At 41.1% G+C, this 62,918-nt stretch overlaps 19 non-coding genes and 1 pseudogene across 19 annotated transcripts; 12 read left to right on the forward strand and 8 right to left on the reverse strand.

The window, feature by feature from the left end:
* The first annotated feature begins 16,814 nt into the window (after positions 1–16,814).
* LOC135049288 (U1 spliceosomal RNA) lies at positions 16,815–16,978 on the forward strand. The gene has a single exon (XR_010241050.1). It is a non-coding gene; the product is annotated as a U1 spliceosomal RNA (small nuclear RNA).
* A 152-nt stretch (positions 16,979–17,130) lies between these two features.
* On the forward strand, positions 17,131–17,293 carry LOC135049390 (U1 spliceosomal RNA). The gene has a single exon (XR_010241147.1). It is a non-coding gene; the product is annotated as a U1 spliceosomal RNA (small nuclear RNA).
* A 655-nt stretch (positions 17,294–17,948) lies between these two features.
* LOC135049217 (U1 spliceosomal RNA) lies at positions 17,949–18,112 on the forward strand. The gene has a single exon (XR_010240984.1). It is a non-coding gene; the product is annotated as a U1 spliceosomal RNA (small nuclear RNA).
* A 6,730-nt stretch (positions 18,113–24,842) lies between these two features.
* LOC135049256 (U1 spliceosomal RNA) lies at positions 24,843–25,006 on the forward strand. The gene has a single exon (XR_010241021.1). It is a non-coding gene; the product is annotated as a U1 spliceosomal RNA (small nuclear RNA).
* Positions 25,007–25,158: 152 nt separating this feature from the next.
* Positions 25,159–25,293, forward strand: LOC135049627 (U1 spliceosomal RNA; annotated as a pseudogene).
* A 702-nt stretch (positions 25,294–25,995) lies between these two features.
* On the forward strand, positions 25,996–26,159 carry LOC135049226 (U1 spliceosomal RNA). Its single transcript, XR_010240992.1, has one exon. It is a non-coding gene; the product is annotated as a U1 spliceosomal RNA (small nuclear RNA).
* Positions 26,160–26,311: 152 nt separating this feature from the next.
* LOC135049512 (U1 spliceosomal RNA) lies at positions 26,312–26,474 on the forward strand. The gene has a single exon (XR_010241259.1). It is a non-coding gene; the product is annotated as a U1 spliceosomal RNA (small nuclear RNA).
* A 671-nt stretch (positions 26,475–27,145) lies between these two features.
* On the forward strand, positions 27,146–27,309 carry LOC135049201 (U1 spliceosomal RNA). The gene has a single exon (XR_010240968.1). It is a non-coding gene; the product is annotated as a U1 spliceosomal RNA (small nuclear RNA).
* A 152-nt stretch (positions 27,310–27,461) lies between these two features.
* LOC135049639 (U1 spliceosomal RNA) lies at positions 27,462–27,624 on the forward strand. Its single transcript, XR_010241359.1, has one exon. It is a non-coding gene; the product is annotated as a U1 spliceosomal RNA (small nuclear RNA).
* Positions 27,625–28,295: 671 nt separating this feature from the next.
* LOC135049174 (U1 spliceosomal RNA) lies at positions 28,296–28,459 on the forward strand. Its single transcript, XR_010240941.1, has one exon. It is a non-coding gene; the product is annotated as a U1 spliceosomal RNA (small nuclear RNA).
* Positions 28,460–35,088: 6,629 nt separating this feature from the next.
* On the reverse strand, positions 35,089–35,204 carry LOC135049053 (U5 spliceosomal RNA). The gene has a single exon (XR_010240822.1). It is a non-coding gene; the product is annotated as a U5 spliceosomal RNA (small nuclear RNA).
* A 285-nt stretch (positions 35,205–35,489) lies between these two features.
* LOC135049164 (U5 spliceosomal RNA) lies at positions 35,490–35,606 on the reverse strand. The gene has a single exon (XR_010240931.1). It is a non-coding gene; the product is annotated as a U5 spliceosomal RNA (small nuclear RNA).
* Positions 35,607–35,876: 270 nt separating this feature from the next.
* Positions 35,877–35,992, reverse strand: LOC135049043 (U5 spliceosomal RNA). The gene has a single exon (XR_010240812.1). It is a non-coding gene; the product is annotated as a U5 spliceosomal RNA (small nuclear RNA).
* Positions 35,993–36,136: 144 nt separating this feature from the next.
* On the forward strand, positions 36,137–36,300 carry LOC135049372 (U1 spliceosomal RNA). Its single transcript, XR_010241131.1, has one exon. It is a non-coding gene; the product is annotated as a U1 spliceosomal RNA (small nuclear RNA).
* Positions 36,301–40,145: 3,845 nt separating this feature from the next.
* LOC135049168 (U5 spliceosomal RNA) lies at positions 40,146–40,258 on the reverse strand. The gene has a single exon (XR_010240935.1). It is a non-coding gene; the product is annotated as a U5 spliceosomal RNA (small nuclear RNA).
* A 275-nt stretch (positions 40,259–40,533) lies between these two features.
* On the reverse strand, positions 40,534–40,649 carry LOC135049111 (U5 spliceosomal RNA). Its single transcript, XR_010240879.1, has one exon. It is a non-coding gene; the product is annotated as a U5 spliceosomal RNA (small nuclear RNA).
* Positions 40,650–40,924: 275 nt separating this feature from the next.
* LOC135049074 (U5 spliceosomal RNA) lies at positions 40,925–41,040 on the reverse strand. The gene has a single exon (XR_010240843.1). It is a non-coding gene; the product is annotated as a U5 spliceosomal RNA (small nuclear RNA).
* A 2,453-nt stretch (positions 41,041–43,493) lies between these two features.
* Positions 43,494–43,609, reverse strand: LOC135049145 (U5 spliceosomal RNA). The gene has a single exon (XR_010240912.1). It is a non-coding gene; the product is annotated as a U5 spliceosomal RNA (small nuclear RNA).
* A 270-nt stretch (positions 43,610–43,879) lies between these two features.
* LOC135049044 (U5 spliceosomal RNA) lies at positions 43,880–43,995 on the reverse strand. The gene has a single exon (XR_010240813.1). It is a non-coding gene; the product is annotated as a U5 spliceosomal RNA (small nuclear RNA).
* A 144-nt stretch (positions 43,996–44,139) lies between these two features.
* On the forward strand, positions 44,140–44,303 carry LOC135049383 (U1 spliceosomal RNA). Its single transcript, XR_010241139.1, has one exon. It is a non-coding gene; the product is annotated as a U1 spliceosomal RNA (small nuclear RNA).
* Positions 44,304–62,918: the final 18,615 nt, after the last annotated feature.

A 62,918-nucleotide genomic window follows, 5' to 3' on the forward strand; every position in this document is an offset into this window, starting at 1 on the left:
AAAGTGTCCACAAAGCCAAGTCTCTGATTAACACCTTTGTAGGGATGGTTTTTCACCTATTACTAAATTAAACTTGCTTCATTGGAAAGGCAGCAAGATGCATCCTCATTTCAATGTCTACTGAAATAATACAGGTTGACACCAGGAAACATTAACGCCACTGCATCCTTGCTGCTTTCGCATGTGGAAGTCTGTTTAATGTGAAAACAAGGTGATATCTAATTAGCACACAGGTAAGGAATTAAGAAAATCTTTATTTAAGGGTGAAGATGTTTCTCACAAAATCGTTGCCCCAATGCATCATTGAAATTCAAGCTGGAAAGATGATTTTAATATATCACTTGTACATTTTGTATTGCTCTTCTGGTGACAATGTAGTTTGTTTTTGTCAATTACCATTATAAAAATAGGGTAAAGAAAATTAAGTGGATTTTTGAAAGAAAACAATACTGTCAATATACTATTAAAACAAATTAAAATGGTAAAAGTTATTGTACTTTAAAGTAAAAATAAAAGAGCAAAAATATCAATCCCAGTTTTGGATTACTTTAATTAACAATAAAAAATGCATATAGCAGAGGATAGTTTCAATCTGCCTACCTCTGGGTTATGGGCCCAGCATGTTTCCAATGCAGTACTCTGCTGCACATGTAAGTGCAAGAGATCCTGAAGCACTCACTCATCATGGGAAAGTACCAATGTGTTTCTTCGTTGGTTGATGGAAGAAACATCTTACAAAAACTCTCCAGATTATTGACTTTTTAAAGTTTTTCTAGGAAACGTTCTAGATGAATGCTTATTAGCCTTTGTCAGTATGTAAGTTTGCAAAGTGTCTCTGTGGCGCAATCGGTTAGTGTGTTTGGTTATTAATCAAAGGGTTGGTGGTTCAATCCCACCCAGGGATGTAATTGACCTTGTTATCAGATTTTGGTGATCTTTAAGTAGACTAGTCAAAATTTCAAACCCCCTGTTATGGTGTAGGGTACCTGGCCTTCTCTGATGTAATCAGAGTTAGATTTGATTAAGTGATTTTATAAAAAAACAGCTAGGAAGCACAATTTAGCAGTGGGTTGCAGAGAAAAAGAAATATGCTGGCAGAAAAATCCAATTGAGTGATTAAACTGCTCTTCATTTTCTGGCTTTATTTTTATGCTAACTAATTTGTTCTCTGAAAAGTGTCCACAAAGCCAAGTGTCTGATTAACATCTTTGTAGGGATGGTTTTTCACCTATTACTAAATTAAACTTGCTTCATTGGAAAGGCAGCAAGATGCATCCTCATTTCAATATCTACGGAAATAATACAGGTTGACACCAGGAAACATTAACGCCACTGCATCTTTGCTGTTTTCTCATGTGGAAGTCTGTTTAATGTGAAAACAAGGTGATATCTAATTAGCACACAGGTAAGGAATTAAGAAAATCTTTATTTAAGGGTGAAGATGTTTCTCACAAAATCGTTGCCCCAATGCATCATTGAAATTCAAGCTGGAAAGATGATTTTAATATATCACTTGTACATTTTGTATTGCTCTTCTGGTGACAATGTAGTTTGTTTTTGTCAATTGCCATTTTAATAATCGGGTAAAGAAAATTAATTGGATTTTTGAAAGAAAACAATACTGTCAATATACTATTAAAACAAATTAAAATGGTAAAAGTTATTGTACTTTAAGTAAAAATAAAAGAGCACAAATATCAATCCCAGTTTTGGATTACTTTAATTAACAAAAAAAATGCATATAGCAGAGGATAGTTTCAATCTGCCTACCTCTGGGTTATGGACCCAGCATGCTTCCATTACAGTACTCTGCTGCACATGTAAGTGCAAGAGATCCTGAAGCACTCACTCATCATGGGAAAGTACCAATGTGTTTCTTCATTGGTTGATGGAAGAAACATCTTACAAAAACTCTCCAGATTATTGACTATTTAAAGTTTTTATAGGAAACGTTCTAGATGAATGCTTATTAGCCTTTGTCAGTAAATACTTTTGCAAAGTGTCGCTGTGGCGCAATCAGTTAGTGTGTATGGCTATTAACCAAAAGGTTGGTGGTTCAACCCCACCCAGGGACGTAATTGACCTTGTTATCAGATTTTGTTGATCTTTAAGTAGACAAGTCAAAATTTCGAAAACCCCTGTTATGGTGTAGGGTACCTGGCCTTCTCTGATGTAATCAGAGTTAGATTTGATTCGGTGATTTTATAAAAACAGCTAGGAAGCACAATTTAGCAGTGGGTTGCAGAGAAAAAGAAATATGCTGGCAAAAAAATCCAATTGAGTGATTAAACAGCTCTTCATTTTCTGGCTTTATTTTTATGCTAACAAATTTGTTCTCTGAAAAGTGTCCACAAAGCCAAGTATCTGATTAACATCTTTGTAGGGATGGTTTTTCACCTATTACTAAATTAAACTTGCTTCATTGGAAAGGCAGCAAGATGCATCCTCATTTCAATATCTACTGAAATAATACAGGTTGACACCAGGAAACATTAACGCCACTGCATCCTTGCTGCTTTCTCATGTGGAAGTCTGTTTAATGTGAAAACAAGGTGATATCTAATTAGCACACAGGTAAGGAATTAAGAAAATCTTTATTTAAGGGTGAAGATTTTTCTCACAAAATCGTTGCCCCAATGCATCATTGAAATTCAAGCTGGAAAGATGATTTTAATATATCACTTGTACATTTTGTATTGCTCTTCTGGTGACAATGTAGTTTGCTTTTGTCAATTACCATTTTAATAATCGGGTAAAGAAAATTAATTGGATTTTTGAAAGAAAACAATACTGTCAATATACTATTAAAACAAATTAACATGGTAAAAGTTATTGTACTTTAAGTAAAAATAAAAGAGCAAAAATATCAATCCCAGTTTTGGATTACTTTAATTAACAAAAAAAATGCATATAGCAGAGGATAGTTTCAATCTGCCTACCTCTGGGTTATGGACCCAGCATGCTTCCATTACAGTACTCTGCTGCACATGTAAGTGCAAGAGATCCTGAAGCACTCACTCATCATGGGAAAGTACCAATGTGTTTCTTCATTGGTTGATGGAAGAAACATCTTACAAAAACTCTCCACATTATTGACTTTTTAAAATGTTTCTAGGAATCGTTCTAGATGAATGCTTATTAGTCTTTGTCAGTAAGTACTTATGCAAAGTGTCGCTGTGGCGCAATCAGTTAGTGTGTGAGGCTATTAACCAAAAGGTTGGTGGTTCAATCCCACCCAGGGACTTAATTGACCTTGTTATCAGATTTTGGTGATCTTTAAGTAGACAAGTCAAAATTTCAAACCCCCTCTTATGGTGTAGGGTACCTGGCCTTCTCTGATGTAATCAGAGTTAGATTTGATTCAGTGATTTTATAAAAACAGCTAGGAAGCACAATTTAGCAGTGAGTTGCAGAGAAAAAGAAATATGCTGGCAAAAAAATCCAATTGAGTGATTAAACAGCTCTTCATTTTCTGGCTTTATTTTTATGCTAACAAATTTGTTCTCTGAAAAGTGTCCACAAAGCCAAGTCTCTGATTAACATCTTTGTAGGGATGGTTTTTCACCTATTACTAAATTAAACTTGCTTCATTGGAAAGGCAGCAAGATGCATCCTCATTTCAATGTCTACTGAAATAATACAGGTTGACACCAGGAAACATTAACGCCACTGCATCCTTGCTGCTTTCGCATGTGGAAGTCTGTTTAATGTGAAAACAAGGTGATATCTAATTAGCACACAGGTAAGGAATTAAGAAAATCTTTATTTAAGGGTGAAGGTGTTTCTCACAAAATCGTTGCCCCAATGCATCATTGAAATTCAAGCTGGAAAGATGATTTTAATATATCACTTGTACATTTTGTATTGCTCTTCTGGTGACAATGTAGTTTGTTTTTGTCAATTACCATTATAATAATAGGGTAAAGAAAATTAAGTGGATTTTTGAAAGAAAACAATACTGTCAATATACTATTAAAACAAATTAAAATGGTAAAAGTTATTGTACTTTAAGTAAAAATAAAAGAGCAAAAATATCAATCCCAGTTTTGGATTACTTTAATTAACAATAAAAAATGCATATAGCAGAGGATAGTTTCAATCTGCCTACCTCTGGGTTATGGGCCCAGCATGCTTTCATTGCAGTACTCTGCTGCACATGTAAGTGCAAGAGATCCTGAAGCACTCACTCATCATGCGAAAGTACCAATGTGTTTCTTCATTGGTTGCTGGAAGAAACATCTTACAAAAACTCTCCAGATTATTGATTTTTTAAAGTTTTTCTAGGAAACGTTCTAGATGAATGCTTATTAGTCTTTGTCAGTATGTACTTTTTGAAAAGTGTCTCTGTGGCGCAATCGGTTAGTGTGTTCAGCTATTAATCAAAAGGTTGGTGGTTCAATCCCTCCCAGGGACATAATTGACCTTGTGATCAGATTTTGGTGATATTTAAGTAGACAAGTCAAAATTGCAAACCCCCTGTTATGGTGTAGGGTACCTGGCCTTCTCTGATGTAATCAGAGTTAGATTTGATTAAGTGATTTTATAAAAAAACAGCTAGGAAGCACAATTTAGCAGTGGGTTGCAGAGAAAAAGAATAATGCTGGCAGAAAAATCCAATTGAGTGATTAAACAGCTCTTCATTTTCTGGCTTTATTTTTATGATAACAAATTTGTTCTCTGAAAAGTGTCCACAAAGCCAAATATCTGATTAACATCTTTGTAGGGATGGTTTTTCACCTATTACTAAATTAAACTTGCTTCATTTGAAAGGCAGCAAGATGCATCCTCATTTCAATATCTACGGAAATAATACAGGTTGACACCAGGAAACATTAACGCCACTGCATCTTTACTGTTTTCTCATGTGGAAGTCTGTTTAATGTGAAAACAAGGTGATATCTAATTAGCACACAGGTAAGGAATTAAGAAAATCTTTATTTAAGGGTGAAGATGTTTCTCACAAAATCGTTGCCCCAATGCATCATTGAAATTCAAGCTGGAAAGATGATTTTAATATATCACTTGTACATTTTGTATTGCTCTTCTGGTGACAATGTAGTTTGTTTTTGTCAATTACCATTTTAATAATCGGGTAAAGAAAATTAAGTGGATTTTTGAAAGAAAACAATACTGTCAATATACTATTAAAACAAATTAAAATGGTAAAAGTTATTGTACTTTAAGTAAAAATAAAAGAGCAAAAATATCAATCCCAGTTTTGGATTACGTTAATTAACAAAAAAAAATGCATATAGCAGAGGATAGTTTCAATCTGCCTACCTCTGGGTTATGGACCCAGCATGCTTCCATTACAGTACTCTGCTGCACATGTAAGTGCAAAAGATCCTGAAGCACTCACTCATCATGGGAAAGTACCAATGTGTTTCTTCATTGGTTGATGGAAGAAACATCTTACAAAAACTCTCCACATTATTGACTTTTTAAAATGTTTCTAGGAATCGTTCTAGATGAATGCTTATTAGCCTTTGTCAGTATGTACTTTTGCAAAGTGTCGCTGTGGCGCAATCAGTTAGTGTGTAAGGCTATTAACCAAAAGGTTGGTGGTTCAATCCCACCCAGGGACTTAATTGACCTTGTTATCAGATTTTGGTGATCTTTAAGTAGACAAGTCAAAATTTCAAACCCCCTGTTATGGTGTAGGGTACCTGGCCTTCTCTGATGTAGTTAGATTTGATTCAGTAATTTTATAAAAACAGCTAGGAAGCACAATTTAGCAGTGGGTTGCAGAGAAAAAGAAATATGCTGGCAGAAAAATCCAATTGAGTGATTAAACAGCTCTTCATTTTCTGGCTTTATTTTTATGCTAACTAATTTGTTCTCTGAAAAGTATCCACAAAGCCAAGTATCTGATTAACATATTTGTAGGGATGGTTTTTCATCTATTACTAAATTAAACTTGCTTCATTGGAAAGGCAGCAAGATGCATCCTCATTTCAATATCTACTGAAATAATACAGGTTGACACCAGGAAACATTAACGCCACTGCATCCTTGCTGCTTTCTCATGTGGAAGTCTGTTTAATGTGAAAACAAGGTGATATCTAATTAGCACACAGGTAAGGAATTAAGAAAATCTTTATTTAAGGGTGAAGATGTTTCTCACATAATCGTTGCCCCAATGCATCATTGAAATTCAAGCTGGAAAGATGATTTTAATGTATCACTTGTACATTTTGTATTGCTCTTCTGGTGACAATGTAGTTTGTTTTTGTCAATTACCATTTTAATAATAGGGTAAAGAAAATTAAGTGGATTTTTGAAAGAAAACAATACTGTCAATATACTATTAAAACAAATTAAAATGGTAAAAGTTATTGTACTTTAAGTAAAAATAAAAGCTAAAATATCAATCCCAGTTTTGGATTACTTTAATGAACAAAAAAAAATGCATATAGCAAAGGATAGTTTCAATCTGCCTACCTCTGGGTTATGGGCCCAGCATGCTTCCATTGCAGTACTCTGCTGCACATTTAAGTGCAAGAGATCCTGAAGCACTCACTCATCATGCGAAAGTACCAATGTGTTTCTTCATTGGTTGCTGGAAGAAACATCTTACAAAAACTCTCCAGATTATTGACTTTTTAAAGTTTTTCTAGGAAACGTTCTAGATGAATGCTTATTAGTCTTTGTCAGTATGGACTTTTTGCAAAGTGTCTCTGTGGCGCAATCTGTTAGTGTGTTCAGCTATTAACCAAAAGGTTGGTGGTTCAATCCCACCCAGGGACGTAATTGACCTTGTGATCAGATTTTGGTGATATTTAAGTAGACAAGTCAAAATTGCAAACCCTCTCTTATGGTGTAGGGTACCTGGCCTTCTCTGATGTAATCAGAGTTAGATTTGATTAAGTGATTTTATAAAAAAAACAGCTAGGAAGCACAATTTAGCAGTGGGTTGCAGAGAAAAAGAAAAATGCTGGCAGAAAAATCCAATTGAGTGATTAAACAGCTCTTCATTTTCTGGCTTTATTTTTATGATAACAAATTTGTTCTCTGAAAAGTGTCCACAAAGCCAAGTATCTGATTAACATCTTTGTAGGGATGGTTTTTCACCTATTACTAAATTAAACTTGCTTCATTAAAAAGGCAGCAAGATGCATCCTCATTTCAATATCTACAGAAATAATACAGGTTGACACCAGGAAACATTAACACCACTGCATCTTTGCTGTTTTCTCATGTGGAAGTCTGTTTAATGTGAAAACAAGGTGATATCTAATTAGCACACAGGTAAAGAATTAAGAAAATCTTTATTTAAGGGTGAAGATGTTTCTCACAAAATCGTTGCCCCAATGCATCATTGAAATTCAAGCTGGAAAGATGATTTTAATATATCACTTGTACATTTTGTATTGCTCTTCTGGTGACAATGTAGTTTGTTTTTGTCAATTACCATTTTAATAATCGGGTAAAGAAAATTAATTGGATTTTTGAAAGAAAACAATACTGTCAATATACTATTAAAACAAATTAAAATGGTAAAAGTTATTGTACTTTAAGTAAAAATAAAAGCTAAAATATCAATCCCAGTTTTGGATTACTTTAATGAACAAAAAAAAATGCATATAGCAAAGGATAGTTTCAATCTGCCTACCTCTGGGTTATGGGCCCAGCATGCTTCCATTGCAGTACTCTGCTGCACATGTAAGTGCAAGAGATCCTGAAGCACTCACTCATCATGCGAAAGTACCAATGTGTTTCTTCGTTGGTTGCTGGAAGAAACATCTTACAAAAACTCTCCAGATTATTGACTTTTTAAAGTTTTTTTAGGAAACGTTCTAGATGAATGCTTATTAGTCTTTGTCAGTATGTACTTTTTGCAAAGTGTCTCTGTGGCGCAATTGGTTAGTGTGTTCAGCTATTAATCAAAAAGTTGGTGGTTCAATCCCACCCAGGGACATAATTGACCTTGTGATCAGATTTTGGTGATATTTAAGTAGACAAGTCAAAATTGCAAACCCCCTCTTATGGTGTAGGGTACCTGGCCTTCTCTGATGTAATCAGAGTTAGATTTGATTAAGTGATTTTATAAAAAAACAGCTAGGAAGCACAATTTAGCAGTGGGTTGCAGAGAAAAAGAAAAATGCTGGCAGAAAAATCCAATTGAGTGATTAAACAGCTCTTCATTTTCTGGCTTTATTTTTATGATAACAAATTTGTTCTCTGAAAAGTGTCCACAAAGCCAAGTATCTGATTAACATTTTTGTAGGGATGGTTTTTCACCTATTACTAAATTAAACTTGCTTCATTGGAAAGGCAGCAAGATGCATCCTCATTTCAATATCTACGGAAATAATACAGGTTGACACCAGGAAACATTAACGCCACTGCATCCTTGCTGCTTTCTCATGTGGAAGTCTGTTTAATGTGAAAACAAGGTGATATCTAATTAGCACACAGGTAAGGAATTAAGAAAATCTTTATTTAAGGGTAAAGATGTTTCTCACAAAATCATTGCCCCAATGCATCATTGAAATTCAAGCTGGAAAGATGATTTTAATATATCACTTGTACATTTTGTATTGCTCTTCTGGTGACAATGTAGTTTGTTTTTGTCAATTACCATTTTAATAATAGGGTAAAGAAAATTAAGTGGATTTTTGAAAGAAAACAATACTGTCAATATACTATTAAAACAAATTAAAATGGTAAAAGTTATTGTACTTTAAGTAAAAATAAAAGCTAAAATATCAATCCCAGTTTTGGATTACTTTAATGAACAAAAAAAAAATGCATATAGCAAAGGATAGTTTCAATCTGCCTACCTCTGGGTTATGGGCCCAGCATGCTTCCATTGCAGTACTCTGCTGCACATGTAAGTGCAAGAGATCCTGAAGCACTCACTCATCATGCGAAAGTACCAATGTGTTTCTTCATTGGTTGCTGGAAGAAACATCTTACAAAAACTCTCCAGATTATTGACTTTTTAAAGTTTTTCTAGGAAACGTTCTAGATGAATGCTTATTAGTCTTTGTCAGTATATTCTTTTTGCAAAGTGTCTCTGTGGCGCAATCGGTTAGTGTGTTCAGCTATTAATCAAAAGGTTGGTGGTTCAATCCCACCCAGGGACGTAATTGACCTTGTGATCAGATTTTGGTGATATTTAAGTAGACAAGTCAAAATTGCAAACCCCCTCTTATGGTGTAGGGTACCTGGCCTTCTCTGATGTAATCAGAGTTAGATTTGATTAAGTGATTTTATAAAAAAACAGCTAGGAAGCACAATTTAGCAGTGGGTTGCAGAGAAAAAGAAAAATGCTGGCAGAAAAATCCAATTGAGTGATTAAACAGCTCTTCATTTTCTGGCTTTATTTTTATGATAACAAATTTGTTCTCTGAAAAGTGTCCACAAAGCCAAGTATCTGATTAACATCTTTGTAGGGATGGTTTTTCACCTATTACTAAATTAAACTTGCTTCATTGGAAAGGCAGCAAGATGCATCCTCATTTCAATATCTACGGAAATAATACAGGTTGACACCAGGAAACATTAACGCCACTGCATCTTTGCTGTTTTCTCATGTGGAAGTCTGTTTAATGTGAAAACAAAGTGATATCTAATTAGCACACAGGTAAGGAATTAAGAAAATCTTTATTTAAGGGTGAAGATGTTTCTCACAAAATCGTTGCCCCAATGCATCATTGAAATTCAAGCTGGAAAGATGATTTTAATATATCACTTGTACATTTTGTATTGCTCTTCTGGTGACAATGTAGTTTGTTTTTGTCAATTACCATTTTAATAATCGGGTAAAGAAAATTAATTGGATTTTTGAAAGAAAACAATACTGTCAATATACTATTAAAACAAATTAAAATGGTAAAAGTTATTGTACTTTAAGTAAAAATAAAAGAGCAAAAATATCAATCCCAGTTTTGGATTACTTTAATTGACAAAAAAAAAATGCATATAGCAGAGGATAGTTTCAATCTGCCTACCTCTGGGTTATGGACCCAGCATGCTTTCATAACAGTACTATGCTGCACATGTAAGTGCAAGAGATCCTGAAGCACTCACTCATCATGGGAAAGTACCAATGTGTTTCTTCATTGGTTGATGGAAGAAACATCTTACAAAAACTCTCCAGATTATTGACTATTTAAAGTTTTTATAGGAAACGTTCTAGATGAATGCTTATTAGCCTTTGTCAGTATGTACTTTTGCGCTGTGGCGCAATCAGTTAGTGTGTACAGCTATTAACCAAAAGGTTGGTGGTTCAATCCCACCCAGGGACATAATTGACCTTGTTATCAGATTTTGTTGATCTTTAAGTAGACAAGTCAAAATTTCGAAAACCCCTGTTATGGTGTAGGGTACCTGGCCTTCTCTGATGTAATCAGAGTTAGATTTGATTCAGTGATTTTATAAAAACAGCTAGGAAGCACAATTTAGCAGTGGGTTGCAGAGAAAAAGAAATATGCTATCAAAAAAATCCAATTGAGTGATTAAACAGCTCTTCATTTTCTGGCTTTATTTTTATGCTAACTAATTTGTTCTCTGAAAAGTGTCCACAAAGCCAAGTATCTGATTAACATATTTGTAGGTATGGTTTTTCACCTATTACTAAATTAAACTTGCTTCATTGGAAAGGCAGCAAGATGCATCCTCATTTCAATATCTACTGAAATAATACAGGTTGACACCAGGAAACATTAACGCCACTGCATCCTTGCTGCTTTCTCATGTGGAAGTCTGTTTAATGTGAAAACAAGGTGATATCTAATTAGCACACAGGTAAGGAATTAAGAAAATCTTTATTTAAGGGTAAAGATGTTTCTCACAAAATCATTGCCCCAATGCATCATTGAAATTCAAGCTGTAAAGATGATTTTAATATATCACTTGTACATTTTGTATTGCTCTTCTGGTGACAATGTAGTTTGTTTTTGTCAATTACCATTTTAATAATAGGGTAAAGAAAATTAAGTGGATTTTTGAAAGAAAACAATACTGTCAATATACTATTAAAACAAATTAAAATGGTAAAAGTTATTGTACTTTAAGTAAAAATAAAAGCTAAAATATCAATCCCAGTTTTGGATTACTTTAATGAACAAAAAAAAAATGCATATAGCAAAGGATAGTTTCAATCTGCCTACCTCTGGGTTATGGGCCCAGCATGCTTCCATTGCAGTACTCTGCTGCACATGTAAGTGCAAGAGATCCTGAAGCACTCACTCATCATGCGAAAGTACCAATGTGTTTCTTCATTGGTTGCTGGAAGAAACATCTTACAAAAACTCTCCAGATTATTGACTTTTTAAAGTTTTTCTAGGAAACGTTCTAGATGAATGCTTATTAGTCTTTGTCAGTATATTCTTTTTGCAAAGTGTCTCTGTGGCGCAATCGGTTAGTGTGTTCAGCTATTAATCAAAAGGTTGGTGGTTCAATCCCACCCAGGGACGTAATTGACCTTGTGATCAGATTTTGGTGATATTTAAGTAGACGAGTCAAAATTGCAAACCCCTTCTTATGGTGTAGGGTACCTGGCCTTCTCTGATGTAATCAGAGTTAGATTTGATTAAGTGATTTTATAAAAAAACAGCTAGGAAGCACAATTTAGCAGTGGGTTGCAGAGAAAAAGAAAAATGCTGGCAGAAAAATACAATTGAGTGATTAAACAGCTCTTCATTTTCTGGCTTTATTTTTATGATAACAAATTTGTTCTCTGAAAAGTGTCCACAAAGCCAAGTATCTGATTAACATATTTGTAGGGATGGTTTTTCACCTATTACTAAATTAAACTTGCTTCATTGGAAAGGCAGCAAGATGCATCCTCATTTCAATATCTACTGAAATAATACAGGTTGACACCAGGAAACATTAACGCCACTGCATCCTTGCTGCTTTCTCATGTGGAAGTCTGTTTAATGTGAAAACAAGGTGATATCTAATTAGCACACAGGTAAGGAATTAAGAAAATCTTTATTTAAGGGTAAAGATGTTTCTCACAAAATCATTGCCCCAATGCATCATTGAAATTCAAGCTGGAAAGATGATTTTAATATATCACTTGTACATTTTGTATTGCTCTTCTGGTGACAATGTAGTTTGTTTTTGTCAATTACCATTTTAATAATAGGGTAAAGAAAATTAAGTGGATTTTTGAAAGAAAACAATACTGTCAATATACTATTAAAACAAATTAAAATGGTAAAAGTTATTGTACTTTAAGTAAAAATAAAAGCTAAAATATCAATCCCAGTTTTGGATTACTTTAATGAACAAAAAAAAAATGCATATAGCAAAGGATAGTTTCAATCTGCCTACCTCTGGGTTATGGGCCCAGCATGCTTCCATTGCAGTACTCTGCTGCACATGTAAGTGCAAGAGATCCTGAAGCACTCACTCATCATGCGAAAGTACCAATGTGTTTCTTCATTGGTTGCTGGAAGAAACATCTTACAAAAACTCTCCAGATTATTGACTTTTTAAAGTTTTTCTAGGAAACGTTCTAGATGAATGCTTATTAGTCTTTGTCAGTATATTCTTTTTGCAAAGTGTCTCTGTGGCGCAATCGGTTAGTGTGTTCAGCTATTAATCAAAAGGTTGGTGGTTCAATCCCACCCAGGGACGTAATTGACCTTGTGATCAGATTTTGGTGATATTTAAGTAGACAAGTCAAAATTGCAAACCCCCTCTTATGGTGTAGGGTACCTGGCCTTCTCTGATGTAATCAGAGTTAGATTTGATTAAGTGATTTTATAAAAAAACAGCTAGGAAGCACAATTTAGCAGTGGGTTGCAGAGAAAAAGAAAAATGCTGGCAGAAAAATACAATTGAGTGATTAAACAGCTCTTCATTTTCTGGCTTTATTTTTATGATAACAAATTTGTTCTCTGAAAAGTGTCCACAAAGCCAAGTATCTGATTAACATCTTTGTAGGGATGGTTTTTCACCTATTACTAAATTAAACTTGCTTCATTGGAAAGGCAGCAAGATGCATCCTCATTTCAATATCTACGGAAATAATACAGGTTGACACCATGAAACATTAACGCCACTGCATCTTTGCTGTTTTCTCATGTGGAAGTCTGTTTAATGTGAAAACAAGGTGATATCTAATTAGCACACAGGTAAGGAATTAAGAAAATCTTTATTTAAGGGTGAAGATGTTTCTCACAAAATCGTTGCCCCAATGCATCATTGAAATCCAAGCTGGAAAGATGATTTTAATATATCACTTGTACATTTTGTATTGCTCTTCTGGTGACAATGTAGTTTGTTTTTGTCAATTACCATTTTAATAATCGGGTAAAGAAAATTAAGTGGATTTTTGAAAGAAAACAATACTGTCAATATACTATTAAAACAAATTAAAATGGTAAAAGTTATTGTACTTTAAGTAAAAATAAAAGAGCAAAAATATCAATCCCAGTTTTGGTTTACTTTAATTAACAAAAAAAAATGCATATAGCAGAGGATAGTTTCAATCTGCCTACCTCTGGGTTATGGACCCAGCGAGCTTCCATTACAGTACTCTGCTGCACATGTAATTGCAAGAGATCCTGAAGCACTCACTCATCATGGGAAAGTACCAATGTGTTTCTTCATTGGTTGATGGAAGAAACATCTTACAAAAACTCTCCAGATTATTGACTATTTAAAGTTTTTCTAGGAAACGTTCTAGATGAATGCTTATTAGCCTTTGTCAGTATGTACTTTTGCAAAGTGTCGCTGTGGCGCAATCAGTTAGTGTGTACGGCTATTAACCAAAAGGTTGGTGGTTCAATCCCACCCAGGGACGTAATTGACCTTGTTATCAGATTTTGGTGATCTTTAAGTAGACAAGTCAAAATTTCAAAAACCCCTGTTATGGTGTAGGGTACCTGGCCTTCTCTGATGTAATCAGAGTTAGATTTGATTCAGTGATTTTATAAAAACAGCTAGGAAGCACAATTTAGCAGTGGTTTGCAGAGAAAAAGAAATATGCTGGCAAAAAAATCCAATTGAGTGATTAAACAGCTCTTCATTTTCTGGCTTTATTTTTATGCTAACAAATTTGTTCTCTGAAAAGTGTCCACAAAGCCAAGTATCTGATTAACATCTTTGTAGGGATGGTTTTTCACCTATTACTAAATTAAACTTGCTTCATTGGAAAGGCAGCAAGATGCATCCTCATTTCAATATCTACTGAAATAATACAGGTTGACACCAGGAAACATTAACGCCACTGCATCCTTGCTGCTTTCTCATGTGGAAGTCTGTTTAATGTGAAAACAAGGTGATATCTAATTAGCACACAGGTAAGGAATTAAGAAAATCTTTATTTAAGGGTGAAGATGTTTCTCACAAAATCGTTGCCCCAATGCATCATTGAAATTCAAGCTGGAAAGATGATTTTAATATATCACTTGTACATTTTGTATTGCTCTTCTGGTGACAATGTAGTTTGTTTTTGTCAATTACCATTTTAATAATAGGGTAAAGAAAATTAAGTGGATTTTTGAAAGAAAACAATACTGTCAATATACTATTAAAACAAATTAAAATGGTAAAAGTTATTGTACTTTAAGTAAAAATAAAAGAGCAAAAATATCAATCCCAGTTTTGGATTACTTTAATTAACAAAAAAAAATGCATATAGCAGAGGATAGTTTCAATCTGCCTACCTCTGGGTTATGGGCCCAGCATGCTTCCATTGCAGTACTCTGCTGCACATGTAAGTGCAAGAGATCCTGAAGCACTCACTCATCATGGGAAAGTACCAATGCGTTTCTTCATTGGTTGATGGAAGAAACATCTTACAAAATCTCTCCAGATTATTGACTTTTTAAAGTTTTCTAGGAAACGTTCTAGATGAATGCTTATTAGCCTTTGTCAGTATGTACTTTTGCAAAGTGTCTCTGTGGTGCAATCGGTTAGTGTGTTTGGTTATTAACCAAAGGTTGGTGGTTCAATCCCACCCAGGGATGTTATTGACCTTGTCATCAGATTTTGGTGATCTTTAAGTAGACAAGTCAAAATTTCAAACCCCCTCTTATGGTGTAGGGTACCTGGCGTACTCTGATGTAATCAGAGTTAGATTTGATTAAGTGATTTTATCAAAAAACAGCTAGGAAGCACAATTTAGCAGTGGGTTGCAGAGAAAATGAAATATGCTGGCAGAAAAATCCAATTGAGTGATTAAACAGCTCTTCATTTTCTGGCTTTATTTTTATGCTAACAAATTTGTTCTCTGAAAAGTGTCCACAAAGCCAAGTATCGGATTAACATCTTTGTAGGGATGGTTTTTCACCTATTACTAAATTAAACTTGCTTCATTGGAAAGGCAGCAAGATGCATCCTCATTTCAATATCTACTGAAATAATACAGGTTGACACCAGGAAACATTAACGCCACTGCATCCTTGCTGCTTTCTCATGTGGAAGTCTGTTTAATGTGAAAACAAGGTGATATCTAATTAGCACACAGGTAAGGAATTAAGAAAATCTTTATTTAAGGGTGAAGATGTTTCTCACAAAATCGTTGCCCCAATGCATCATTGAAATTCAAGCTGGAAAGATGATTTTAATATATCACTTGTACATTTTGTATTGCTCTTCTGGTGACAATGTAGTTTGTTTTTGTCAATTACCATTTTAATAATCGGGTAAAGAAAATTAAGTGGATTTTTGAAAGAAAACAATACTGTCAATATACTATTAAAACATATTAAAATGGTAAAAGTTATTGTACTTTAAGTAAAAATAAAAGAGAAAAAATATCAATCCCAGTTTTGGATTACTTTAATTAACAAAAAAAAAATGCATATAGCAGAGGATAGTTTCAATCTGCCTACCTCTGGGTTATGAACCCAGCATGCTTTCATTACAGTACTCTGCTGCACATGTAAGTGCAAGAGATCTTGAAGCACTCACTCATCATGGGAAAGTAACAATGTGTTTCTTCGTTGGTTGATGGAAGAAACATCTTACAAAAACTCTCCAGATTATTGACTTTTTAAAGTTTTTCTAGGAAACGTTCTAGATGAATGCTTATTAGCCTTTGTCAGTATGGACTTTTGCAAAGTGTCTCTGTGGCGCAATTGGTTAGTGTGATTGGTTATTAACCAAAGGGTTGGTGGTTCAATCCCACCCAGGGATGTAATTGACCTTGTTATCAGATTTTGGTGATCTTTAAGTAGACAAGTCAAAATTTCAAAAACCCCTGTTATGGTGTAGGGTACCTGGCCTTCTCTGATGTAATCAGAGTTAGATTTGATTCAGTGATTTTATAAAAACAGCTAGGAAGCACAATTTAGCAGTGGTTTGCAGAGAAAAAGAAATATGCTGGCAAAAAAATCCATTTGAGTGATTAAACAGCTCTTCATTTTCTGGCTTTATTTTTATGCTAACAAATTTGTTCTCTGAAAAGTGTCCACAAAGCCAAGTATCTGATTAACATCTTTGTAGGGATGGTTTTTCACCTATTACTAAATTAAACTTGCTTCATTGGAAAGGCAGCAAGATGCATCCTCATTTCAATATCTACTGAAATAATACAGGTTGACACCAGGAAACATTAACGCCACTGCATCCTTGCCGATGATAACCTCAAGTTGGGTCATTCGGTGCTGCAGAGTCGTACGCACTCTTCCACCCGTTCAAGAGCTTTGGTATAACCCCATGGTTCTTAATGTGACCCCAGCATCCTCTAGGTCGTATGAGAAAATAGGATTTTAATACCTACCGGTAAATCCTTTTCTCTTAGTCTGTAGAGGATGCTGGAGTTCCCTTGTGCTGCCTCAGTTGAATCTCCTTTACTTGACAGAGATGTGCCTGAGCAGCGGCCCTCCCCAGCCCTATCCCAAATCATACTTATTTTGCATAGGAGATACCATGGTCATGAAGATTATTCTCCCAGGGTGAGGTTCATTCATTGCATTCTGGGTATGCTGACCCCTGTGATTTCCCCAAATGTGGGTAACTCGACTGCATTATTTGTGGTAGTGGGGGACTGTGTTTGTGTTTTCCTCTGGTCAGCTCTGGTAAAAGTCAGATTTCTTTGTTTCAGATCTTCCTCTAGCCTTGTTCTTCTTTCGAGAGTTCCCTTGTGCTGCCTCAGTTGGATCTCCTTCACTTGACAGGGGGGTGCCCGAGCAGCGACCCTCCCCAGCTCAAGCCCAACTCCTACTTACCTGCCAGGTGAGATACTATGATCATGAAGGTGTTTCTCCCAGGGCAAGGCTCACCCATTGCACTCTGGGTGTGCTGCCCCTGCGATTTCCCCAAATGTGGGAAACTTGACTGCATAATTTGTGTTTCCCCTGGTCGGCTCTCGTATAATTCAGATCTCTTTGTCTCAGGTCTCTCTCCAGCCTAGTTTGCTGTCTGTTTCCACTTCTTTTTTCTTGAGCCCCTCCCTTTTATACCCTTGTGCACTATCCTGACTTCTCCTCCTGTCTGCTTACTTTGTGCCTTCCAATGCACAATGCAAACTACACACCCTTTTACTTGCCTTACAGAGCAGCTCTGGAGCTGTTACAGTGCCAAGCTGCTGTAAGAAATCAGCTTGAATGCTTCAGGGGCAGGGGCATTGTCAACATGAGCCCCACACCGAAGGAGGGTGGGGGTGTTTAATGCGAACTAAGGGTCATCCAAGCGCCGCAAAAGGCCGCCATGCCCTGCATACCCCTTTTCTCTTTTCATATGCAGATGAGGGTTCCAGCCAACTTTGGCCCACTGCTTGGATGACATCACCGTATGCAAATCCATCTTCTGCAGAACTTCCCCCAGGAATGCTTGTACTAGTTGTTGCATTTGGTTTGTTGTTTGGGGGTGCTTCAGTATTAGGCAGCCTTCTGCCCTCCCATGTTCATCTGAAAATATGTGTTCTCCCTGCAGTTGTTGTCTCCAGATGAGAGTTCCCTTGTGCTGCCTCAGTTGAATCTCCTTTACTTGACAGAGATGTGCCTGAGCAGCGGCCCTCCCCAGCCCTATCCCAAATCATACTTATTTTGCATAGGCGATACCATGGTCATGAAGATTGTTCTCCCAGGGTGAGGTTCATTCATTGCATTCTGGGTATGCTGACCCCTGTGATTTCCCCAAATGTGGGAAACTCGACTGCATTATTTGTGGTAGTGGGGGACTGTGTTTGTGCTTTCCTCTGGTCAGCTCTGGTAAAAGTCAGATTTCTTTGTCTCAGATCTTCCTCTAGCCTTGTTCTTCTTTCGAGAGTTCCCTTGTGCTGCCTCAGTTGGATCTCCTTCACTTGACAGGGGGTGCCCGAGCAGCAATCCTCCACAGCTCTGGCCCAACTCCTACTTACCTGCCAGGAGAGATACTATGATCTTCACTGTTAGGGCAATCAGGATGTGGAATTCCCTGCCAGGGAAGGTGGTAATGGCGGACTCTGTAATTGGATTTAAAAAAGGAATGGATACATTTCTGAATGAAAAAGCTATCCAAGGTTATAATACTTAAAATATCAACATGGTTAATCCGGGGGTAACATGAGTTGTAGTAGCTAACTAGTCATAAAACATTATTCAGCAAGTATGTAGAATCATCACAACTTAAAACAGGTTGAACACGATGGGCAATTTGCCTCTATTCAACCTCAAAAACTATGTTACTATATGTTACTATATTACTATGTTACTGTAGTATACAGAACACCACAATGCAATGAGCAGTGATAGTGAGCACTGATGAGGATACTAGAACTGACACTGAGCAGCAAGATGCAGCACTGGACTATTAGTAATGTACTGTAGTATGCTGAGCACAACAATGCAGCACAAGACAATGAGCAGTGATACTGAGCACTGATGAGGATACTACTGAGAACTGACACTGAGCAGGAGAGACACACTACTAGTATTACTGAGCAGCAATAAGTATCCACTGATACTGAGCACTGATATTGAGATTTCCACTGAGAGAACATAGCCACGTCCTCTCCGCTCTCTCTTCAATGCACGAGTAAAAATGGCGGCAACGCGCAGCTCTTTATATGGAATCCGAATCTCGCGAGAATCCGACAGCGGGATGATGACATTTTCCCTTGTTCAGGTTTTCCGAGTCAGGCGGGAACAACCGAGCCTGCCTCGTACCAGTGTAAACCACGTGGAGTTCGTGGGGAATTCGGTTCTCGGAGAACCGAACCCGCTCCTCTCTACCTTATACCCATCAATTTTTTTTATTTTCAATCTAAGCCCCTGCAGTTTTCTGTAAGCATCTGCTTTGCTATGATGATCAACAAGTCACAAGGGCAAACACTCAGGGCTTGAGGCGTAGATCTTAGGACCAGCTGCTACAAGCATGGCAGAGGTGTCACTATCACTGGTGACACCCAGAGAGGTGGCGAGGGAGATTGTAATGCAGTGCGCGCAGATAAGCAGCGCAATGGTAAAAAGGAGGCATGGTTTCATAGGTAGGGGCGTGGCCTGGTGGCCTGAATCTACATTTTGTTGCTCCGGGTGTCCCGGGGGTTGGGGGCTGCACCGGGGACTAGTGTGTGAGCGGTGCTGGCTCCTGCACAGTGACATGGCATGGCCACTAGAGATGTGCACCGGAAATTTTTCGGGTTTTGTGTTTTGGTTTTGGGTTCGGTTCCGCGGCCGTGTTTTGGGTTCGAACGCGTTTTGGCTAAACCTCACCGAATTTTTTTTGTCGGATTCGGGTGTGTTTTGGATTCGGGTGTTTTTTTCAAAAAACCCTAAAAAACAGCTTAAATCATAGAATTTGGGAGTCATTTTGATCCCAAAGTATTATTAACCTCAATAACCATAATTTCCACTCATTTTCAGTCTATTCTTAACACCTCACACCTCACAATATTATTTTTAGTCCTAAAATTTGCACCGAGGTCGCTGGATGACTAAGCTCAGTGACCCAAGTGGCCGACACAAACACCTGGCCCATCTAGGAGTGGCACTGCAGTGTCACGCATGATGGCCCTTCCAAAAAACACTCCCCAAACAGCACATGACGCAAAGAAAAAAAGAGGCGCAATGAGGTAGCTGTGTGACTAAGCTCAGCGACCCAAGTGGCCGACACAAACACCTGGCCCATCTAGGAGTGGCACTGCAGTGTCACGCAGGATGGCCCTTCCAAAAAACACTCCCCAAACAGCACATGACGCAAAGAAAAAAAGAGGCGCAATGAGGTAGCTGTGTGACTAAGCTCAGCGACCCAAGTGGACGACACAAACACCTGGCCCATCTAGGAGTGTCACTGCAGTGTCACGCAGGATGGCCCTTCCAAAAAACACTCCCCAAACAGCACATGACGCAAAGAAAAAAAGAGGCGCAATGAGGTAGCTGTGTGACTAAGCTCAGCGCCCAAGTGGCCGACACAAACACCTGGCCCATCTAGGAGTGGCACTGCAGTGTCACGCAGGATGGCCCTTCCAAAAAACACTCCCCAAACAGCACATGACGCAAAGAAAAATAAAAGAAAAAAGAGGTGCAAGGTGGAATTGCCTTGGGCCCTCCCACCCACCCTTATGTTGTATAAACAGGACATGCACACTTTAACCAACCCATCATTTCAGTGACAGGGTCTGCCACACGACTGTGACTGAAATGACGGGTTGGTTTGGACCCCCACCAAAAAAGAAGCAATTAATCTCTCCTTGCACAAACTGGCTCTATAGAGGCAAGATGTCCACCTCATCATCCTCCGATTCATCACCGTGTACATCCCCCTCCTCACAGATTATCAATTCGTCCCCACTGGAATCCACCATCTCAGCTCCCTGTATACTTTGTGGAGGCAATTGCTGCTGGTCAATGTCTCCACGGAGAAATTGATTATAATTCATTTTAATGAACATCATCTTCTCCACATTTTCTGGAAGTAACCTTGTACGCCGATTGCTGACAAGGTGAGCGGCGGCACTAAACACTCTTTCGGAGTACACACTTGTGGGAGGGCAACTTAGGTAGAATAAAGCCAGTTTGTGCAAGGGCCTCCAAATTGCCTCTTTTTCCTGCCAGTATACGTACGGACTGTCTGACGTGCCTACTTGGATGCGGTCACTCATATAATCCTCCACCATTCTTTCAATGGTGAGAGAATCATATGCAGTGACAGTAGACGACATGTCCGTAATCGTTGGCAGGTCCTTCAGTCCGGACCAGATGTCAGCATCAGCAGTCGCTCCAGACTGCCCTGCATCACCGCCAGCGGGTGGGCTCGGAATTCTGAGCCTTTCCTCGCACCCCCAATTGCGGGAGAATGTGAAGGAGGAGCTGTTGACCGATCAAGTTCCGCTTGACTTGATAATTTTCTCACCAGCAGGTCTTTGAACCCCTGCAGACTTGTGTCTGCCGGAAAGAGAGATACAACGTAGGTTTTAAATCTAGGATCGAGCACGATGGCCAAAATGTAGTGCTCTGATTTCAACAGATTGACCACCCGTGAATCCTGGTTAAGCGAATGAAGGGCTCCATCCACAAGTCCCACATGCCTAGCGGAATCGCTCTGTCTTAGCTCCTCCTTCAATGTCTCCAGCTTCTTCTGCAAAAGCCTGATGACGGGAATGACCTGACTCAGGCTGGCAGTGTCTGAACTGACTTCACGTGTGGCAAGTTCAAAAGGTTGCAGAACCTTGCACAACGTTGAAATCATTATCCACTGCGCTTGAGACAGGTGCATTCCACCTCCTATATCGTGGTCAGATGTATAGGCTTGAATGGCCTTTTGCTGCTCCTCCATCCTCTGAAGCATATAGAGGGTTGAATTCCACCTCGTTACCACTTCTTGCTTCAGATGATGGCAGGGCAGGTTCAGGCGTTTTTGGTGTTGCTCCAGTCTTCTGTACGTGGTGCCTGTACGCCGAAAGTGTCCCGCAATTCTTGTTGCCACCGACAGCATCTCTTGCACGCCCCTGTCGTTTTTTAAATAATTCTGCACCACCAAATTCAAGGTATGTGCAAAACATGGGACGTGCTGGAATTTGCCCAGATATAATGCACGCACAATATTGCTGGCGTTGTCCGATGCCACAAATCCACAGGAGAGTCCAATTGGGGTAAGCCATTCTGTGATGATCTTCCTTAGTTGCCGTAAGAGGTTTTCAGCTGTGTGCGTATTCTGGAAAGCGGTGATACAAAGCGTAGCCTGCCTAGGAAAGAGTTGGCGTTTGCGAGATGCTGCTACTGGTGCCGCCGCTGCTGTTCTTGCGGCGGGAGTCAATACATCTACCCAGTGGGCTGTCACAGTCATATAGTCCTGAGTCTGCCCTGCTCCACTTGTCCACATGTCCGTGGTTAAGTGGACATTGGGTACAACTGCATTTTTTAGGACACTGGTGAGTCTTTTTCTGAGGTCTGTGTACATTTTCTGTATCGCCTGCCTAGAGAAATGGAACCTAGATGGTATTTGGTACCGGGGACACAGTACCTCAATCAAGTCTATAGTTGGCTCTGAAGTAATGATGGATACCGGAACCACGTTTCTCACTGCCCAGGATGCCAAGGCCTCAGTTATCCGCTTTGCAGCAGGATGACTGCTGTGATATTTCATCTTCCTTGCAAAAGACTGTTGGACAGTCAATTGCTTGGTGGAAGTAGTAAAAGTGGTCTTACGACTTCCCCTCTGGGATGACCATCGACTCCCAGCAGCAACAACAGCAGCGCCAGCAGCAGTAGGCGTTACACTCAAGGATGCATCGGAGGAATCCCAGGCAGGAGAGAACTCGTCAGAATTGTCAGTGACATGGCCTGCAGGACTATTGGCATTCCTGGGGAAGGAGGAAATTGACACTGAGGGAGTTGGTGGGGTGGTTTGCGTGAGCTTGGTTACAAGAGGAAGGGATTTACTGGTCAGTGGACTGCTTCCGCTGTCGCCCAAAGTTTTTGAACTTGTCACTGACTTATGATGAATGCGCTGCAGGTGACGTATAAGGGAGGATGTTCCGAGGTGGTTAACGTCCGTACCCCTACTTATTACAGCTTGACAAAGGCAACACACGGCTTGACACCTGTTGTCCGCATTTCTGTTGAAATACTTCCACACCGAAGAGCTGATTTTTTTGGTATTTTCACCAGGCATGTCAATGGCCATATTCCTCCCACGGACAACAGGTGTCTCGCCGGGTGCCTGACTTAAACAAACCACCTCACCATCAGAATCCTCCTTGTCAATTTCCTCCCCAGCGCCAGCAACACCCATATCCTCCTCATCCTGGTGTACTTCAACACTGACATCTTCAATCTGACTATCAGGAACTGGACTGCGGGTGCTCCTTCCAGCACTTGCAGGGGGCGTGCAAATGGTGGAAGGTGCATGCTCTTCACGTCCAGTGTTGGGAAGGTCAGGCATCGCAACCGACACAATTGGACTCTCCTTGTGGATTTGTGATTTTGAAGAACGCACAGTTCTTTGCTGTGCTTTTGCCAGCTTAAGTCTTTTCATTTTTCTAGCGAGAGGCTGAGTGCTTCCATCCTCATGTGAAGCTGAACCACTAGCCATGAACATAGGCCAGGGCCTCAGCCGTTCCTTGCCACTCCGTGTGGTAAATGGCATATTGGCAAGTTTACGCTTCTCCTCCGACGATTTTTATTTAGATTTTTGAGTCCTTTTTTTACTGATCTTTTGTGTTTTGGATTTTACATGCTCTGTACTATGACATTGGGCATCGGCCTTGGCAGACGACGTTGATGGAATTTCATCGTCTCGGCCATGACTAGTGGCAGCAGCTTCAGCACGAGGTGGAAGTGGATCTTGATCTTTCCCTATTTTTGGAACCTCAACATTTTTGTTCTCCATATTTTAATAGGCACAACTAAAAGGCACCTCAGGTAAACAATGGAGATGGATGGATACTAGTATACTTATGGATGACGAGTGACTGACGACACAGAGGTAGCTACAGCCGTGGACTACCGTACTGCGTCTGCTAGTATAGAGATGATAATTAATGATATAAAAAAAATATATATATAACTACTGTAGGTATATATAATATAATGACGGACCTGGTGGACACTGTCAGCAGACTGCTAAACTACTAGTATGAAGAAGATAGAAAAAAACTTCCACCACAGGTAGGTAGGTATACAATTATGGACGAGCACTGACGACACAGAGATAGCCACAGCCGTGGACTACCGTACTGCGTCTGCTAGTATAGAGATGATAATTAATGATATAAAAAAATATATATATAACTACTGTAGGTATATATAATATAATGACGGACCTGGTGTAATTCAGATCTCTTTGTCTCAGGTCTCTCTCCAGCCTAGTTTGCTGTCTGTTTCCACTTCTCTTTTCTTGAGCCGCTGCCTTCTATGCCCTTGTGCACTCTCCTGACTTCTCCTGTCTGCTTACTTTGTGCCTTCCAACGCACAATGCAAACTACAGGTAGTGCTGCAGGGCCCACACCCTTTCACCTTGCCTTACAGAGCAGCTCTGGAGCTGTTACAGTGCCCAGCTGCAGCAAGAAATCAGCTTGAATGCTTCAGGTGCTGGGGCATAGCCAACAAGAGCCCCACACCGACGGAGGGTGGAGGTGTTTAATGCAAACTAGGGGTCAGCCAAGCGCCGCAAAAGGCCGCCATGCCCTGCATGCCCCTTTTCTCTTTTCATATGCAGACGAGGGTTGAAGCCAACTTTGACCCACTGCTTGGATGACATCACCATATGCAAATCCATCTGCGGCAGGCCTTCCCCCAGGAATGCTTGCACTAGTTGTTGCATTTGGTTTGTTGTTTGGGGGTGCTTCAGTATTAGGCAGCCTTCTGCCCTCCCATGTTCATCTGAAAATATGTGTTCTCCCTGCAGTTGTTGTCCCCAGATGAGAGTTCCCTTGTGCTGCCTCAGTTGAATCTCCTTTACTTGACAGAGATGTGCCTGAGCAGCGGCCCTCCCCAGCCCTATCCCAAATCATACTTATTTTGCATAGGAGATAACATGGTCATGAAGATTGTTCTCCCAGGGTTAGGTTCATTCATTGCATTCTGGGTATGCTGACCTCTGTGATTTCCCCAAATGTGGGAAACTCAACTGCATTATTTGTGGTAGTGGGGGACTGTGTTTGTGCTTTCCTCTGGTCAGCTCTGGTAAAAGTCAGATTTCTTTGTCTCAGATCTTCCTCTAGCCTTGTTCTTCTTTCAAGAGTTCCCTTGTGCTGCCTCAGTTGGATCTCCTTCACTTGACAGGGGGGTGCCCGAGCAGCGACCCTCCCCAGCTCTAGCCCAACTCCTACTTACCTGCCAGGTTAGATACTATGATCATGAAGTTGCTTCTCCCAGGGCAAGGCTCACCCATTGCACTCTGGGTGTGCTGCCCCTGCGATTTCCCCAAATGTGGGAAACTTGACTGCATAATTTGTGTTTCCCCTAGTCGGCTCTCATATAATTCAGATCTCTTTGTCTCAGGTCTCTCTCCAGCCTAGTTTGCTGTCTGTTTCCACTTCTTTTTTCTTGAGCCCTTCCCTTCTACACCCTTGTGCACTATCCTGACTTCTCCTCCTGTCTGCTTACTTTGTGCCTTCCGATGCACAATGCAAACTACAGGTAGTGCTGCAGGGCCCACACCCTTTTACTTGCCTTACAGAGCAGCTCTGGAGCTGTTACAGTGCCAAGCTGCTGAAAGAAATCAGCTTGAATGCTTCAGGGGCTGGGGCATGGCCAACATGAGCCCCACACCGAAGGAGGGTGGGGGTGTTTAATGCGAACTAAGGGTCATCCAAGCGCCGCAAAAGGCCGCCATGCCCTGCATACCCCTTTTCTCTTTTCATATGCAGATGAGGGTTCCAGCCAACTTTGGATCACTGCTTGGATGACATCACTGTATGCAAATCCGTCTTCTGCAGACCTTCCCCCTGGAATGCTTGAACTAGTTGTTGCATTTGGTTTGTTGTTTGGGGGTGCTTCAGTATTAGGCAGCCTTCTGCCCTCCCATGTTCATCTGAAAATATGTGTTCTCCCGGCAGTTGTTGTCCCCAGATGAGAGTTCCTTTGTGCTGCCTCAGTTGAATCTCCTTTACTTGACAGAGATGTGCCTGAGCAGCGGCCCTCCCCAGCCCTTTCCCAAATCATACTTATTTTGCATAGGAGATACCATGGTCATAAAGATTGTTCTCCCAGGGTGAGGTTCATTCATTGCATTCTGGGTATGCTGACCCCTGTGATTTCCCCAAATGTGGGAAACTCAACTGCATTATTTGTGGTAGTGGGGGTCTGTGTTTGTGTTTTCCTCTGGTCAGCTCTGGTAAAAGTCAGATTTCTTTGTCTCAGATCTTCCTCTAGCCTTGTTCTTCTTTCGAGAGTTCCATTGTGCTGCCTCAGTTTGATCTCCTTCACTTGACAGGGGGGTACCCAAGCAGCGACCCTCCCCAGCTCTAGCCCAACTCCTACATACCTGCCAGGTGAGATACTATGATCATGAAGGTGCTTCTCCCAGGGCAAGGCTCACCCATTGCACTCTGGGTGTGCTGCTCCTGCGATTTCCCCAAATGTGGGAAACTTGACTGCATAATTTGTGTTTCCCCTGGTCGGCTCTCGTATAATTCAGATCTCTTTGTCTCAGGTCTCTCTCCAGCCTAGTTTGCTGTCTGTTTCCACTTCTCTTTTCTTGAGCCGCTGCCTTCTATGCCCTTGTGCACTCTCCTGACTTCTCCTGTCTGCTTACTTTGTGCCTTCCAACGCACAATGCAAACTACAGGTAGTGCTGCAGGGCCCACACCCTTTTACTTGCCTTTCAGAGCAGCTCTGGAGCTGTTACAGTGCCCAGCTGCTGCAAGAAATCAGCTTGAATGCTTCAGGGGCTGGGGCATAGCCAACATGAGCCCCACACCGACGGAGGGTGGAGGTGTTTAATGCGAACTAAGGGTCATCCAAGCACCGCAAAAGGCCGCCATGCCCTGCATACCCCTTTTCTCTTTTCATATGCAGATGAGGGTTCCAGCCAACTTTGGCCCACTGCTTGGATGACATCACCGTATGCAAATCCGTCTTCTGCAGACCTTTTCCCAGGAATGCTTGTACTAGTTGTTGCATTTGGTTTGTTGTTTGGGGGTGCTTCAGTATTAGGCAGCCTTCTGCTCTCCCATGTTCATCTGAAAATATGTGTTCTCCCTGCAGTTGTTGTCCCCAGATGAGAGTTCCCTTGTGCTGCCTCAGTTGAATCTCCTTTACTTGACAGAAATGTGCCTGAGCAGCGGCCCTCCCCAGCCCTATCCCAATTCATACTTATTTTGCATAGGAGATACCATTGTCATGAAGATTGTTCTCCCAGGGTGAGGTTCATTCATTGCATTCTGGGTATGCTGACCCCTGTGATTTCCCCAAATGTGGGAAACTCGACTGCATTATTTGTGGTAGTGGGGGACTGTGTTTGTGCTTTCCTCTGGTCAGCTCTGGTAAAAGTCAGATTTCTTTGTCTCAGATCTTCCTCTAGCCTTGTTCTTTTTTCGAGAGTTTCCTTGTGCTGCCTCAGTTGGAGCTCCTTCACTTGACAGGGGGGTGCCCGAACAGCGACCCTCCCCAGCTCTAGCCCAACTCCTACTTACCTGCCAGGTGAGATACTATGATCAGGAAGGTGCTTCTCCCAGGGCAAGGCTCACCCAATGCACTCTGGGTGTGCTGCTCCTACGATTTCCCCAAATGTGGGACACTTGATTACATAATTTGTGTTTCCTCTGGTCGGCTCTCGTATAATTCAGATCTCTTTGTCTCAGGTCTCTCTCCAGCCTAGTTTGCTGTCTGTTTCCACTTCTCTTTTCTTGAGCCGCTCCCTTCTATGCCCTTGTGCACTATCCTGACTTCTCCCGTCTGCTTACTTTGTGCCTTCCAAAGCACAATGCAAACTACAGGTAGTGCTGCAGGGCCCACACCCTTTTACTTGCTTTACAGAGCAGCTCTGGAGCTGTTACAGTGCCCAGCTGCTGCAAGAAATCAGCTTGAATGCTTCAGGGGCTGGGGCATAGCCAACATGAGCCCCACACCGAAGGAAGGTGGAGGTGTTTAATGCGAACTAGGGGTCATCCAAGCGCCGCAAAAGGCCGCCATGCCCTGCACACCCCATTTTTATTTTCATATGCAGACGAGGGTTGAAGCCAACTTTGACCCACTGCTTGGATGACATCACCATATGCAAATCCATCTGCTGCAGGCCTTCCCCCAGGAATGCTTGCACTAGTAGTTGCATTTGGTTTGTTGTTTGGGGGTGCTTCAGTATTAGGCAGCCTTCTGCCCTCCCATGTTCATCTGAAAATATGTGTTCTCCCTGCAGTTGTTGTCCCCAGATGAGAGTTCCCTTGTGTTGCCTCAGTTGAATCTCCTTTACTTGACAGAGATGTGCCTGAGCAGCGGCCCTCCCCAGCCCTATCCCAAATCATACTTATTTTGCATAGGAGATACCATGGTCATGAAGATTGTTCTCCCAGGGTGAGGTTCATTCATTGCACTCTGGGTATGCTGACCCCTGTGATTTCCCCAAATGTGGGAAACTCGACTGCATTATTTGTGGTAGTGGGGGACTGTGTTTGTGCTTTCCTCTGGTCAGCTCTGGTAAAAGTCAGATTTCTTTGTCTCAGATCTTCCTCTAGCCTTGTTCTTCTTTCGAGAGTTCCCTTGTGCTGCCTCAGTTGGATCTCCTTCACTTGACAGGGGGTGCCCGAGCAGCAATCCTCCACAGCTCTAGCCCAACTCCTACTTACCTGCCAGGTGAGATACTATGATCTTCACTGTTAGGGCAATCAGGATGTGGAATTCCCTGCCAGGGAAGGTGGTAATGGCGGACTCTGTAATTGGATTTAAAAAAGGAATGGATACATTTCTGAATGAAAAAGCTATCCAAGGTTATAATACTTAAAATATCAACATGGTTAATCCGGGGGTAACATGAGTTATAGTAGTTAACTAGTCATAAAACATTATTCAGCAAGTATGTAGAATCATCACAACTTAAAACAGGTTGAACACGATGGGCAATTTGCCTCTATTCAACCTCAAAAACTATGTTACTATATGTTACTATATTACTATGTTACTGTAGTATACAGAACACCACAATGTAATGAGCAGTGATAGTGAGCACTGATGAGGATACTAGAACTGACACTGAGCAGCAAGATGCAGCACTGGACTATTAGTAATGTACTGTAGTATGCTGAGCACCACAATGCAGCACAAGACAATGAGCAGTGATACTGAGCACTGATGAGGATACTACTGAGAACTGACACTGAGCAGGAGAGACACACTACTAGTATTACTGAGCAGCAATAAGTAACCACTGATACTGAGCACTGATATTGAGATTTCCACTGAGAGAACATAGCCACGTCCTCTCCGCTCTCTCTTCAATGCACGAGTAAAAATGGCGGCAACGCGCAGCTCTTTATATGGAATCCGAATCTCGCGAGAATCCGACAGCGGGATGATGACATTTTCCCTTGTTCAGGTTTTCCGAGTCAGGCGGGAACAACCGAGCCTGCCTCGGACCAGTGTAAACCACGTGGAGTTCGTCGGGAATTCGGTTCTCGGAGAACCGAACCCGCTCCTCTCTACCTTATACCCATCAATTTTTTTATTTTCAATCTAAGCCCCTGCAGTTTTCTGTAAGCATCTGCTTCGCTATGATGATCAACAAGTCACAAGGGCAAACACTCAGGGCTTGAGGCGTAGATCTTAGGACCAGCTGCTACAAGCATGGCAGAGGTGTCACTATCACTGGTGACACCCAGAGAGGTGGCGAGGGAGATTGTAATGCAGTGCGCGCAGATAAGCAGTGCAATGGTAAAAAGGAGGCATGGTTTCATAGGTAGGGGCGTGGCCTGGTGGCCTGAATCTACATTTTGTTGCTCCGGGTGTCCCGGGGGTTGGGGGCTGCACCCGGGGACTAGTGTGTGTGCGGTGCTGGCTCCTGCACAGTGACAGTGCATGGCCACCGAGCATGACGCCTCCATTCTTGACCATGCTGTAATTGCAGTCGCACTGCAGTTCAGCGTGATCATATAAAATGGTGTAGCCTCCTGCTGGTGCAGACTGTATGTGCGCGCAGGAAGCCGCCACCATTTTTGTGATCACAGCGGCTGAATGTGATGTCATACAGCCGCTGTGACCACGCCCCCTGTGTCTCCTCCGTTGCAGACCCCATTTTGAAGCCTTGCCCCCGCACCGCTCCATCCCTGACTTGGAAATGGAGTGTTGCTGACCCCCCTCTCCCCCCCCCCCCGCCCCGATTGACAGGCAGAGGCGATCGCATTCTCTGCGGGGTGCCGCAGAAAATGCAGGCACATGCGTATGCTCTTAGCAATTTTTGCAGTTGGATCGCTTATTGTGATTGCAATCCAACCTGAATCAGGCCCTATTACCTATCACAATGCGCTGCGGGCAGTACAAAATTGGGTTAATATAGGAGTAAAACTCCCAGACCTGTGCTCCTTAACTGTACCTGGTGGCTAGTGGAGCGGCTGCCCAGTAATCAGTGTCCACGCCAGTGCGCACACGGTCCACCCCCTACGGCCACGCTCCCCTTCATCAGCGGCCTCGTGATCCGGAAGGGCGGTGTGTGTGTGACTGACCTTAGGAAGAAACTGGAGCCTCCGCTGCAGTGACCCAGCAACCAGGGCACGGGAGTATACAGCGCCGCTGGGAGTGATGAAGCTGCAGTAAAGATGTCTATTAGACCTAGCCTGCTGCAGCCCTTGTAGATTCTCATAAAACAAGTTCTTCTTTTCTTGTCAAAATTAATAGCTAAGAATAGGCTGCTTGAGGCAGGCCCCTGTTAAGAGGCCTGCAACTGAAGGCACCAACTACAAACTGAGCTCCCTGTTCATGGAAGCGGGGTTATAGAGGAGAATGCACTGAGCATCTTGGGAACAGTCAAAAGCTTTGAGCCGGTTGGTGCCTCAGATCAAGATCCTACTCTACACCCCAATGTGAATCCTTGTGGAGTCCAGTGTACCCCACAGAAGAAATTAATGTGTCACACCCATTGGCAGCAACCTTAGAATAGCTGCTGACGGGCACAATTGAGAAAGGAAGGGGGGGGGGGACATTTGAATCCAGCACATAGATGCAATTCAAATATGTAATTTGTACCTTCCTATTTTAAAATATAATGGATGAACCTCACCCTGTGAGAACAATCTTCATGATCAAGAGATCTCATATGCAAAATAAGTATGAGTTGGGATAGGGCTGGGGAGGGTGGCTGCTCGGGCAGCCCCTCCCCCGTCAAGTTAAGGAGATTCAACTGAGGACGCACAAGGGAACTCTCGTCTGGGGACAACAACTGCAGGGAGACCACATCTGTTCAGATGAACATGGGAGGGTGGAAGGCTGCCTAATATTGAAGCACCATCAAATATCAAACCATATGCAACAACTAGTACAAGCATTCCAGGGGGAAGGTCTGCAGAAGACGGATTTGCATACGGTGATGTCATCCAAGCAGTGGACCAAAGTTGGCTGGAACCCTCATCTGCATATGAAAAGAGAAAAGGGGCATGCAGGGCATGGCGGCCTTTTGCGGTGCTTGGATGACCCCTAGTTCGCATTAAACACCCCCACCCTCCTTTGGTGTGGGGCTCATGTTGGCCATGCCCCATCCCCTGAAGCATTCAAGCTGATTTCTTGCAGCAGCTGGGCACTGTAACAGCTCCAGAGCTGTTCTGTAAGGCAAGTAAAAGGGTGTGGGCCCTGCAGCACCACCTGTAGTTCGCATTGTGCGTTGGAAGGCACAAAGTAAGCAGACGGGAGGAGAAGTCAGGATAGTGCGCAAGGGCATCCTTTTCTCTTAGTCCGTAGAGGATGCTGGGGTCACATTAAGAACCATGGGGTATAGACGGGATCCGCAAGAGACATGGGCACTTTAAGACTTTCAAAGGGTGTGAACTGGCTCCTCCCTCTATGCCCCTCCTCCAGACTCCAGTTATAGGAACTGAGCCCAGGGAGACGGACATTTCGAGGAAAGGATTTATTGTTAAACTAAGGTGAGCATCTTACCAGCTCACACCTTAAGCATGCCGCAGAACGTGGCATTCAACAGAACACAAGCCAACGGCATGAACAATTGCAGCAAAAAGCTGACCAGAACCATAACACAACATGTGTATAACCACAAGTAATAACTGCAGACACAGTATGGACTGGGACGGGTGCCCAGCATCCTCTACGGACTAAGAGAAAAGGATTTACCGGTAGGTATTAAAATCCTATTTTCTCATACGACCTAGAGGATGCTGGGGTCACATTAAGAACCATGGGGTTATACCAAAGCTCTTGAACGGGTGGGAGAGTGCGTACGACTCTGCAGCACCGAATGACCCAACTTGAGGTTATCATCAGCCAAGGTATCAAACTTGTAAAACTTAGCAAAAGTGTTTACTAAATAGCTGCTCGGCAAAATTGCAATGCCGAGACTCCCCGACCAGCTGCCCAGGATGAACCCACCTTTCTAGTAGAATGGGTCTTCACCTATTTCAGTAACGGCAATCCTGCCGTGGAATGAGCATGCTGAATCTTACCACAGATCCAGCGCATAATGGTCTACATGGAAGCAGGACACCCAATCCTGTTGGGAGCATACAGGACAAACAGAGCCTCTGTTTTCCTAATCTGAACCGTTCTGGTGACATAAATTTTCAAAGTTCTGACCACAGCCAGAGACTTTGACTCAACGAAGGTGTCAGTGGCCAAAGGCACCATGTGGAAAGATGAACCACCTTCGGCAGAAATTGTTGACGTGTCCTCAATTCTGCTCTATCTTCATGAAAGATCAAATAAAGGCTCTTGTGATACTGCATGGTTTGTACTGTTTTCCATGTGCTCCCAGATCTTTCAAGCAAGTAGCATGGTCAAGAAAGTTCTGTTTGAAAAGTAACAACATTTACTGTCATTGTTATAGAATTTGGGAGAAAAAACAAGAAGAAATCTGCACTGTTGACGCACTGGACAGAATGAATGAATCATAAAATATAACCTTTATTAAGTATGTATTAAAATTGGATAAATATTAATATTATTATCCCAAACTGCAGTGAAACATAAAGGTTAAAATCACAGAACTAACATACATGTGCATAAGAAGAATAAAGAGATGTGAAAAAAAGGTTTAAAAAGCGTGTCCGTGTGTGATTATTTTTGAAGGCACAACCCTGGCGGGGTTGTTTATATAGATATATATGTTGCTAATAATCACTTTCTAGCGTAATGTTATTAAATAGCTGTTAGTATCTATGTCGTCAGGTACCACTGGGTCGTATCCTATATACTCCCTTCACTCAATAGGGGTTACCTCCCGGGAAGCCATCCCCATTGGCGAATTTGTGGGGGTGATTGAGTATAACCGGTAAGCTAACCTCCAATTTGTGGGGTGCTTAGGTAGATGGGGATCACTTATTTCTCTGTGTCCCCTAAGACTATATTCCTAAATTCAATACCATAGGGGGATAGCTTTCTATATCGGATAAGGAATCACTTGATAGGGAAATCTCTATGCATCATGGAAAGATCATATTTATTAATATCCAAACTAAAAAAATGATGAATAGCTTTAATTTAGCTGTTTAGATATAGTTAATTGGCGAGATATACCAACAGGTGCGGTTGCCTTAAGGAATATGGCAATTCCAATATAAATAGCAGCCCTCCTTCATATAATCAGCCAGATCTTATTAAATCTGGTCCAGATATAGCCGTTCAGATATACTTAATTGACAACATATATCAATCGGTGGGGTTGCCTTAAGGAATATAGCAATTCCAATTCTCATATAAATAGCAACCTTCCTTCATATATTCAGCCAGATCTTATTTAATCTGATCTAGGCGTAGGCAATAATGCTTTCCTTAGAGGTATAGCCACCTCAATTCTTATTAGGAAGCAAAGTGTCTGTCATAATGGTTTATCCAATTCATCTAAGAAATAATATATTCCATGTGTCAGAGATTCATTACTCTCTATTTACACTGTTAAAGAGTTAATTCTTATTATGTTACAGTGTAATGAAATTATCATATAGGGAGATGTGGCAATTCCATGTGCTATATATATAATAACCCTTAGTGGTCCAGATTCCACAATGAGGAATTTTCTTATAAACCGCTGAAACACACAGCTGTTTGACTGACTTCCAAATATATCTATCTCACTTTGTAACAGTCTTATGATAGAGAAACTGTTACATATTCGGTCACTTAGTTATCTAAAGGTAAACAGACTCAGTGTGAGGGTAATATAATATATCAAATGCGCTGTCAATAATCGTGGTAACTGGTGTAATAATGTGGTATATTGAGTATGCTAGTAAGGCATATAACTGCTCTCCAGCCTTTAAGTGTTACCAATCAATTTGTTACACTGTAAAGGATTTATGGTGTCCTGTTAGGACATGCAGCTGCTAGGCTGACTCAAAGATTTATCCATTTGTAACAATTATGTAACAGTTATATACATGTTACTGGTATTACATAGAAATAGTATGACACAGGCCAGCAGTCCCATGTGTCTAGATTCCACAATAGGAGATTTTCTTTGTCTTATAAACTGCTGGAACACACAGCTGCTAGACTGACTTCAAATATATATATTACTTTGTAACAGTCTTATAGTAAAGAGACTGTTACACACTGTCATTTAGTTATCTCAAGGTTAGCAGATTCTGTGTGAGGATAGTGTTCTGTTAGAACATGCAGCTGCTAGGCTGACTCATAGAAAATGTATCCATTTGTAACAAATGACACATACAGCATTAAATTAATATCTATAGCAGCCCATGTGACATCTCTACTCTTATCATAATTGTCTGGTTATTGCCAATCTGGACAGCAGGAGTGATATATATTCACTAGTCCCAATATCCCATCATATAAATATACCCACACTGATATACTTTCTTATCAAGAGTTATTAGTAGCTATCTGTATGCACTTTAGACATTGTAATTGCTAAGTGACATCATATCTAGTGTATTCCTTTCTTATAGCTCAGCTTCTATTCCCTATTAGTGGAGACTAACAGCTAACATCATAATCATATATTTTTGTTTTATAACATTTCACATGAGTCAAATACACGAGGACACGCCGTGCCCTACACGCGTGTTTCACTGCATCTATGGCAACTTACATTAAAGCTAACAAGAAAGCACACTCGTTCTGTCTTTAAACAGATAAAAGAAACCCCAATAATATGGGGCATGCAAAAATTTAGATAAAACTCAGTTTTGCTCCTCTCCACGGAAATCTTTAGTAAAAGGCGAAAGATTTGTTCGTTCTGAAGAGAAACCAGAGCATGACCAAGATTCCACCTGTCGCCTGAGTGCCATGCCAGCAGTCCTCATTCAGCTCAAAGTGAGCACCCAATATGAAAGAAAGAAGCAGATTTCTCACCAGGCTTCCCCTTGCTATAAGCATGGTTTGTACTCTTTTCCATGTGCTCCCAGATCTTTCAAGCAATTAGTATGGTCAAGAAAGTTCTGCTTGAAAAGAAACAGACATTTACTGTCATTGTTATACAAATAAACTTACATTAAAGCCAACAAGAAAGCTCACTCGTTCTGTCTTTAAACTGATAAAAGAAACCCCAATAATATGGGGCATGCAAAAATTGAGATAAAACTCAGTTTTGCTCCTCTCCACGGATAATCTTTAATAAAAGGCGAAAGATTTGTTCATTCTGAAGAGAAACCAGAGCATGACCAAGATTCCACCTGTCGCCTGAGTGCCATGCCAGCAGTCCTCATTCAGATCAAAGTGAGCGCCCAATTTGAAAGAAAGCAGATTTCTCACCTGGCTTCTCCTTGCTATAAGCATGGTTTGTACTGTATTCCATGTGCTCCCAGATCTTTCAAGCAAGTAGCATGGTCAAGAAAGTTCTGTTTGAAAAGAAACAAACATTTACTGTAATTTCTATGCAAATGAGCTTTCATTAAAGCACACTCATTCTATCTTTAAACCGATAAAAGAAACCCCAAAAAGATGGGGCATGCAAAAATTGAGGTAAAACTCAGTTTTGCTCCTCTCCACGGAAATCTTTAGTAAAAGGCGAAAGATTTGTTCGTTCTGAAGAGAAACCAGAGCATGACCAAGATTTTCATCTGAAAATATGTGTTCTCCCTGCAGTTGTTGTCCCCAGATGAGAGTTCCCTTGTGCTGCCTCAGTTGAATCTCCTTTACTTGACAGAGATGTGCCTGAGCAGCGGCCCTCCCCAGCCCTATCCCAAATCATACTTATTTTGCATAGGAGATACCATGGTCATGAAGATTGTTCTCCCAGGGTGAGGTTCATTCATTGCATTCTGGGTATGCTGACCCCTGTGATTTCCCCAAATGTGGGAAACTCGACTGCATTATTTGTGGTAGTGGGGGACTGTGTTTGTGCTTTCCTCTGGTCAGCTCTGGTAAAAGTCAGATTTCTTTGTCTCAGATCTTCCTCTAGCCTTGTTCTTCTTTCGAGAGTTCCCTTGTGCTGCCTCAGTTGGATCTCCTTCACTTGACAGGGGGTGCCCGAGCAGCAATCCTCCACAGCTCTAGCCCAACTCCTACTTACCTGCCAGGTGAGATACTATGATCTTCACTGTTAGGGCAATCAGGATGTGGAATTCCCTGCCAGGGAAGGTGGTAATGGCGGACTCTGTAATTGGATTTAAAAAAGGAATGGATACATTTCTGAATGAAAAAGCTATCCAAGGTTATAATACTTAAAATATCAACATGGTTAATCCGGGGGTAACATGAGTTATAGTAGCTAACTAGTCATAAAACATTATTCAGCAAGTATGTAGAATCATCACAACTTAAAACAGGTTGAACACGATGGGCAATTTGCCTCTATTCAACCTCAAAAACTATGTTACTATATGTTACTATATTACTATGTTACTGTAGTATACAGAAAACCAAAATGCAATGAACAGTGATAGTGAGCACTGATGAGGATACTAGAACTGACACTGAGCAGCAAGATGCAGCACTGGACTATTAGTAATGTACTGTAGTATGCTGAGCACCACAATGCAGCACAAGACAATGAGCAGTGATCTGAGCACTGATGAGGATACTACTGAGAACTGACACTGAGCAGGAGAGACACACTACTAGTATTACTGAGCAGCAATAAGTAACCACTGATACTGAGCACTGCTATTGAGATTTCCACTGAGAGAACATAGCCACGTCCATTCCGCTCTCTCTTCAATGCACGAGTAAAAATGGCGGCAACGCGCAGCTCTTTATATGGAATCCGAATCTCGCGAGAATCCGACAGCGGGATGATGACATTTTCCCTTGTTCAGGTTTTCCGAGTCAGGCGGGAACAACCGAGCCTGCCTCGGACCAGTGTAAACCACGTGGAGTTCGTGGGGAATTCGGTTCTCGGAGAACCGAACCCGCTCCTCTCTACCTTATACCCATCAATTTTTTTATTTTCAATCTAAGCCCCTGCAGTTTTCTGTAAGCATCTGCTTCGCTATGATGATCAACAAGTCACAAGGGCAAACACTCAGGGCTTGAGGCGTAGATCTTAGGACCAGCTGCTACAAGCATGGCAGAGGTGTCACTATTACTGGTGACACCCAGAGAGGTGGCGAGGGAGATTGTAATGCAGTGCGCGCAGATAAGCAGCGCAATGGTAAAAAGGAGGCATGGTTTCATAGGTAGGGACGTGGCCTGGTGGCCTGAATCTACATTTTGTTGCTCCGGGTGTCCCGGGGGTTGGGGACTGCACCCGGGGACTAGTGTGTGAGCGGTGCTGGCTCCTGCACAGTGAAAAGGCATGGCCACCCAGCATGACGCCTCCCTTCTTGACCATGCTGTAATTGCAGTCGCACTGCAGTTCAGCGTGATCATAAAAAATGGTGTAGCCTCCTGCTGGTGCAGACTGTATGTGCGCGCAGGAAGCCGCCACCATTTTTGTGATCACAGCGGCTGAATGTGATGTCATACAGCCGCTGTGACCACGCCCCCTGTGTCTCCTCCATTGCAGACCCCATTTTGAAGCCTTGCACCCGCACCGCTCCATCCCTCACTTGGAAATGGAGTGTTGCTGACCCACCTATCCACCCCCCCCCCCCGCCCCGATTGACAGGCAGAGGCGATCGCATTCTCTGCGGGGTGCCGCAGAAAATGCAGGCACATGCGTATGCTCTTAGCAATTTTTGCAGTTGGATCGCTTATTGTGATTGCAATCCAACCTGAATCAGGCCCTATTACCTATCACAATGCGCTGCGGGCAGTACAAAATTGGGTTAATATAGGAGAAAAACCCCCAGACCTGTGCTCCTTAACTGTACCTGGTGGCTAGTGGAGCGGCTGCCCAGTAATCAGTGTCCACGCCAGTGCGCACACGGTCCACCCCCTACGGCCACGCTCCCCTTCAACAGCGGCCTCGTGATCCGGAAGGGTGGTGTGTGTGTGACTGACCTTAGGATGAAACCGGAGCCTCCGCTGCAGTGACCCAGCAACCAGGGCACGGGAGTATACAGCGTCGCTGGGAGTGATGAAGCTGCAGTAAAGATGTCTATTAGACCTAGCCTGCTGCAGCCCTTGTAGATTCTCATAAAACAAGTTCTTCTTTTCTTGTCAAAATTTATAGCTAAGAATAGGCTGCCTGAGGCAGGCCCCTGTTAAGTGGCCTGCTACTGAAGGCACCAACTACAAACTGAGCTCCCTGTTCATGGAAGCGGGGTTATAGAGGAGAATGCACTGAGCATCTTGGGAACAGTCAAAAGCTTTGAGCCGGTTGGTGCCTCAGATCAAGATCCTACTCTACACCCCAATGTGAATCCTTGTGGAGTCCAGTGTACCCCACAGAAGAAATTAATGTGTCACACCCATTGGCAGCAACCTTAGAATAGCTGCTGACGGGCACAATTGAGAAAGGAAGGGGGGGGGGGGACATTTGAATCCAGCACATAAATGCAATTCAAATATGTAATTTGTACCTTCCTATTTTAAAATATAATGGATGAACCTCACCCTGTGAGAACAATCTTCATGATCAAGAAATCTCATATGCAAAATAAGTATGAGTTGGGATAGGGCTGGGGAGGGTGTCTGCTCTGGCAGCCCCTCCCCCGTCAAGTTAAGGAGATTCAACTGAGGAAGCACAAGGGAACTCTCGTCTGGGGACAACAACTGCAGGGAGACCACATCTTTTCAGATGAACATGGGAGGGCGGAAGGCTGCCTAAAATACTGAAGCACCATCAAATATCAAACCATATGCAACATCTAGTACAAGCATTCCTGGGGGAAGGTCTGCAGCAGACGGATTTGCATACAGTGATGTTATCCAAGCAGTGGGCCAAAGTTGGCTGGAACCCTCATCTGCATATGAAAAGAGAAAAGGGGCGTGCAGGGCATGGCGGCCTTTTGCAGTGCTTGGATGACCCCTAGTTCTCATTAAACACCCCCACCCTCCTTTGGTGTGGGGCTCATGTTGGCCATGCCCCATCCCCTGAAGCATTCAAGCTGATTTCTTGCAGCAGCTGGGCACTGTAACAGCTCCAGAGCTGTTCTGTAAGGCAAGTAAAAGGGTGTGGGCCCTGCAGCACCACCTGTAGTTCGCATTGTGCGTTGGAAGGCACAAAGTAAGCAGACGGGAGGAGAAGTCAGGATAGTGCGCAAGGGCATCCTTTTCTCTTAGTCCGTAGAGGATGCTGGGGTCACATTAAGAACCATGGGGTATAGACGGGATCCGCAAGAGACATGGGCACTTTAAGACTATCAAAGGGTGTGAACTGGCTCCTCCCTCTATGCCCCTCCTCCAGACTCCAGTTATAGGAACTGTGCCCAGGGAGACGGACATTTCGAGGAAAGGATTTATTGTTAAACTAAGGTGAGCATCTTACCAGCTCACACCTTAAGCATGCCGCAGAACGTGGCATTCAACAGAACACAAGCCAACGGCATGAACAATTGCAGCGTGGCCTAAGTAAAAGGGGGTGTGACTTCGCGGGAGGACCCGCGATCGCGAGTCACGCCCCCGTTTTCGGCACTGAGGGGGCATGCCCAGCGCTCTGTGAGCCGCTGGCATGCCACCTCTCCCTCTGACTTCAGTGAATAGACGCTGTGCGCATGCGCACAGCGTCTATTCACCGCTGCTCTGCTAAGCAGGGCAGCGACAGACAGAGCCTCCCAACTGTCCTCCCCACCGCGGGACACTGCGGCCCGCAGGTGGGACAGCGGGACAGTCCCCAAAAAACGGGACTGTCCCGCGAAAATCGGGACAGTTGGGAGGTATGATATGGGGCATGCAAAAATTGAGATAAAACTCAGTTTTGCTCCTCTCCACGGAAATCTTTAATAAAAGGCGAAATATTTGTTAGTTCTGAAGAGAAACCAGAGCATGACCAAGATTCCACCTGTCGCCTGAGTGCCATGCCAGCAGTTCTCATTCAGCTGAAAGTGAGCACCCAATTTGAATGAAAGAAAGCAGATTTCTCACCAGGCTTACCCTTGCTATAAACATGGTTTGTACTCTTTTCCATGTGCTCCCAGATCTTTCAAGCAATTAGTGTGGTCAAGAAAGTTCTGTTTGAAAAGAAACAAACATTTACTGTAATTTCTATGCAAATGAGCTTACATTAAAGCACACTCGTTCTATCTTTAAACAGATAAAATAAAACCCCAATAAGATGGGGCAAGGAAAAAATGAGATAAAACTCAGTTTTGCTCCTCTCCACGGAAATCTTTAGTAAAAGGCGAAAGATTTGTTCGTTCTGAAGAGAAACCAGAGCATGACCAAGATTCCACCTGTCGCCTGAGTGCCATGCCAGCAGTTCTTATTCAGCTCAAAGTGAGCACCCAATTTGAAAGAAAGAAAGCAGATTTCTCACCAGGCTTCCCCTAGCTATAAACATGGTTTGTATTTTTTTCCATGTGTTCCCAGATCTTTCAAGCAATTAGTATAGTCAAGAAAGTTCTGTTTGAAAAGAAACAAACATTTACTGTCATTTCTATGCAAATGAGCTTACATTAAAGCACACTCGTTCTATCTTTAAACCGATAAAATAAAACCCCAATAAGATGGGGCATGCAAAATTTGAGATAAAACTCAGTTTTGCTCCTCTCCACGGAAATCTTTAGTAAAAGGCGAAAGATTTGTTCGTTCTGAAGAGAAACCAGAGCATGACCAAGATTCCACCTGTCGCCTGAGTGCCATGCCAGCCAGGGCCGGCTCCAGGCCTACTAGCACCCTGAGCGAGAAAATGTAAAAGTGCCCCCCCCCCCATGCGCGCGCCGAAGGCGCGCGCGCCCTTGGAAAAGTGGGCGTGGCCTCTTGAAAAAGTGGGCGTGGTCTCGTCCCCCAGCAGTGCCAGCTACACATGACATGCCCTCCAGCAGTGCCAGCTACACGTGCTAGTGTTCACTTTTTAGGGCAGGTTGCTGATCACAGGGAGGGCACATTTTTAAGTTAGGTGGGCAAAATGATGTACATACTGTAATGCTTGTTGTTCCCATTTCCACACGCTAAACCATGGACAGTGCGCGCCGAAGGCGCGCAGCAAAAATTTAGGGGAGTTACTTCGTGGGGAAGGTGCGTAGCCACATTATAGTGGCAATTCACATTACACCACACAGTAGTGCAGCTAATACACATTGCACCAGGTAGAACCTCCTATAAGAGCACGTTAGACACATTGCGCCAGGTAGAGCACTGAGACACACTGCCCAGCCACAGACGCCTAGCGGGAACACTACATGATATGCCCCCCAGCAGTGCCAGCTACACATGACATGCCCCCCAGCAGTGCCAGCTACACGTGACATGCCCCCCAGCAGTGCCAGCTACATAAATGGCCACACAGTTCCAGATGGATAAATGCCCCCACAGCGCAGATATGCCCCCACAGTGCCACATACATTAATGCCCTCACAGTGCAAGATATGCCCCCACAGTGCAAGAAATGTCCCCACAGTGCAAGAAATGCCCCCACAGTGCAAGAAATGCCCCCACGGTGCCAGATACATAAATGCCCCCACGGTGCCAGATACATAAATGCCCCCACGGTGCCAGATACATAAATGCCCCCACGGTGCCTGATACATAAATGCCCCCACGGTGCCAGATACATAAATGCCCCCACGGTGCCAGATACATAAATGCCCCCACGGTGCCAGATACATAAATGTCCCCACGGTGCCTGATACATAAATGCCCCCACGGTGCATGATACATAAATGCCCCCACGGTGCATGATACATAAATGCCCCCACGGTGCCTGATACATAAATGCCCCCACGGTGCCTGATACATAAATGCCCCCACAGAGCCAGATAAATGCCCCCACAGTGCCAGATATGTCCCCACAGTGCCAGATATGCCCCCACAGTGCCAGATATGCCCCCACGGTGCCAGAAATGCCCCCACAGTGCCAGATAAATGCCCCCAGTGCCAGATAAATGCCCCCACAGTGCCAGATAAATGCCCCCACAGTGCCAGAAATGCCCCCACAGTGCCAGAAATGCCCCCACAGTGCCAGAAATGCCCCCACAGTGCCAGATATGCCCCCACAGTGCCAGATATGCCCCCACAGTGCCTGATATGTCCCCACAGTGCCAGAAATGCCCCCATAGTGCCAGAAATGCCCCCACAGTGCCAGATAAATGCCCCCACAGAGCCAGATAAATGCCCCCACAGAGCCAGATAAATGCCCCCACAGAGCCAGATAAATGCCCCCACAGTGCCAGAAATGCCCCCACAGTGCCAGAAATGCCCACACAGTGCCAGAAATGCCCCCACAGTGCCAGAAATGTCCCCACAGTGCCTGATATGCCCCCACAGGGCCAGATATGTCCCCACAGTGCCAAATATGCCCCCACAGAGCCAGATATGCAATGCCCCCACAGTGCCAGAAATGCCCCCACAGTGCCAGAAATGCCCCCCACAGAGCCAGAAATGCCCCCACAGTGCCAGAAATGCCCCCACATAACCAAAAATGCCCCCTGTGTGCCAGAAATGCCCCCACAGTGCGGATCTCCCCCCCCCCAAAAAAAAAAAATACCTGCGGCGCTGGGGAGGAGTACTGCTGTCCGCCTGTGTGGGAGCGCTGGCGGGCGGGAGGCCGGGCGAGTGAGCCTGAGCCTGGGTCCGGGCTGGCGGGCGGGTGGGCGGCCACTTGTGCAGGCGGGCTATGCGCGCGCCGGCGTCTGACGTTAGATACCGGCGCCGCGCAGCGCGCATACACAGCGCGACCGCCAAATGCTGCAGCAGCACACACACAGGGCCGGCTCCAGCATCGAATATGGCGGCGCCAGCGCGTGGCGCCCATTAAGGGTGGCGCCCTGCGCGGCCGCTCTATTCGAACATGCCTAGAGCCGGCCCTGATGCCAGCAGTCCTCATTCAGCTCAAAGTGAGCACCCAATTTGAAAGAAAGAAAGCAGATTTCTCACCAGGCTTCCCCTTGCTATAAGCATGGTTTGTACTCTTTTCCATGTGCTCCCAGATCTTTCAAGCAATTAGTATGGTCAAGAAAGTTCTGCTTGAAAAGAAACAGACATTTACTGTCATTGTTATACAAATAAACTTACATTAAAGCTAACAAGAAAGCACACTCGTTCTGTCTTTAAACTGATAAAAGAAACCCCAATAATATGGGGCATGCAAAAATTGAGATAAAACTCAGTTTTGCTCCTCTCCACGGAAATCTTTAATAAAAGGCGAAATATTTGTTAGTTCTGAAGAGAAACCAGAGCATGACCAAGATTCCACCTGTCGCCTGAGTGCCATGCCAGCAGTCCTCATTCAGATCAAAGTGAGCGCCCAATTTGAAAGAAAGCAGATTTCTCACCTGGCTTCTCCTTGCTATAAGCATGGTTTGTACTGTATTCCATGTGCTCCCAGATCTTTCAAGCAAGTAGCATGGTCAAGAAAGTTCTGTTTGAAAAGAAACAAACATTTACTGTAATTTCTATGCAAATGAGCTTTCATTAAAGCACACTCATTCTATCTTTAAACTGATAAAAGAAACCCCAAAAAGATGGGGCATGCAAAAATTGAGGTAAAACTCAGTTTTGCTCCTCTCCACGGAAATCTTTAGTAAAAGGCGAAAGATTTGTTCGTTCTGAAGAGAAACCAGAGCATGACCAAGATTTTCATCTGAAAATATGTGTTCTCCCTGCAGTTGTTGTCCCCAGATGAGAGTTCCCTTGTGCTGCCTCAGTTGAATCTCCTTTACTTGACAGAGATGTGCCTGAGCAGCGGCCCTCCCCAGCCCTATCCCAAATCATACTTATTTTGCATAGGAGATACCATGGTCATGAAGATTGTTCTCCCAGGGTGAGGTTCATTCATTGCATTCTGGGTATGCTGACCCCTGTGATTTCCCCAAATGTGGGAAACTCGACTGCATTATTTGTGGTAGTGGGGGACTGTGTTTGTGCTTTCCTCTGGTCAGCTCTGGTAAAAGTCAGATTTCTTTGTCTCAGATCTTCCTCTAGCCTTGTTCTTCTTTCGAGAGTTCCCTTGTGCTGCCTCAGTTGGATCTCCTTCACTTGACAGGGGGTGCCCGAGCAGCAATCCTCCACAGCTCTAGCCCAACTCCTACTTACCTGCCAGGTGAGATACTATGATCTTCACTGTTAGGGCAATCAGGATGTGGAATTCCCTGCCAGGGAAGGTGGTAATGGTGGACTCTGTAATTGGATTTAAAAAAGGAATGGATACATTTCTGAATGAAAAAGCTATCCAAGGTTATAATACTTAAAATATCAACATGGTTAATCCGGGGGTAACATGAGTTATAGTAGCTAACTAGTCATAAAACATTATTCAGCAAGTATGTAGAATCATCACAACTTAAAACAGGTTGAACACGATGGGCAATTTGCCTCTATTCAACCTCAAAAACTATGTTACTATATGTTACTATATTACTATGTTACTGTAGTATACAGAAAACCAAAATGCAATGAACAGTGATAGTGAGCACTGATGAGGATACTAGAACTGACACTGAGCAGCAAGATGCAGCACTGGACTATTAGTAATGTACTGTAGTATGCTGAGCACCACAATGCAGCACAAGACAATGAGCAGTGATACTGAGCACTGATGAGGATACTACTGAGAACTGACACTGAGCAGGAGAGACACACTACTAGTATTACTGAGCAGCAATAAGTAACCACTGATACTGAGCACTGATATTGAGATTTCCACTGAGAGAACATAGCCACGTCCATTCCGCTCTATCTTCAATGCACGAGTAAAAATGGCGGCAACGCGCAGCTCTTTATATGGAATCCGAATCTCGCGAGAATCCGACAGCGGGATGATGACATTTTCCCTTTTTCAGGTTTTCCGAGTCAGGCGGGAACAACCGAGCCTGCCTCGGACCAGTGTAAACAACGTGGAGTTCGTGGGGAATTCGGTTCTCGGAGAACCGAACCCGCTCCTCTCTACCTTATACCTATCAATTTTTTTATTTTCAATCTAAGCCCCTGCAGTTTTCTGTAAGCATCTGCTTCGCTATGATGATCAACAAGTCACAAGGGCAAACACTCAGGGCTTGAGGCGTAGATCTTAGGACCAGCTGCTACAAGCATGGCAGAGGTGTCACTATCACTGGTGACACCCAGAGAGGTGGCGAGGGAGATTGTAATGCAGTGCGCGCAGATAAGCAGCGCAATGGTAAAAAGGAGGCATGGTTTCATAGGTAGGGGCGTGGCCTGGTGGCCTGAATCTACATTTTGTTGCTCCGGGTGTCCCGGGGGTTGGGGGCTGCACCCGGGGACTAGTGTGTGAGCGGTGCTGGCTCCTGCACAGTGAAAGGGCATGGCCACCCAGCATGACGCCTCCCTTCTTGACCATGCTGTAATTGCAGTCGCACTGCAGTTCAGCGTGATCATAAAAAATGATGTAGCCTCCTGCTGGTGCAGACTGTATGTGCGCGCAGGAAGCCGCCACCATTTTTGTGATCACAGCGGCTGAATGTGATGTCATACAGCCGCTGTGACCACGCCCCCTGTGTCTCCTCCGTTGCAGACCCCATTTTGAAGCCTTGCCCCCGCACCGCTCCATCCCTGACTTGGAAATGGAGTGTTGCTGACCCACCTATCCCCCCCCCCCCCGCCCCGATTGACAGGCAGAGGCGATCGCATTCTCTGCGGGGTGCCACAGAAAATGCAGGCACATGCGTATGCTCTTAGCAATTTTTGCAGTTGGATCGCTTATTGTGATTGCAATCCAACCTGAATCAGGCCCTATTACCTATCACAATGCGCTGCGGGCAGTACAAAATTGGGTTAATATAGGAGAAAAACCCCCAGACCTGTGCTCCTTAACTGTACCTGGTGGCTAGTGGAGCGGCTGCCCAGTAATCAGTGTCCACGCCAGTGCGCACACGGTCCACCCCCTACGGCCACGCTCCCCTTCATCAGCGGCCTCGTGATCCGGAAGGGTGGTGTGTGTGTGACTGACCTTAGGATGAAACCGGAGCCTCCGCTGCAGTGACCCAGCAACCAGGGCATGGGAGTATACAGCGCCGCTGGGAGTGATGAAGCTGCAGTAAAGATGTCTATTAGACCTAGCCTGCTGCAGCCCTTGTAGATTCTCATAAAACAAGTTCTTCTTTTCTTGTCAAAATTTATAGCTAAGAATAGGCTGCCTGAGGCAGGCCCCTGTTAAGTGGCCTGCTACTGAAGGCACCAACTACAAACTGAGCTCCCTGTTCATGGAAGCGGGGTTATAGAGGAGAATGCACTGAGCATCTTGGGAACAGTCAAAAGCTTTGAGCCGGTTGGTGCCTCAGATCAAGATCCTACTCTACACCCCAATGTGAATCCTTGTGGAGTCCAGTGTACCCCACAGAAGAAATTAATGTGTCACACCCATTGGCAGCAACCTTAGAATAGCTGCTGACGGGCACAATTGAGAATGGAAGGGGGGGGGGGGGACATTTGAATCCAGCACATAAATGCAATTCAAATATGTAATTTGTACCTTCCTATTTTAAAATATAATGGATGAACCTCACCATGTGAGAACAATCTTCATGATCAAGAGATCTCATATGCAAAATAAGTATGAGTTGGGATAGGGCTGGGGAGGGTGGCTGCTCGGGCAGCCCCTCCCCCGTCAAGTTAAGGAGATTCAACTGAGGAAGCACAAGGGAACTCTCGTCTGGGGACAACAACTGCAGGGAGACCACATCTTTTCAGATGAACATGGGAGGGCGGAAGGCTGCCTAATACTGAAGCACCATCAAATATCAAACCATATGCAACATCAAGTACAAGCATTCCTGGGGGAAGGTCTGCAGCAGACGGATTTGCATACAGTGATGTTATCCAAGCAGTGGGCCAAAGTTGGCTGGAACCCTCATCTGCATATGAAAAGAGAAAAGGGGCGTGCAGGGCATGGCGGCCTTTTGCAGTGCTTGGATGACCCCTAGTTCTCATTAAACACCCACACCCTCCTTTGGTGTGGGGCTCATGTTGGCCATGCCCCATCCCCTGAAGCATTCAAGCTGATTTCTTGCAGCAGCTGGGCACTGTAACAGCTCCAGAGCTGTTCTGTAAGGCAAGTAAAAGGGTGTGGGCCCTGCAGCACCACCTGTAGTTCGCATTGTGCGTTGGAAGGCACAAAGTAAGCAGACGGGAGGAGAAGTCAGGATAGTGCGCAAGGGCATCCTTTTCTCTTAGTCCGTAGAGGATGCTGGGGTCACATTAAGAACCATGGGGTATAGACGGGATCCGCAAGAGACATGGGCACTTTAAGACTATCAAAGGGTGTGAACTGGCTCCTCCCTCTATGCCCCTCCTCCAGACTCCAGTTATAGGAACTGTGCCCAGGGAGACGGACATTTCGAGGAAAGGATTTATTGTTAAACTAAGGTGAGCATCTTACCAGCTCACACCTTAAGCATGCCGCAGAACGTGGCATTCAACAGAACACAAGCCAACGGCATGAACAATTGCAGCAAAAAGCTGACCAGAACCATAACACAACATGTGTATAACCACAAGTAATAACTGCAGACACAGTATGGACTGGGACGGGTGCCCAGCATCCTCTACAGACTAAGAGAAAAGGATTTACCGGTAGGTATTAAAATCCTATTTTCTCATACGACCTAGAGGATGCTGGGGTCACATTAAGAACCATGGGGTTATACCAAAGCTCTTGAACGGGTGGAAGAGTGCGTACGACTCTGCAGCACCGAATGACCCAACTTGAGGTTATCATCGGCAAGGATGCAGTGGCGTTAATGTTTCCTGGTGTCAACCTGTATTATTTCAGTAGATATTGAAATGAGGATGCATCTTGCTGCCTTTCCAATGAAGCAAGTTTAATTTAGTAATAGGTGAAAAACCATCCCTACAAAGATGTTAATCAGATACTTGGCTTTGTGGACACTTTTCAGAGAACAAATTAGTTAGCATAAAAATAAAGCCAGAAAATGAAGAGCTGTTTAATCACTCAATTGGATTTTTCTGCCAGCATATTTCATTTTCTCTGCAACCCACTGCTAAATTGTGCTTCCTAGCTGTTTTTTGATAAAATCACTTAATCAAATCTAACTCTGATTACATCAGAGTAGGCCAGGTACCCTACACCATAAGAGGGGGTTTGAAATTTTGACTTGTCTACTTAAAGATCACCAAAATCTGATGACAAGGTCAATAACATCCCTGGGTGGGATTGAACCACCAACCCTTTGGTTAATAACCAAACACACTAACCGATTGCACCACAGAGACACTTTGCAAAAGAACATACTGACAAAGGCTAATAAGCATTCATCTAGAACAATTCCTAGAAAACTTTAAAAAGTCAATAATCTGGAGAGATTTTGTAAGATGTTTCTTCCATCAACCAATGAAGAAACGCATTGGTACTTTCCCATGATGAGTGAGTGCTTCAGGATCTCTTGCACTTACATGTGCAGCAGAGTACTGCAATGGAAGCATGCTGGGCCCATAACCCAGAGGTAGGCAGATTGAAACTATCCTCTGCTATATGCATTTTTTTTTGTTAAAGTAATCCAAAACTGGGATTGATATTTTTGCTCTTTTATTTTTACTTAAAGTACAATAAATTTTACCATTTTAATTTGTTTTAATAGTATATTGACAGTATTGTTTTCTTTCAAAAATCCACTTAATTTTCTTTACCCTATTATTAAAATGGTAATTGACAAAAACAAACTACATTGTCACCAGAAGAGCAATACAAAATGTACAAGTGATATATTAAAATCATCTTTCCAGCTTGAATTTCAATGATGCATTGGGGCAACGATTTTGTGAGAAACATCTTCACCCTTAAATAAAGATTTTCTTAATTCCTTACCTGTGTGCTAATTAGATATCACCTTGTTTTCACATTAAACAGACTTCCACATGAGAAAGCAGCAAGGATGCAGTGGCGTTAATGTTTCCTGGTGTCAACCTGTATTATTTCAGTAGATATTGAAATGAGGATGCATCTTGCTGCCTTTCCAATGAAGCAAGTTTAATTTAGTAATAGGTGAAAAACCATCCCTACAAAGATGTTAATCAGATACTTGGCTTTGTGGACACTTTTCAGAGAACAAATTTGTTAGCATAAAAATAAAGCCAGAAAATGAAGAGCTGTTTAATCACTCAATTGGATTTTTTTGCCAGCATATTTCTTTTTCTCTGCAAACCACTGCTAAATTGTGCTTCCTAGCTGTTTTTATAAAATCACTGAATCAAATCTAACTCTGATTACATCAGAGAAGGCCAGGTACCCTACACCATAACAGGGGTTTTTGAAATTTTGACTTGTCTACTTAAATATCACCAAAATCTGATCACAAGGTCAATTACGTCCCTGGGTGGGATTGAACCACCAACCTTTTGATTAATAGCTGAACACACTAACCGATTGCGCCACAGAGACACTTTGCAAAAAGAATATACTGACAAAGACTAATAAGCATTCATCCAGAACGTTTCCTAGAAAAACTTTAAAAAGTCAATAATCTGGAGAGTTTTTGTAAGATGTTTCTTCCAGCAACCAATGAAGAAACACATTGGTACTTTCGCATGATGAGTGAGTGCTTCAGGATCTCTTGCACTTACATGTGCAGCAGAGTACTGCAATGGAAGCATGCTGGGCCCATAACCCAGAGGTAGGCAGATTGAAACTATCCTTTGCTATATGCATTTTTTTTTTGTTCATTAAAGTAATCCAAAACTGGGATTGATATTTTAGCTTTTATTTTTACTTAAAGTACAATAACTTTTACCATTTTAATTTGTTTTAATAGTATATTGACAGTATTGTTTTCTTTCAAAAATCCACTTAATTTTCTTTACCCTATTATTAAAATGGTAATTGACAAAAACAAACTACATTGTCACCAGAAGAGCAATACAAAATGTACAAGTGATATATTAAAATCATCTTTCCAGCTTGAATTTCAATGATGCATTGGGGCAATGATTTTGTGAGAAACATCTTTACCCTTAAATAAAGATTTTCTTAATTCCTTACCTGTGTGCTAATTAGATATCACCTTGTTTTCACATTAAACAGACTTCCACATGAGAAAGCAGCAAGGATGCAGTGGCGTTAATGTTTCCTGGTGTCAACCTGTATTATTTCAGTAGATATTGAAATGAGGATGCATCATCTTGCTGCCTTTCCAATGAAGCAAGTTTAATTTAGTAATAGGTGAAAAACCATCCCTACAAATATGTTAATCAGATACTTGGCTTTGTGGACACTTTTCAGAGAACAAATTTGTTATCATAAAAATAAAGCCAGAAAATGAAGAGCTGTTTAATCACTCAATTGTATTTTTCTGCCAGCATTTTTCTTTTTCTCTGCAACCCACTGCTAAATTGTGCTTCCTAGCTGTTTTTTTATAAAATCACTTAATCAAATCTAACTCTGATTACATCAGAGAAGGCCAGGTACCCTACACTATAAGAAGGGGTTTGCAATTTTGACTTGTCTACTTAAATATCACCAAAATCTGATCACAAGGTCAATTACGTCCCTGGGTGGGATTGAACCACCAACCTTTTGATTAATAGCTGAACACACTAACCGATTGCGCCACAGAGACACTTTGCAAAAAGAATATACTGACAAAGACTAATAAGCATTCATCTAGAACGTTTCCTAGAAAAACTTTAAAAAGTCAATAATCTGGAGAGTTTTTGTAAGATGTTTCTTCCAGCAACCAATGAAGAAACACATTGGTACTTTCGCATGATGAGTGAGTGCTTCAGGATCTCTTGCACTTACATGTGCAGCAGAGTACTGCAATGGAAGCATGCTGGGCCCATAACCCAGAGGTAGGCAGATTGAAACTATCCTTTGCTATATGCATTTTTTTTTTGTTCATTAAAGTAATCCAAAACTGGGATTGATATTTTAGCTTTTATTTTTACTTAAAGTACAATAACTTTTACCATTTTAATTTGTTTTAATAGTATATTGACAGTATTGTTTTCTTTCAAAAATCCACTTAATTTTCTTTACCCTATTATTAAAATGGTAATTGACAAAAACAAACTACATTGTCACCAGAAGAGCAATACAAAATGTACAAGTGATATATTAAAATCATCTTTCCAGCTTGAATTTCAATGATGCATTGGGGCAATGATTTTGTGAGAAACATCTTTACCCTTAAATAAAGATTTTCTTAATTCCTTACCTGTGTGCTAATTAGATATCACCTTGTTTTCACATTAAACAGACTTCCACATGAGAAAGCAGCAAGGATGCAGTGGCGTTAATGTTTCCTGGTGTCAACCTGTATTATTTCAGTAGATATTGAAATGAGGATGCATCTTGCTGCCTTTCCAATGAAGCAAGTTTAATTTAGTAATAGGTGAAAAACCATCCCTACAAATATGTTAATCAGATACTTGGCTTTGTGGACACTTTTCAGAGAACAAATTAGTTAGCATAAAAATAAAGCCAGAAAATGAAGAGCTGTTTAATCACTCAATTGGATTTTTCTGCCAGCATATTTCTTTTTCTCTGCAACCCACTGCTAAATTGTGCTTCCTAGCTGTTTTTATAAAATCACTGAATCAAATCTAACTCTGATTACATCAGAGAAGGCCAGGTACCCTACACCATAACAGGGGGTTTGAAATTTTGACTTGTCTGCTTAAAGATCACCAAAATCTGATAACAAGGTCAATTAAGTCCCTGGGTGGGATTGAACCACCAACCTTTTGGTTAATAGCCTTACACACTAACTGATTGCGCCACAGCGACACTTTGCAAAAGTACTTACTGACAAAGGCTAATAAGCATTCATCTAGAACGATTCCTAGAAACATTTTAAAAAGTCAATAATGTGGAGAGTTTTTGTAAGATGTTTCTTCCATCAACCAATGAAGAAACACATTGGTACTTTCCCATGATGAGTGAGTGCTTCAGGATCTCTTGCACTTACATGTGCAGCAGAGTACTGTAATGGAAGCATGCTGGGTCCATAACCCAGAGGTAGGCAGATTGAAACTATCCTCTGCTATATGCATTTTTTTTTGTTCATTAAAGTAATCCAAAACTGGGATTGATATTTTAGCTTTTATTTTTACTTAAAGTACAATAACTTTTACCATTTTAATTTGTTTTAATAGTATATTGACAGTATTGTTTTCTTTCAAAAATCCAATTAATTTTCTTTACCCGATTATTAAAATGGTAACTGACAAAAACAAACTACATTGTCACCAGAAGAGCAATACAAAATGTACAAGTGATATATTAAAATCATCTTTCCAGCTTGAATTTCAATGATGCATTGGGGCAACGATTTTGTGAGAAACATCTTCACCCTTAAATAAAGATTTTCTTAATTCCTTACCTGTGTGCTAATTAGATATCACCTTGTTTTCACATTAAACAGACTTCCACATGAGAAAGCAGCAAGGATGCAGTGGCGTTAATGTTTCCTGGTGTCAACCTGTATTATTTCAGTAGATATTGAAATGAGGATGCATCTTGCTGCCTTTCCAATGAAGCAAGTTTAATTTAGTAATAGGTGAAAAACCATCCCTACAAAGGTGTTAATCAGAGACTTGGCTTTGTGGACACTTTTCAGAGAACAAATTTGTTATCATAAAAATAAAGCCAGAAAATGAAGAGCTGTTTAATCACTCAATTGTATTTTTCTGCCAGCATTTTTCTTTTTCTCTGCAACCCACTGCTAAATTGTGCTTCCTAGCTGTTTTTTTTATAAAATCACTTAATCAAATCTAACTCTGATTACATCAGAGAAGGCCAGGTACCCTACACCATAAGAGGGGGTTTGCAATTTTGACTTGTCTACTTAAATATCACCAAAATCTGATCACAAGGTCAATTACGTCCCTGGGTGGGATTGAACCACCAACCTTTTGATTAATAGCTGAACACACTAACCGATTGCGCCACAGAGACACTTTGCGAAAAGAATATACTGACAAAGACTAATAAGCATTCATCTAGAACGTTTCCTAGAAAAACTTTAAAAAGTCAATAATCTGGAGAGTTTTTGTAAGATGTTTCTTCCAGCAACCAATGAAGAAACACATTGGTACTTTCGCATGATGAGTGAGGGCTTCAGGATCTCTTGCACTTACATGTGCAGCAGAGTACTGCAATGGAAGCATGCTGGGCCCATAACCCAGAGGTAGGCAGATTGAAACTATCCTTTGCTATATGCATTTTTTTTTTGTTCATTAAAGTAATCCAAAACTGGGATTGATATTTTAGCTTTTATTTTTACTTAAAGTACAATAACTTTTACCATTTTAATTTGTTTTAATAGTATATTGACAGTATTGTTTTCTTTCAAAAATCCACTTAATTTTCTTTACCCTATTATTAAAATGGTAATTGACAAAAACAAACTACATTGTCACCAGAAGAGCAATACAAAATGTACAAGTGATATATTAAAATCATCTTTCCAGCTTGAATTTCAATGATGCATTGGGGCAATGATTTTGTGAGAAACATCTTTACCCTTAAATAAAGATTTTCTTAATTCCTTACCTGTGTGCTAATTAGATATCACCTTGTTTTCACATTAAACAGACTTCCACATGAGAAAGCAGCAAGGATGCAGTGGCGTTAATGTTTCCTGGTGTCAACCTGTATTATTTCAGTAGATATTGAAATGAGGATGCATCTTGCTGCCTTTCCAATGAAGCAAGTTTAATTTAGTAATAGGTGAAAAACCATCCCTACAAATATGTTAATCAGATACTTGGCTTTGTGGACACTTTTCAGAGAACAAATTAGTTAGCATAAAAATAAAGCCAGAAAATGAAGAGCTGTTTAATCACTCAATTGGATTTTTCTGCCAGCATATTTCTTTTTCTCTGCAACCCACTGCTAAATTGTGCTTCCTAGCTGTTTTTATAAAATCACTGAATCAAATCTAACTCTGATTACATCAGAGAAGGCCAGGTACCCTACACCATAACAGGGGGTTTGAAATTTTGACTTGTCTGCTTAAAGATCACCAAAATCTGATAACAAGGTCAATTAAGTCCCTGGGTGGGATTGAACCACCAACCTTTTGGTTAATAGCCTTACACACTAACTGATTGCGCCACAGCGACACTTTGCGAAAGTACTTACTGACAAAGGCTAATAAGCATTCATCTAGAACGATTCATAGAAACATTTTAAAAAGTCAATAATGTGGAGAGTTTTTGTAAGATGTTTCTTCCATCAACCAATGAAGAAACACATTGGTACTTTCCCATGATGAGTGAGTGCTTCAGGATCTCTTGCACTTACATGTGCAGCAGAGTACTGTTATGAAAGCATGCTGGGTCCATAACCCAGAGGTAGGCAGATTGAAACTATCCTCTGCTATATGCATTTTTTTTTTGTTAATTAAAGTAATCCAAAACTGGGATTGATATTTTTGCTCTTTTATTTTTACTTAAAGTACAATAACTTTTACCATTTTAATTTGTTTTAATAGTAAATTGACAGTATTGTTTTCTTTCAAAAATCCAATTAATTTTCTTTACCCGATTATTAAAATGGTAACTGACAAAAACAAACTACATTGTCACCAGAAGAGCAATACAAAATGTACAAGTGATATATTAAAATCATCTTTCCAGCTTGAATTTCAATGATGCATTGGGGCAACGATTTTGTGAGAAACATCTTCACCCTTAAATAAAGATTTTCTTAATTCCTTACCTGTGTGCTAATTAGATATCACCTTGTTTTCACATTAAACAGACTTCCACATGAGAAAGCAGCAAGGATGCAGTGGCGTTAATGTTTCCTGGTGTCAACCTGTATTATTTCAGTAGATATTGAAATGAGGATGCATCTTGCTGCCTTTCCAATGAAGCAAGTTTAATTTAGTAATAGGTGAAAAACCATCCCTACAAAGGTGTTAATCAGAGACTTGGCTTTGTGGACACTTTTCAGAGAACAAATTTGTTAGCATAAAAATAAAGCCAGAAAATGAAGAGCTGTTTAATCACTCAATTGGATTTTTTTGATAGCATATTTCTTTTTCTCTGCAACCCACTGCTAAATTGTGCTTCCTAGCTGTTTTTATAAAATCACTGAATCAAATCTAACTCTGATTACATCAGAGAAGGCCAGGTACCCTACACCATAACAGGGGTTTTCGAAATTTTGACTTGTCTACTTAAAGATCAACAAAATCTGATAACAAGGTCAATTATGTCCCTGGGTGGGATTGAACCACCAACCTTTTGGTTAATAGCTGTACACACTAACTGATTGCGCCACAGCGACACTTTGCAAAAGAACATACTGACAAAGGCTAATAAGCATTCATCTAGAACGTTTCCTATAAAAACTTTAAATAGTCAATAATCTGGAGAGTTTTTGTAAGATGTTTCGTCCATCAACCAATGAAGAAACACATTGGTACTTTCCCATGATGAGTGAGTGCTTCAGGATCTCTTGCACTTACATGTGCAGCAGAGTACTGTTATGAAAGCATGCTGGGTCCATAACCCAGAGGTAGGCAGATTGAAACTATCCTCTGCTATATGCATTTTTTTTTTGTTAATTAAAGTAATCCAAAACTGGGATTGATATTTTTGCTCTTTTATTTTTACTTAAAGTACAATAACTTTTACCATTTTAATTTGTTTTAATAGTATATTGACAGTATTGTTTTCTTTCAAAAATCCAATTACTTTTCTTTACCCGATTATTAAAATGGTAATTGACAAAAACAAACTACATTGTCACCAGAAGAGCAATACAAAATGTACAAGTGATATATTAAAATCATCTTTCCAGCTTGAATTTCAATGATGCAATGGGGCAACGATTTTGTGAGAAACATCTTCACCCTTAAATAAAGATTTTCTTAATTCCTTACCTGTGTGCTAATTAGATATCACTTTGTTTTCACATTAAACAGACTTCCACATGAGAAAACAGCAAAGATGCAGTGGCGTTAATGTTTCCTGGTGTCAACCTGTATTATTTCCGTAGATATTGAAATGAGGATGCATCTTGCTGCCTTTCCAATGAAGCAAGTTTAATTTAGTAATAGGTGAAAAACCATCCCTACAAAGATGTTAATCAGATACTTGGCTTTGTGGACACTTTTCAGAGAACAAATTTGTTAGCATAAAAATAAAGCCAGAAAATGAAGAGCTGTTTAATCACTCAATTGGATTTTTCTGCCAGCATTTTTCTTTTTCTCTGCAACCCACTGCTAAATTGTGCTTCCTAGCTGTTTTTTTTATAAAATCACTTAATCAAATCTAACTCTGATTACATCAGAGAAGGCCAGGTACCCTACACCATAAGAGGGGTTTTGCAATTTTGACTTGTCTACTTAAATATTACCAAAATCTGATCACAAGGTCAATTACGTCCCTGGGTGGGATTGAACCACCAACCTTCTGATTAATAGCTGAACACACTAACCGATTGCGCCACAGAGACACTTTGCAAAAAGTACATACTGACAAAGACTAATAAGCATTCATCTAGAACGTTTCCTAGAAAAACTTTAAAAAGTCAATAATCTGGAGAGTTTTTGTAAGATGTTTCTTCCAGCAACCAATGAAGAAACACATTGGTACTTTCGCATGATGAGTGAGTGCTTCAGGATCTCTTGCACTTACATGTGCAGCAGAGTACTGCACTGGAAGCATGCTGGGCCCATAACCCAGAGGTAGGCAGATTGAAACTATCCTTTGCTATACATTTTTTTTTGTTCATTAAAGTAATCCAAAACTGGGATTGATATTTTAGCTTTTATTTTTACTTAAAGTACAATAACTTTTACCATTTTAATTTGTTTTAATAGTATATTGACAGTATTGTTTTCTTTCAAAAATCCAATTAATTTTCTTTACCCGATTTTTAAAATGGTAATTGACAAAAACAAACTACATTGTCACCAGAAGAGCAATACAAAATGTACAAGTGATATATTAAAATCATCTTTCCAGCTTGAATTTCAATGATGCATTGGGGCAACGATTTTGTGAGAAACATCTTCACCCTTAAATAAAGATTTTCTTAATTCCTTACCTGTGTGCTAATTAGATATCACCTTGTTTTCACATTAAACAGACTTCCACATGAGAAAACAGCAAAGATGCAGTGGCGTTAATGTTTCCTGGTGTCAACCTGTATTATTTCCGTAGATATTGAAATGAGGATGCATCTTGCTGCCTTTCCAATGAAGCAAGTTTAATTTAGTAATAGGTGAAAAACCATCCCTACAAAAATGTTAATCAGATACTTGGCTTTGTGGACACTTTTCAGAGAACAAATTTGTTATCATAAAAATAAAGCCAGAAAATGAAGAGCTGTTTAATCACTCAATTGGATTTTTCTGCCAGCATTTTTCTTTTTCTCTGCAACCCACTGCTAAATTGTGCTTCCTAGCTGTTTTTTTTATAAAATCACTTAATCAAATCTAACTCTGATTACATCAGAGAAGGCCAGGTACCCTACACCATAAGAGGGGGTTTGCAATTTTGACTTGTCTACTTAAATATCACCAAAATCTGATCACAAGGTCAATTATGTCCCTGGGTGGGATTGAACCACCAACTTTTTGATTAATAGCTGAACACACTAACCAATTGCGCCACAGAGACACTTTGCAAAAAGTACATACTGACAAAGACTAATAAGCATTCATCTAGAACGTTTCCTAAAAAAACTTTAAAAAGTCAATAATCTGGAGAGTTTTTGTAAGATGTTTCTTCCAGCAACCAACGAAGAAACACATTGGTACTTTCGCATGATGAGTGAGTGCTTCAGGATCTCTTGCACTTACATGTGCAGCAGAGTACTGCAATGGAAGCATGCTGGGCCCATAACCCAGAGGTAGGCAGATTGAAACTATCCTTTGCTATATGCATTTTTTTTTGTTCATTAAAGTAATCCAAAACTGGGATTGATATTTTAGCTTTTATTTTTACTTAAAGTACAATAACTTTTACCATTTTAATTTGTTTTAATAGTATATTGACAGTATTGTTTTCTTTCAAAAATCCAATTAATTTTCTTTACCCGATTATTAAAATGGTAATTGACAAAAACAAACTACATTGTCACCAGAAGAGCAATACAAAATGTACAAGTGATACATTAAAATCATCTTTCCAGCTTGAATTTCAATGATGCATTGGGGCAACTATTACGTGAGAAACATCTTCACCCTTAAATAAAGATTTTCTTAATTCCTTACCTGTGTGCTAATTAGATATCACCTTGTTTTCACATTAAACAGACTTCCACATGAGAAAGCAGCAAGGATGCAGTGGCGTTAATGTTTCCTGGTGTCAACCTGTATTATTTCAGTAGATATTGAAATGAGGATGCATCTTGCTGCCTTTCCAATGAAGCAAGTTTAATTTAGTAATAGATGAAAAACCATCCCTACAAATATGTTAATCAGATACTTGGCTTTGTGGACACTTTTCAGAGAACAAATTAGTTAGCATAAAAATAAAGCCAGAAAATGAAGAGCGGTTTAATCACTCAATTGGATTTTTCTGCCAGCATATTTCTTTTTCTCTGCAACCCACTGCTAAATTGTGCTTCCTAGCTGTTTTTATAAAATCACTGAATCAAATCTAACTACATCAGAGAAGGCCAGGTACCCTACACCATAACAGGGGGTTTGAAATTTTGACTTGTCTACTTAAAGATCACCAAAATCTGATAACAAGGTCAATTAAGTCCCTGGGTGGGATTGAACCACCAACCTTTTGGTTAATAGCCTTACACACTAACTGATTGCGCCACAGCGACACTTTGCAAAAGTACATACTGACAAAGGCTAATAAGCATTCATCTAGAACGATTCCTAGAAACATTTTAAAAAGTCAATAATGTGGAGAGTTTTTGTAAGATGTTTCTTCCATCAACCAATGAAGAAACACATTGGTACTTTCCCATGATGAGTGAGTGCTTCAGGATCTTTTGCACTTACATGTGCAGCAGAGTACTGTAATGGAAGCATGCTGGGTCCATAACCCAGAGGTAGGCAGATTGAAACTATCCTCTGCTATATGCATTTTTTTTTGTTAATTAACGTAATCCAAAACTGGGATTGATATTTTTGCTCTTTTATTTTTACTTAAAGTACAATAACTTTTACCATTTTAATTTGTTTTAATAGTATATTGACAGTATTGTTTTCTTTCAAAAATCCACTTAATTTTCTTTACCCGATTATTAAAATGGTAATTGACAAAAACAAACTACATTGTCACCAGAAGAGCAATACAAAATGTACAAGTGATATATTAAAATCATCTTTCCAGCTTGAATTTCAATGATGCATTGGGGCAACGATTTTGTGAGAAACATCTTCACCCTTAAATAAAGATTTTCTTAATTCCTTACCTGTGTGCTAATTAGATATCACCTTGTTTTCACATTAAACAGACTTCCACATGAGAAAACAGTAAAGATGCAGTGGCGTTAATGTTTCCTGGTGTCAACCTGTATTATTTCCGTAGATATTGAAATGAGGATGCATCTTGCTGCCTTTCCAATGAAGCAAGTTTAATTTAGTAATAGGTGAAAAACCATCCCTACAAAGATGTTAATCAGATACTTGGCTTTGTGGACACTTTTCAGAGAACAAATTTGTTAGCATAAAAATAAAGCCAGAAAATGAAGAGCTGTTTAATCACTCAATTGGATTTTTCTGCCAGCATTATTCTTTTTCTCTGCAACCCACTGCTAAATTGTGCTTCCTAGCTGTTTTTTTATAAAATCACTTAATCAAATCTAACTCTGATTACATCAGAGAAGGCCAGGTACCCTACACCATAACAGGGGGTTTGCAATTTTGACTTGTCTACTTAAATATCACCAAAATCTGATCACAAGGTCAATTATGTCCCTGGGAGGGATTGAACCACCAACCTTTTGATTAATAGCTGAACACACTAACCGATTGCGCCACAGAGACACTTTGCAAAAAGTACATACTGACAAAGACTAATAAGCATTCATCTAGAACGTTTCCTAGAAAAACTTTAAAAAATCAATAATCTGGAGAGTTTTTGTAAGATGTTTCTTCCAGCAACCAATGAAGAAACACATTGGTACTTTCGCATGATGAGTGAGTGCTTCAGGATCTCTTGCACTTACATGTGCAGCAGAGTACTGCAATGAAAGCATGCTGGGCCCATAACCCAGAGGTAGGCAGATTGAAACTATCCTTTGCTATATGCATTTTTTTTTTTTGTTCATTAAAGTAATCCAAAACTGGGATTGATATTTTAGCTTTTATTTTTACTTAAAGTACAATAACTTTTACCATTTTAATTTGTTTTAATAGTATATTGACAGTATTGTTTTCTTTCAAAAATCCACTTAATTTTCTTTACCCTATTATTAAAATGGTAATTGACAAAAACAAACTACATTGTCACCAGAAGAGCAATACAAAATGTACAAGTGATATATTAAAATCATCTTTCCAGCTTGAATTTCAATGATGCATTGGGGCAACGATTTTGTGAGAAACATCTTCACCCTTAAATAAAGATTTTCTTAATTCCTTACCTGTGTGCTAATTAGATATCACCTTGTTTTCACATTAAACAGACTTCCACATGAGAAAGCAGCAAGGATGCAGTGGCGTTAATGTTTCCTGGTGTCAACCTGTATTATTTCAGTAGATATTGAAATGAGGATGCATCTTGCTGCCTTTCCAATGAAGCAAGTTTAATTTAGTAATAGGTGAAAAACCATCCCTACAAATATGTTAATCAGATACTTGGCTTTGTGGACACTTTTCAGAGAACAAATTAGTTAGCATAAAAATAAAGCCAGAAAATGAAGAGCTGTTTAATCACTCAATTGGATTTTTCTGCCAGCATATTTCTTTTTCTCTGCAACCCACTGCTAAATTGTGCTTCCTATCTGTTTTTATAAAATCACTTAATCAAATCTAACTCTGATTACATCAGAGAAGGCCAGGTACCCTACACCATAACAGGGGGTTTGAAATTTTGACTTGTCTACTTAAAGATCACCAAAATCTGATAACAAGATCAATTAAGTCCCTGGGTGGGATTGAACCACCAACTTTTTGGTTAATAGCCTTACACACTAACTGATTGCGCCACAGTGACACTTTGCAAAAGTACTTACTGACAAAGGCTAATAAGCATTCATCTAGAACGATTCCTAGAAACATTTTAAAAAGTCAATAATGTGGAGAGTTTTTGTAAGATGTTTCTTCCATCAACCAATGAAGAAACACATTGGTACTTTCCCATGATGAGTGAGTGCTTCAGGATCTCTTGCACTTACATGTGCAGCAGAGTACTGTAATGGAAGCATGCTGGGTCCATAACCCAGAGGTAGGCAGATTGAAACTATCCTCTGCTATATGCATTTTTTTTTTGTTAATTAAAGTAATCCAAAACTGGGATTGATATTTTTGCTCTTTTATTTTTACTTAAAGTACATTAACTTTTACCATTTTAATTTGTTTTAATAGTATATTGACAGTATTGTTTTCTTTCAAAAATCCAATTAATTTTCTTTACCCGATTATTAAAATGGTAATTGACAAAAGCAAACTACATTGTCACCAGAAGAGCAATACAAAATGTACAAGTGATATATTAAAATCATCTTTCCAGCTTGAATTTCAATGATGCATTGGGGCAACGATTTTGTGAGAAACATCTTCACCCTTAAATAAAGATTTTCTTAATTCCTTACCTGTGTGCTAATTAGATATCACCTTGTTTTCACATTAAACAGACTTCCACATGAGAAAGCAGCAAGGATGCAGTGGCGTTAATGTTTCCTGGTGTCAACCTGTATTATTTCAGTAGATATTGAAATGAGGATGCATCTTGCTGCCTTTCCAATGAAGCAAGTTTAATTTAGTAATAGGTGAAAAACCATCCCTACAAAGATGTTAATTAGATACTTGGCTTTGTGGACACTTTTCAGAGAACAAATTTGTTAGCATAAAAATAAAGCCAGAAAATGAAGAGCTGTTTAATCACTCAATTGGATTTTTTTGCCAGCATATTTCTTTTTCTCTGCAACCCACTGCTAAATTGTGCTTCCTAGCTGTTTTTATAAAATCACTGAATCAAATCTAACTCTGATTACATCAGAGAAGGCCAGGTACCCTACACCATAACAGGGGTTTTCGAAATTTTGACTTGTCTACTTAAAGATCAACAAAATCTGATAACAAGGTCAATTACGTCCCTGGGTGGGATTGAACCACCAACCTTTTGGTTAATAGCCGTACACACTAACTGATTGCGCCACAGCGACACTTTGCAAAAGTACTTACTGACAAAGGCTAATAAGCATTCATCTAGAATGTTTCCTAGAAAAACTTTAAAAAGTCAATAATCTGGAGAGTTTTTGTAAGATGTTTCTTCCATCAACCAACGAAGAAACACATTGGTACTTTCCCATGATGAGTGAGTGCTTCAGGATCTCTTGCACTTACATGTGCAGCAGAGTACTGCATTGGAAACATGCTGGGCCCATAACCCAGAGGTAGGCAGAATGAAACTATCCTCTGCTATATGCATTTT

Source organism: Pseudophryne corroboree, unplaced genomic scaffold, assembly GCF_028390025.1.
Source record: "Pseudophryne corroboree isolate aPseCor3 unplaced genomic scaffold, aPseCor3.hap2 scaffold_99, whole genome shotgun sequence".
Lineage (NCBI taxonomy): Eukaryota > Metazoa > Chordata > Amphibia > Anura > Myobatrachidae > Pseudophryne > Pseudophryne corroboree.